General features: G+C 32.7%; 6 protein-coding genes and 1 non-coding gene across 7 annotated transcripts; 3 read left to right on the top strand and 4 right to left on the bottom strand.

The window, feature by feature from the left end:
- The first annotated feature begins 2,802 nt into the window (after window positions 1-2,802).
- Window positions 2,803-3,651, top strand: LOC120084843 (uncharacterized). Its single transcript, XM_039040660.1, has 2 exons — window positions 2,803-2,869; window positions 2,942-3,651. The coding sequence occupies exons 1-2, from the start codon at window positions 2,803-2,805 to the stop codon at window positions 3,649-3,651; spliced, it is 777 nt and encodes a 258-aa protein (XP_038896588.1).
- A 1,174-nt stretch (window positions 3,652-4,825) lies between these two features.
- LOC150034040 (uncharacterized) lies at window positions 4,826-5,692 on the top strand. Its single transcript, XM_090317194.1, has one exon. It carries the CDS (start codon window positions 4,826-4,828, stop codon window positions 5,690-5,692), a length of 867 nt encoding a protein of 288 aa, XP_090173320.1.
- Window positions 5,693-43,804: 38,112 nt separating this feature from the next.
- On the top strand, window positions 43,805-45,950 carry LOC120086445 (protein BUNDLE SHEATH DEFECTIVE 2, chloroplastic-like). Its single transcript, XM_039043100.2, has 5 exons — window positions 43,805-43,997; window positions 44,091-44,185; window positions 44,326-44,389; window positions 44,476-44,572; window positions 45,389-45,950. Exons 1-5 carry the CDS (start codon window positions 43,937-43,939, stop codon window positions 45,465-45,467), a joined length of 396 nt encoding a protein of 131 aa, XP_038899028.1. The 5' UTR covers window positions 43,805-43,936; the 3' UTR covers window positions 45,468-45,950.
- A 1,067-nt stretch (window positions 45,951-47,017) lies between these two features.
- On the bottom strand, window positions 47,018-48,451 carry LOC120084842 (putative carboxylesterase 17). Its single transcript, XM_039040658.2, has 2 exons — window positions 47,986-48,451; window positions 47,018-47,493 (listed from the first exon to the last, which is right to left on the bottom strand). Exons 1-2 carry the CDS (start codon window positions 48,449-48,451, stop codon window positions 47,018-47,020), a joined length of 942 nt encoding a protein of 313 aa, XP_038896586.2.
- Window positions 48,452-49,372: 921 nt separating this feature from the next.
- Window positions 49,373-49,445, bottom strand: TRNAR-CCU (transfer RNA arginine (anticodon CCU)). The gene has a single exon. It is a non-coding gene; the product is annotated as a tRNA-Arg (tRNA).
- Window positions 49,446-54,031: 4,586 nt separating this feature from the next.
- Window positions 54,032-57,352, bottom strand: LOC120086831 (SPX domain-containing protein 2-like). Its single transcript, XM_039043636.2, has 3 exons — window positions 57,010-57,352; window positions 56,137-56,263; window positions 54,032-54,612 (listed from the first exon to the last, which is right to left on the bottom strand). Exons 1-3 carry the CDS (start codon window positions 57,271-57,273, stop codon window positions 54,224-54,226), a joined length of 780 nt encoding a protein of 259 aa, XP_038899564.1. The 5' UTR covers window positions 57,274-57,352; the 3' UTR covers window positions 54,032-54,223.
- Window positions 57,353-58,708: 1,356 nt separating this feature from the next.
- On the bottom strand, window positions 58,709-61,919 carry LOC120085151 (SNARE-like superfamily protein). Its single transcript, XM_039041027.2, has 5 exons — window positions 61,648-61,919; window positions 61,192-61,305; window positions 59,748-59,827; window positions 59,490-59,614; window positions 58,709-59,107 (listed from the first exon to the last, which is right to left on the bottom strand). The coding sequence occupies exons 1-5, from the start codon at window positions 61,698-61,700 to the stop codon at window positions 59,036-59,038; spliced, it is 444 nt and encodes a 147-aa protein (XP_038896955.1). The 5' UTR covers window positions 61,701-61,919; the 3' UTR covers window positions 58,709-59,035.
- Window positions 61,920-72,089: the final 10,170 nt, after the last annotated feature.

Below are 72,089 nucleotides of genomic sequence, written 5' to 3'. Positions count from 1 at the left end.
CGTGATCAGTAACACTCTCGTATGTCAGTTGAGTTATGATCGTTATAAAAAAAAAGAACATTCAATCCTTTTTAATTATCATACAAAGATGCACATCTAACTCTTTTTTAATCAACTATCCACGAGCCTTAATTTTTTTTTTATCAATATTTTTAAAAAACCAAGTGAAATTTTGAAAATGAAAAAAAAAAAATTGTTTTAATTTTGTTATTAGAATTTAGTTAAAAAATCTAACTATTTTACTTTTAAAAATGTAAATAATTATAAGAAAGTGAACAGAAATAGGTTTAATTTTGAAAAAGCAAATAGTAATTATAAGTAATAAGTATTTAAAATTCAATTTCGAAAGGTCAAGAACATATCATTAGACTTATTTATTTACATATCACACAACATGTCGATCTGCTCAAAAAGTAATTACACTGCACTAATTATGAATTATAACTTTTTCTTTTTTAATCAAATATCAATAAATTTAAATGGAAAATGTATTTTTGTTTTTTTTATAATTGACCCATTGTTTTTTCAAACAAATAAAATATAGCACAATATTTACAAATTTAATATTTATGGCTCAATTAGAATAATAGTATTAACAATAATTTAATATTAATTTTGAAAAAGTATCGTTTAACGTTTGTACTCATAAGGAAAAAAGAATAGAAAAAAGAAAAAAACTCAACATCACGACAAAAAACATATAATAAATATGTAAAAAAAAAAAATACTAATGTGATTATATTGTTATCTAATTCAATTTCTAACGCCAACGTGATTTGATTGTCCAAACATCTTTATTTTCACTAAAATACCTTAATTCAAAATATAATTATTTTTTCTTTTTTACATTCGTGTGTTCGGATCAGATTACGTGTCTCTCAAATAATTTCACGTGACAATCTACTAATCCTTCAAAATTTAATTTGTTAGGATGTAATTTCTTAAAATTATCCTAATTAATCATTAAATTGGTGAATTTTCAATTAATACGTTTATTTGCAATACTTGAACTAGTAAAAAAAGTTACAATATATTGTGGATTTAAATAATTTTTTGCCTCGTTATATATTTGTAAAAAGAAAAAGAAAAAAACTATTATATGTTAAATTATAGTAAACGCTTTTTTAATATTAAAATTTGCAACTCCTTTTTTTAACAAATAAAAAGGTTTCATATTTTTAGACTTTTAAACAAAGATATACTTTTTTTTGAAAAAATAGAACTTTTCGCCTTTTACAAGTAATCATTTTGCTTCCATAAGCAAAGTGGTGGCTTTCGCTTGATGTGTTTGCCAATAAAAAGGAAACGGTCATGAACTTATTATTGTTATTGTCATTATAGTAAGTGAATAATACTGTTTTGATTCTTTTGGCCATAATTTCTATTTAGTTCATAAATTTTAAAATGTTACACATTAAGTTTTTAAGTTAGATTTAATTTCAATGTAGTTCTAGGTTTCAAAATATTATAATTTTATCATTTATATTTAAGTTCTGGTTCAATTTAGTTTCTATGTTTTAAGATATACACTTTTAATCTCGATTATTCTATCTTTAATATTAATTTATGTTAACAAATTAAAAATCATTAAAAGAATTATAATTAATTAATCGGATATTTAATGAAAAGTTGAGATTAAAGATGTAAAATCTTGAAGCCTAAGAACCATATTGAAATAAAACTCAAATTTTAAGGGTAAAATTATAACATCTTGAAACTTAGGAACTGAATTGAAATAAAACTAACAATTTAAGGGATCAAGTGTGTAGCATTTTAAAACATAGGGACTAAATAGAAACCAGACCTAAAACCTAGGGATCGAAAATGTATTTTTTTGCTTATTATTGTTATTAATAAATATATTAATTACTTATATCTTCAATTACTAATATTAATTAATATATAACAAAATGTTGAGAGTTACCCAAGGCAAGACCCAAAAGTCCACAAGTTAGCCCAAACACATAGGGTACTGGGAGGAGACATAGGAGAAAATATGTCCCAAAAGGAAAATATTAATGCCTCGGGATTTGGACCGACCATTCGAGCCGATGAATTATACCAATAAAAAAAGGATCCAGTTAGACTCGGGCTGACACCCTACAACTCCAAGCGCCAGAAACGTCCAAAACACCATCGTTGCTACACGTAATTAGAGACACGTGTTAGAAGACGGACCTATAAGTAACTCTATTTAATCACCCAAAGAGGAGAGTGAGTAATTTTGAAAGAAGAGACATTATTAGAAATTAGTTTATATTTTGTTATAAGTTTTGTTATACGGGTAGTTAAATGCTGTTGTAATTATGCCTATTTATAGGCCTCTTTTGGTTAAGCAGATTTATTTACTTTGCTTTAATATGGTATCAGAGTAAAATTAAAACTCTTTTTCATTTTCCCTCCAGCCACTTTTTTTCTCGTGACTTTTCTTCTTCTCGGGCCGATCTCACTCCCCGACCTTCCGAACGCTAACGCCGATCTCGCTCGCTTCCGTCCACAGTGTCGAGCGCCACCGGTGAGCGCCGATTTTTCTCTCTTTTTCAGATTTCGACACCCTCAAGCCGCTGCCTTATTCCTCGTGACTTTCGTTCTTCTTCTTCATCCGAAACGACGATCATGACCAGATCCAACGACCCAACCTCATCCAGAAACTCCAACTCTATGGAGAATGTTCGAGCTTCCCTATCTTCCATTCTTGAACAATATCAGAACCCTTATTTTTTTCATCCCTCAGACAGCACCAGCCTTGTGCTTGTTTCCAATCTTCTTACGGAATCGAATTACGACTCGTGGAGTCAGACGATGGAGATCGGGCTCACTGTCAAGAATAAACTCGGCTTTATCAATGGTGAAATCCCTCGACCTTTCGGTGAGTTACTCAGTTCTTAGATCATATGTAATGGCATTGTCACCGCGTGGATTCTTAACTCTCTTTCCAAAGAGATTTCTGCTAGCATCAACTTCTCCAATTCCGCTCAAGAAATTTGGGCTGATCTGCAAGAATGGTACCAACGTAAAAATCGACCAAGAGTCTTCCAACTATGCCGTGAAATTTCCAACTTATCCCAAAATCAAGATTCTGTTACCACATACTATGGCAAGCTGAAAATGTTGTGGAATGAACTCATCTCCTATTGCCCATCTTGTTCTTGTGGAAAATGCACTTGTGGTGGTGTCAAGAACCTACAGACTTACTTCCAAACAGAGTATGTTATGGCTTTCCTCATGGGTTTAAACGATTCATCTGCTCCTATCAGATCTCAGTTATTACTAATGGAACCAGAACCATCAATCAATCGAGCCTTTTCTTTAGTTGCACAAGAAATTGACCAGAAAGCTTATTCTTCATCCTTTGGCAATGCGATATCTTCATCTAATGTCACTGCCCTCCTTGTGAAAAATGGTTCTTCTGCTTCCCACCAGACTGCTCCAAGCTATTCTCGCAACACCAATCAAAACAAGAAGAAGGATAAACCGATTTGCACCCACTGTAATATTCAAGGGCATACTATTGATCATTGTTACAAACTCCATGGATATCCACCAGGGCACAAGCTTTACAAACCTCCCGAATCAGCAAGAGCAGATCATTCTGATTCTTTATCCTCTTTAACATCTGAACAATGCCAAGGCTTATTGGCTATGCTCTAGTCCCATCTCAACAAGTCCAAAACAGCCACCATAGCAGCAACGTTCAATAAGGTAGATTCTATCACTCCTACAGCTCACGTTGTAGGTATTTGTTCCCTTTCTGATATATCTTCTGATCAGTGGATACTTGATTCTGGTGCATCAACTCATATCTGTCATAATAAGGTCCTATTCACTACTCTAAGACAAATTAAACCGAAAACTGTTACTTTGCCTAATCAGTCTCAGCTTCTGGTTGAATTTGTTGGGGATATTCAAATCAGCACAGATATCATGCTACAAAATGTGCTATATATATCAAATTTCTGTTTCAACTTAATTTCCATAAGCTCTTTAACTTCCTATCTACCCGTCATGGTCACTTTTTCTAGTGATTTTTGCCTCATTCAGGACAAGTACTCTTTGAAGACGATTAGCAAGGCTAACAAATGGAATGGATTATACTTGTTGCAAGCATCAGTTGATAGGTCCTTACATTCATTTTCACATACTACAGAACTTGTTTGTTCTTCCATTACTACATTCTCTGCTTCTACTTGACATAATCGGCTTGGACATCCATCATATAAACATCTTAGTTTCCTAAAAGACATTTTACATGTAGACATGGATAGTACTTGTAATAAATGCATGATTTGTCCTCTAGCAAAACAAAAACGACTGTCTTTTCAAAGCCATAATAGACTTACTGCTCATGCTTTTGATCTTATACATTGTGACATTTGGGGCCCTTAAAATGAACCTACTCATGTTGGATATCGTTACTTTTTAACACTAGTTGATGATTATTCTCGGTACACTTGGGTTTCTTTTTATGAGGAACAAAAGTGAAGCTATTACTATTGTCCCTCACTTCTTTCAGTTGATTGAAACTCAATATGGTTTTTCCATAAAAGCTTTTCGATCGGATAATGCACCAGAACTAGCCTTTACTGATTTTTTCCTGCCAAAGGTGTTCTCCATCAGTTTTCTTGTGTTGAACGGCCTTAACAAAATTTGGTAGTAGAAAGAAAACATCAACATTTGTTAAATGTCGCACGATCTCTATTATTTCAAGCTAGGTTACCTATCTTGTTTTGGGGAGAGTGCATATTGACCGCATCTTATTTGATCAACTGGATTCCATCTCATATCTTGTCCTGACAAACACCTTACTATCGTTTGACTGCTGAACATGCTGACTATACTACACTATGAACTTTTGGTTGTCTTTGTTTTGCCTCTACTTTACCTTCTCACAGGACCAAGTTTCAGCCTCGGGCCATTGCCTCTGTTTTTTTTTGGATATCCTACTGGCATCAAGGGCTATCGCATATATGACATTGAGAAGAAGCAATTCTTTATTTCAAGGGATGTTGTGTTTCATGAAGACATATTCCCTTTTCATCAAATCAGTTCTCAAGTAGAAGTACTTGATTCTTTTCCTGATCTAGTTTTACCATTATCACTTCCATTTTTAGGTGATTTATCCAGCAATGAAGCCTCTTCATCATCTGCTTCTGCTACTCCTGAGCTTTCTGACCAGCCTACTTCACATGACGTTTCTCAACCTACTGCTCCCTTTGTTCCCTTTGCACCTGTTGATGATGATGCTGCAGTCACTGATCAGCCCCATTTGTCTTTACTTGAAAATTCTTCTCACTGTCGCCGCTCTACAAGAACGACTAAACCACCCTCATATCTCAAGGACTATCATTGCAACCTCCTTTTACACAATCATTCTCAGCAGACAGTTACTAAGTATCCTTTGCAAGCTGTTTTATCTTATGATAGACTGAATCCTATCTACCAGATGTTTTCTCTCAATATCTCAACCGCATATGAGCCTCAGTTTTATCACCAGGCTGTCCTTCATGAACATTGGTGCCAAGCTATGCACGATGAACTTCTAGCAATGGAAACCAACCGTACTTGGTCTGTTGTGCCCTTACCTCACGGACAACACTCTATTGGATGCAAATGGATATACAAAATCAAGTATCGTGCAGATGGGACCATTGACCGCTACAAGGCACGGTTAGTAGCCAAGGGATACATGTAGCAAAAAGGCCTCGACTATATTGAGACATTTTCTCCTGTTGCCAAGCTTATTACTGTCAAAGTACTTCTTACTCTTGCGGTCTTAAAAGGTTGGTCTCTACTTCAACTAGATGTTAATAATGCTTTCTTACATGGTGATCTCGTTGAAGAGGTATACATGGATCTACCTTTGGGTTACAAGCACAATGTTGTTCACAAACAGGGGGAGCATCTTGTTTGTCTCTTGCATAAATCCATATATGGCCTTAAGCAAGCATCACGCCAATGGTTTAACAAGTTCTCAAAGGCACTCCTTTACTTGGGATTTTCTCAATCCAAGTCCGATTACTCCTTATTCACTCGAGGTTCTGCTCAATCCTTTGTTGCTTTGCTTGTTTATGTTGATGACATAGTCATTACCGGTGCTTCTGTACTACATGAGATCAAAGATCATCTGCACGAGACCTTCAAGCTCAAAGACTTAGGGTCTCTTCGGTATTTCTTGGGTCTTGAAATTGCAAGATCGTCTTAGGGTATTCTTCTATCACAACGGAATTATATATTGCAGCTCCTAGAAAATCATGGTTTGTTGGCTTGTAAACCGACTCCTCTACCTCTTGATCCGGCTTTAAAGCTCTAATTTGATGCTGGTACCCTCCTTCCTGATGCAACATTGTATCGGAGACTCATTGGAAGACTGCTATACTTGACTATTTCTCGGCCTGACATAGCTTTTGCTATCCATAAACTCAGTCAGTTTGTTGCTCAATCTAGACAACCTCATCTTGATGCTGTCATGTCTTTACTTAAGTATTTGAAAGCTTCTTCGGGCCAAGGTATTCTGCTACAACCTGTCCATACATTCCAATTAAAGGTGTATTCCGATGCTGATTGGGGATCTTGTCCTGATTCAAGGAAATCTATAACCGGTTTCTGCATCTTCTTGGGTGATTCCATAATTAGTTGGAAGGCTAAGAAGCAGTCTACGGTACCCGTTCTTCTACCGAAGCTAAATACCGAGCTTTAGCTGCTACTACAAGTGAATTGCTATGGGTTGAACAACTTCTTCATGAGCTTTCAGTACCTCTTATTCATCCCTCTTTAATCTACTATGATAATGAGGCTGCTGTCCATATTGTTGAAAATCCAGTTTTTCATGAACGGACGAAGCACATTGAAATTGATTGCCATTTTGTCCGAGATCACATTGTTCGTGGCAATGTCAAACTTCTACCCATCCGGTTTCACTTGCAACTTGCTGATATCTTCACCAAGGCTTTGCCCAAAACTTTGTTTTTCTCCTTACTATCCAAGATGGGTATTCTTAATATAACCACACCATCTTAAGGGGGGAGTATTAGAAATTAGTTTATATTTTGTTATAAGTTTTGTTATAGGAGTAGTTAAATGCCGTTGTAATTATGCCTATTTATAGGCCTCTTTTAGTTAATAAATGATACAACAGATTTATTACTATGCTTTAATAGACATGACCTTACTTTTTTTGTATTTCCCTGAATTAGCCACTCCTTGTACTAACTTAAACATTAGAGTGCAATACGCTTGACACTATATCGGTGCGAGGATCTCTTGTGGAGGTTGTCTTAGAGTATCTCGAGACCAGATTAGGGAGAAGTGGACTAGAGATCAAGATCACTGAAGCCCTATAATGCAACAAAGGACAATGTAAATGAGATACGAGCGCTAACACAAACATATATTTATACCAAAATTTAAAAGGTCGGAAGCAATTCCTTAAAAAAAATATGTAGAAATTTGTACTGAAAAACAAAATTTAAAACGGCACAAGTACAACTACAATCTAATCAAATATTTAAACTAAAAAACAAAGGGGCCTTTAAACTCGAAGGCTACGTTTATTTAATCTCGAAATTCAAATAATTCAGTTACATCCTTAAATTTGTTATGTTCTAAGAGAGATTTACTCTTTTCATGCCACATCACGCTAAATCATTTATTGTTAGCTCAATTAAATTAATATGTTGCATTATATGTAAATGTCACATATTAATTTATTGTAATCAATATCAAAGTTAAAAATAAGTATCTGAAATATGATTTCTCGTCGCTAAAGAAAATAGAAGTGAGATCAAAGTAAAATATAACATAAACCAATCAATATGATTTTATTTTTTTATTTTTTTTTATTTCTTTTAAGAAATAGATATGAGGAGAAAAATGCCTTTCTAATCCCTAACTTTTAAGTTTAGTTTTCATTTGATTCATAAATTTCAAAATGTTATATTTTTTGTTGGCTTTTTAACCCTTAATTTAAATTAATTATTTAATAAATGTTGGGATGATAATAAACCTGATTTTTTTAATAATAATTTTATTATTTTGAATAGTCCATAGCATAGAGTTCGGAACAACGATTCCAATGCTAACCTAAATTGAAGTTTGGATGAAAAAGATATAGCAAAAACAAGCATAATGAAAAAAATTCGAGATGGTGACATAGCGAATTAATCACCAAATTGGACCAATTAGATATTGCCACTTGGAGCTATAGGATAGTGATGCATGGGGCTTTAAATTTGTAATTGGTAGATTTTAGTTTTTATTGAAAGAAAAGAGAATCAAAAGAAATTGATTTTGTAAAAAAAAAAAAAAATGATTTTGTTAAATAAAAAATGAATTTTAAAAAATAAATTTAATATTATTTTATATTTGTGTCTAGTTACTAGTTTTTGACAAATGGTGGGCTCTTATTTTAGTATTATTTTTTTTGGTTTTAAAAGAAATGATTTTAAAAGATATATATTATTATATTATTTCTTGTTTGTCTCTAACTGCTAGTTGAGTTTAAATCTCTACCATTTAATTGAACTTTTTGAACACTCCAATGACCCAAATTAAAATCCACTTTTTGCTTTATTTATCTATATTTTTATGCTTCGTCTTCTCCAAAATTATTTCAACTTTTCACATTTTTACAATCCTCAAAATTAGTAAAAAGCTACCATTGTTACTCTCTCTACAAACTTCCAATTTTCTTTCTTTTCATCTTATTTTTAGAGAAATTTCTATTGTATTGTGAGGATTAAAGTGCATGAGCTCAAACTTGTATATCCACTCTTTTTAAAGAGTTTTATTGTGTGATTTAAAACTTAAAAAACATTGTAACGGTTGGATCCTAATCCGTGGAAAGGATTGAGTTTGCTTTTGAATCAGTAAAAGGAGCAAGATAGCGGTTTGACTCTCATTCGTGGAAAGAGTCAAAGAAATTTTTTAATTGAAGTCCCAAGAGGCACTTGGGAAAGTGGATGTAGGTCGTATTTGACCGAACCACTATAAAAATCATGATGTCTTCTTTTCTAACTCTTTCTTAGTTATTTTTGCACTTAATTTTAATTGTTTGCTCTTGTTGGTTGATATTGATTGAATAGATTATCACATACTTTTATCAATATTGTTATTTAGTATCAATTAAGATTTTGTTAATTTAATTTAAAAATTATCTAATTAGTTCAAATTGAACATATTTAGGAAAATTTTAATTAAACCCTATTCACTACCTCTTTAGGGTTGCCATACCTGTCCAACAATTGGTATTAGAGCAAGGTTGCTCTCTTGAAATTTAATTTTCTTGATAAACTTTATTGTTAGAGCATTATGGCAAACTTGGTAGGAAATGGAATTGTTGAAGGGCAATCTACTTCTAGGCATCCTTATTTCAATGGTTTAAATTATGCATATTCGAAAACTAGAAAGGAAATTTATTTGCAATCTATTGACCATAATTTGTGGTTAATTGTTGCTAAAATTCCTTTTGTACCCATGGAAAAGGGTGACAATGTTGATAAGTCTAAATTAGAAGAAGAGAATGATGAAAATGAAATGAAAAAAAATATTCTTTTAATACTAAGGCTATTAACTATTTGTATTGTGCGTTGAACAAAGATGAATTTAATAGAATATCCATGTGTTCTTCTACTCAAGAAATTTGGAATACTCTTGAAATTACTCATGAAGAAACAAATCAAGTTAAAGAGTCTAAAATTAGCATGCTTGTTCATAATTATGAATTATTTAAAATGGATACTAATAAGTCTATAACAAATATGTTTACTAGATTTACTACATTATCAATGTTTTGAAAGAACTTGGTAAAGTCTACACAACATCCGAAAATGTTAGAAAAATTCTTAAGTCTCTACCTAAGACTTGGGAAGCAAAGGTGACGATAATCCAAGAAGCAAAGGATCTCACTAAACTTCCATTGGAGGAATTCATTGGCTCACTCATGACCCATAAGATTACGATGATGGAACGCTTGGAGGATAAGTCCAAGAAGAAAAAGAGAATTGCATTAAAGACCATTTACTTGGAAGTTGATTCCAAAAATGAGGATGTCCTTGATGAAAATCATGTTGCCTATCTCTCATGTAAGTACAAAAATTTCATCAAGAGGAAGAAACAATTCAAGAAACAACTATCAACTCAAAGAGAGTCAAAATGTGAGAAAAGCAAAAAGGATAAGGTTATTTGTTATGAATGCAAAAAGCTGGGTCATATAAGAACATATTGTCCACTCCTCAAATCATCTAAGAAATCCATGAAGAAGCCATTGAAGGCTACTTGGGATGATAGTAGTGAAAGTGAAAATGGAAATGATGGTGATGAAGGGGCACATCCTTGTCTCATGGCTCATAGTGACAAAAATGATGAACTTGATGATGAGGTAACTCTAGAATCTCTTTCTTATGATGAATTGTTTGAAGCTTTTGAAAATATGCAAAATGACTTAGAAAAACTTAGCTCAAAATATGTTGTGCTTAAGAAGAAATACAATACTTTGACTAATGAAAATAAGTCTTTACTTGATGAAATTTCTTGCTTTAAAGAGAATGAGCATGTTGTACAAATTGATGGAATAAATGCCTCTTGTGATAAGCATATTTGTGATTGTGATGGGAAAAAATCATTGCTTAATAAAGTTAGGTTTCTTGATCATGATGGTTGTGAAAAGGATAATATGATTAAATCACTTAAAGAAAAAGAATTAAATGTCTTGCAAGAACTTGATAAAGCTAAAGAGTCTATTAAAAAGTTGACAATAGGTGCTCAAAGATTGGACAAAATAATTGAAGTAAGCAAGTCTTTTGGTGATAAGAGAGGTTTAGGCTATATTGATGAATGTTTTACTCCTTCAATTTCTAAAACTATATGTCATATTTGTGGTGTTGAAGGTCATATTAGACCTAAGTACTTTAAATTGAAGTATGATCACACTACTTCTTCAAGAAGAAACTTTTCTCAAAGAGCAAAGTTTTACAATGCTCCAAGAAAGAATTTCTCCAAGAAGAGTAAAGTGCATAAATTTGTTGTTAGAGATAAATTCTTGCATAATGTTATTTGTTTTTCTTGTGGTAAATATGGACGTAAAGCTTATTCTTGTTACTTGTCTAGATCCAACACTTTTATTGCTAATGGAAAAATGAAATGGATCCCTAAGTTTGTAAATGCTAACACTATTGGACCGAATAAGTGTGGGGTACCAAAGAATCAAACTTGAATATTTTGTTTGTAGGTTTGTTTGAAAGCCTCCAAGATAAATAAGTGATACTTGGATAATGGTTGCTCAAGGTACATGACCGGATACCGATCTAAGTTTATTTCTTTCTCCAAAAAGGATGGAGGCATGGTGACTTTTGGTGACAACAAGAAAGATAAAATTATTGGCAAGGGTAATATAGATAATGAATGTCCCATCCCTTCTCAGATTAACCTCTTAATCCGCGAATAGATGTGAAGACAACAATTGTCAACCCACTTATGACAACTATTATCCAACATACTCATGAAAACCTATTCCGCTGCCTGAACATGTGGGAGAGCCTTTTAAAGCCCAGTGAGTGACTCCTTAAGTAAAACATACTTTAAATCATAGTTAACATAAACATGCTTATCAAAGAAACATTTATTAAATCATAATCAATGTTTTAAAATGGAACTAAAATCATAAGAATATATCATATAAAAACACTGAAATAATTATTAGCATCTTCCTGAAACTCCACTACTCTGTTGCCTGAACATGTGGGAGAGCCCTTTTGCTCAATCCTCAATAACCTTAGTTGAGAGAGAACCCTTTTGTTCGATCTCATCAACATCGATAACATAGTCATGTGTGCACGTAGAGCTGGATTGGGTCCTAACCACCTTACCATACCTTTGGTGTCAAGGATCCCTATCATCATTGAAATCTGGGTACCTTACTGTACCTTCGGTTCCAACATTGGAGTAGGGTTTGTACAAGGCACAAATATTAAACATTTAAGAACATATACAGAGTATGCGTATTTGAAATAATCATACCTCATAGTTTCATACCACTGCATGGTGCCTTGTAAAACATAGAATATACTCGATTAGTTTCAACATGCGATAAAAACATGGCATAGGCTTACTGAAAAATGCATGCTAAACTCTTAAATAACTTCATTATTTAAGAACATAGATCATGTGATCAACATTCATTTTAAAGCATGCGTTGGAGAAAATCATGATATAATAACTTCATATGAAATGCCTAAGCATTAGGAATCATTCATAAAACTTGCATAGAAAACACTTATTAAAACTTGTCACTCACTGTCTCAAGTTACTTATCCAAGGGGTTGTACGCCTCTCCTATTTGCGTTTGCCCTGAAAAGGAAAGGTCCCTTGGTCAGTATACTTAGCCCCCTTTTGAGCTTAACACATAGCTTAACTTCATCACATACTAGTAGCTATCGCATCATAGCTCAGTTCGACTGTGATAATTTTAGGCTCGGCTTACCTTTCCTACCAAATTTGAGTATCTCTTTCCACTGTTATAGATTTAGGAATACTCAATCTCCAATCTTAAATTCTAATTCTCTTCTTCTTTTATCTTCATAGCTCTTCTGTCTGTCATGAGTTATCTTCAGATTTTCTCTGATTAACTTAACATTTTCTAATGTTGCCTGAACTAACTCTGGTTCTATTAACTGTCTTTCATGGACTTCATTCCAGCAAACCAGAGTTCTACAAGATCTTCCATACAAAGCCTCATACGGTGCCATACCGATACTAGAATGGTAACTATTATTATAAGCAAACTTTACCAGTGAAAAATGTGTATCCCAGCTACTTTTAAACTGCAATACACAAGCTCTCAATATATCTTCCAGAGTTTGAATTGTTCGTTCTGATTGTCCATTTTTCTGTGGATGAAAGACTGTACTGAAATGCAACTTAGTACCAAGTGCTACAAACTAGGTCGAAACTTTGAAGTAAACCTTGGATTTCTATATGATATAATAGATACTGGAGCTCCAAACTGACTCACAACTCGATCAACATATAACTTAGCCAGCTGGTTAAGAGTAGACGTAGCTTTTATGGGCAAAAACTTTGTTGTGTTGTCATTTTGTCTATTATTACCTAAATACTGTCATAACTGCTAGGTGTCCTAGGTAGCCCAAATAGAAATCCATGGTCACATGGTCCCATTTTCATTCAGGTCCTGGAAGTGGGTTCAACAAACCTGTAGGTCACTGACGTACTGGCTTAATCTGCTGACAGATTGGACATCTGTCTACATAATTGGCTATGTCTTTCTTCATCCCTGGCCACCAATAAGACTTGTTTGATGGAGTTAAATATTCAACATGCGGAAGCAATCAGGATCACTAAGCACTATAATTCAATCTATTTTAGCATCTAAGCAAGCATGTTCATAAACTAAAATAGGATTTATGAAAACTAACCTTTGAAGAACTCTTTAATCTTCAGTTCCAGCTTGAATCTTCGTAGCAAAACCTTATAGACCCACCACTTGATCTTCCCTACTATTCTCTAGGGCCTTAGATTGGATGGTGGTATTCAAAATGAGTTAGAATTTGAGGAAAATTGGAGAGCAAAAGACTGGTTTTGAGCTTCAAGTTAGAAGAACACTTCTTTTTCCAAAATTCCAGAAAAATTTCATTTTTCATGTCTCTAAAACTCAGTCAACTGTCTTGGTTTTTGTCAAAATTATCATGCAACTCAAATTGTATTAATGAATGACACCAAGTATGTGAGATTTGAGTGGGAAAATAATGTCAAATGTGGAGAAAACCCACTATATTCGATTTTGGATTAAAAAACAATTTTTTTATTGAAGTTTTAATAAAATTCAATTTTTAGCTTAGATTTCATTCTAAGGATTAGGATACTACGGGATAATCATGACACATTAGACTCCACCAGCCAGGCCCTGGTGGAAAGCGTGTGCTAATAATAGTTGATGATTATTCAATTAGAACAAATAATTTAATTTTAAAAAATCAAATTAAATCCAAATTGATTTAAATGTTTGAATTTTCACAAAATTCAAATATCCAATTTTTTAAATAAAATCAATTCAAATAATTATTTTAAATAAAATTTATATAATTAATTAAATAATTTAATATCCAATATTAAATTATTAAGACACCAATTCCACAATCATGAATCCCTATTCATGTAATTAATATTTAAATCAAATTTAAATATTATCCAATTATCCAATTCTGTTTAATATGATAATTAAACGTGTAACTATATTGTATATAATTATTGATTTCCTTAGATCGAATTTGAACGTTTCAAATTTAATCCTCACACAATACTAAGGTTTAATCCGTTTGTGAGTTAGTAGGGGGACCTAATGGACCTACAGATCATGGGCTCCAATGATCCAAGCTTAATTGGCTAAACTCTTTAAACAAAATTAATTAACATTTGTTAACTACCAGGTTACTCCACTAAAGCCCAGTAGTTGCACTCCCTTCATTATAGATATATTTCTATCCATAATATAACCATAATCAGTAAGTCAACCCTTCATAGGTTGTTCGTAATAACGGCTGTGTCAAGAGCTGTTTTACTCCCGAGATTACATCTTGTTCCTTAAGTCCCACGAATTCTCTAATGAACAATTGGTTTGTGATCCAATCATCAAACCGAGTACCTCTCAGGTCAATGAGAGGGTGAGACCCCTTATTCAAGACATGAAGTCAATACTTAAGAGAACAACCTCTTTACTATCCCTAAAAGTGGAAATGAGTGAATTCCATCTTGTACCTTATGTCCCCAACTATCTACCCGATCTTATCCCTGAAATGGGAGGCTTATTGGAGTCAACCTCACCCATGAAAATCTAAGAATAATCCCGAATGAACAGGAGTTCATAGTTAGCTTAGGATTAAGGTTAAGTTACCTAGGTCATTGCTTTGAAATAGTCGGTCTTAAACAGTAAACAACATTATAAAGTAAGAGTGACTTATTTCTTGGTCCAATCTTATACAAACTCTTTGCATAGGACGCCTCCACTTGCATGTCTCTACATGAATGATTCAGGATCACATCATTTGTACAAAGTACAAAGTGTGCCGCATCCGATATTGTTTCCAGAATAAGGTACTCAGCCTTATCCGTATACTTATAGACCGTTTTGGCTATCTACTCGAACTTGATTCACTCTTATGTCTCTACATAAAGTCCAAGTACTCATGTAATAGCCATGAATCTTAGTTTATTGGATTTAGTACAATTTACATATTCAATAACAATTTTATTGAATAAAACCTCAATAACATCTTTATCGCAAGTAAAATATGTTTAATCTTACAAACTACGAGTTTTAGGAATACAACCCAACAATTATCATCTGTCATTTGAGCCCTGATGATATCATCTACTAATGTAGGTCTTACCTAGAAATGAGCTATCATTTTTCCAAAATGATCCACTGCCAGAGGTGCATTAACTCCTTTGAACTCCTATAGCAACCTTCCCCTTAAAGAATTCAACATATTGCTGGAACAACTGAACTTTCAACTCAAAGCATTGGTTACAACATTAACTTTACCTGGATGGTAGTCAATGGTGCAATCATAATCTTTTATCAACTTCATCCATCTTCTCTGTCTCAAATTTAACTCCTTCTAATAAAAGATATATTTCAAACTCTTATGATCTGTAAAGATATGACATTTCTCACCATATAAGTAATGCCTCCATATCTTTAATGCTAGCACAACAACTGCTAATTCCAGATCATGAGTAGGATAATTACCTTCATGTTTCTTCAGCTTCCTGGAAGCATAAGCTATAACTTTACCATCTTGCATCAATACATACCCCAATCCTTGTCTGGATGAGCCACAATAAATCTCAAATTCCTTCCTTAGCATTGGAAGAGTTAAGATTGAATCAGTTACCAATCTTTGCTTTAAATCCTGGAAACTTCGTTCACAGTTATCTGTTCATTCAAATTTAGCATCCTTTCTAGTCAGATTGGTCAATGGAGGGCTATTTTCGAGAAACCTTCCATAAATCTCCTATAGTAACCTATCGAACCAAGAAAACTCGTACCTCTATGACTGAGGTAGGTCGTTCCCATCTGACTATAACTTCGATCTTCTGAGGATCAATGTTGACACTTGCTGCAGACACCACGTGTCCTAGAAATACCACCTGGTCTAGCCAAAATTCATGTTTGTTGAACTTAGCATATAACTGTTGGGTTTTATGTCAACTCGTGGTTTGTAAACTATAAACTTATCATGTTATCAATAAAGATGTTATTGAGGTTTATTCAATAAAGTTATTGTTGAATGTATGAATTACTTATTTCATTTTAGAAAGAACCTAGATCCCATAAACTAAGAACCATGGCTATTACATGAGTACTTGAACTTTATGTAGAGATATAAAAGTGGATCAAGTTCGAGTAGATAGCTAAAATGGTCTATAGTATATGGATAAGATTGGGTACCTTATTCTGAAGACACTATCAGATGCAACCCGCTTTTTATTTGATACAAACGATGTGATCACAAAATCGTTCATGTGGAGATATGAGAGTGAGGGCATCCTATACAAAAAATATTTGCATAAGAACGGACCATGAGATAGTCATTTTTTCTTTATTATTACCGTTTACTGTTAAAACTGACTATTTTAATCTGATGATCTAAGGTAACTCGATCTCAATCCTGAGATAACTATGAACTCCTGCTTATTTAGGATTATCCTTTGATCTGCATGGGTGAGAGTGGTTCAACAGCGCTGCTTAAGCCTTCCATTTTAGGGATAAGAAAGGTTAGATAGTTGGGAACATAGTCCTGCAAGATGGAATTCGCTCCTACCTGCTTTAGGGATAATAGATAGGTTGTTCCCTTAAGTACTGACTTCTAGTCTTGAACAAAGGGACCCTATCCTCTCTATGACTGAGAGGGACTCAGTTTATTGGTAGGACCATAGACTAATTGTTCATTGGTGGATCAATGAATACTTAAGAAGCAAATTGTATTACAGGGGTAAAATGATAATTTTGATTCAACTGTTAATATGAACAACTTGTGAAAGATTGACTTACTGATCATGGTTAAATCAAGTGGACAGAAATATATCTACAGTGAGGAGAGTGTAACTACTGGGTTTTAATGGAGTGACTTGGAAATTAATGAATGTTGATTAATTCGGTTTAAAGAGTTTGACCAATTAATCTCGGATCGTTGGAGCTAGTGATTTGTAGGTCTATTAGGCCCCCTTACTAGCTCACAAACGAATTAAACCTTAGAATAGTGTAATGAGAAAATTTGAAACATTCAAATTTGAATTAAGGGAATTATTAATTATATGTGATACGATAATTAAACGAAATTGGAGAATTGAATAATATTTAAATATGAATTAAATATTAATTACATGAATAGGGACTCATGTTTGGGAATTGGTGGTTTAATAATTTGATATTAGATATTAAATTATTTTAATTTAATAGTTTAATTAAATTTTAGTTAAAATTAATTTGATATGAAATTGGAATTTTTGAATTTTATAAAAATTCAATTTTTTAAATCAAATTTTTTTAATTTGATTTTTTAAAATAAAATTAAAAATTAAAAGTTGATAAAAATTTGATTAAGTAAGATTTTTCCACTTAACCCACCTACAATCCCACTTAATCTTAGATGTTTGGTGTCACTCATACATGCAATCTGATCTGCATGTTAATTTTGATAAAAACAAAAAGAGTTCGCTGAGAATTTTGATTCATGTAATCTGTTTTGAGAAGAAAAAAGAGGTTTTCTTTTGTTCTTCACCAAACACCAAAAATCTTCTCCAATCTTTCTTCCTCATTCTCATTTTGGGTTCCATCACCCAATCTAAGGTCTTAGAAGATAGTAGGGAATATCAAGTGGTGGTCTACAAGGTGTTGCAGAGGAGATTCGAGCTGGAGTTGAAGTAATTGAAGAATTCTTCAAAGGTAAGATACTGAACCCTATTTCTTTATTTTGACCATGTTTGCTAGATTACTAAAATTGATGGAATTAAAGTGCTTGAGATTCAAATTTTTTTAACTTGTTGGTTGTCAACACTAACAATCACAGTTTCTCACGTAGTGTTTACAATACCATCCTTAGATGCTCTGCATGTTCTTCTTTACTTCCTGAATACACCAAGATATCATCTATAAAAATAATCACAAACTAATTTAAGTATAGACGAAATATTCTGTTCATCAAATCCATAAACACTATTGGGGCATTAGTTAAGCCAAATGGAATAACCAAAAACTCATAACGCCCATATCTGATTCGGAAAGCTGTCTTAGTCATATCTAACTCCCTAACCTTTAACTGATGGTAGCTTGATCTCATATCAATTTTTGAAAATACTGATGCTCCTTTCAACTGATCAAACAAGTCATCAATATGAGGTAACAGATACTTATTCCATATAGTTACCTTGTTCAATTTCCTGTAATCAATACATAATCTGAGTGTGCCATCTTTCTTTTTCACAAATAAAGCTGGCGCTCCCCAAGGTGACACATTGGGCCTGATGTAGCCTTTATCCCCTAATTCATGCAGTTGAGCTATCAATTCCTTCAGCTCAACTGTAGCCATTCTGTACGGTGCCTGTGAGATAGGTGTTGTTCTTGGTATCAAGTCTATAGTAAACTTCACCTCTCTATTAGGTGGCAATCCTGACAACTCCCCAGGAAATACGTTAACGAATTCCTGCACCATAGGAACATCCTCTGGTCTTATCTTCCTCGGTTGACCAACCGTTACATAGGCCAAATATGTTGTACAACCTTTACTCAACAGCTTTCTGGCCTTTACTGTATTTTTCTTTCCCCTACAAACACTATCTCTGCCTAATATGGTAATCTGAATCTCACTTCTTTCTTATGAAAATCAACAGATACGTGATATTAAAATAAGAAATCCAGTCCTAAAATATAATCAAAGTCTAACTGTTCTAAGGGTATCAAATCAATCTCCATATGTTCTTCTATTTGAAGTACAGTGTTTCTATAATAAATATTAACTACCAATACATCACCATTAGGGGTGGAAATAACTAACTCTACAGGCATAATTTCTAGCACCTTATTAGTATTCAATGCAAACATGCTGGAAATAAATGAACGAGTCACTCCTGGATCAAATAAAACATGTGCAGGTCTATCATGAATAAAGACCATACCATTAACAACATCGGGTGCATCCTCAGCCTCCTGTTGGATCATGGCGTAAACTTTGCCTTGTTGACGTGGCTGTACCACTGCACCCTTCTATTTGGCACCACTAGTACCCTCTTCGCCTGTTGTGCTTTCCTTAGGTTGCATCACTGTCTAGGATGCTGTTTTCTTCTCAGTTAGCATACCTAAAATCAATTGAGGACATTCTCTTCTATAATGACCAGCCTGTCCACACTAATAGCAGACTTTCTGTCCCTTGTAGCACTAACCTGTATGAAATCTACCACATCTGGTACACTGAGGTTTCCTATCTGTATTGGCCACTGATTCCCCATAACGTCTTGATCTAGATCCTCCAGTTGTCTGACTAGATCTACATCGGTCTTTCTTCTGCTAACTGCTAGCTGTACTACCCTAAGAGGTTGCTAGCCCACTAAAACGAGACCTGAAATATCTCCTGCCAGACTCTCCTAGCATAAAGTTCCCTTTCTCCCCTCTAGAGACTTCCCTATATTGTCTATCCTCTATCAGGCTCTCTTCCTCTCGCATGGCAGTCTCAACTAACTGAGAAAAATCAGTCCAGTTAACTGTAGCAGTAACAAGAGTCCGTATCTCCCTTCTCAAACCACTCTTAAAACGCCTACATCTATCTTTCTCTTCAGCTATGATCGTAGAAGCATATCTGGATAACTCAGTATATTTATGTCTGTACTCAACAACAATCATGTTACCTTGAACGAGTTTTAGGAACTTGTTCCTCTTCGCCTCATAATACTAGATAATATTTATCTTCAAAAATTCTTTTAAACTCTTCCCATGTCATCTCTTCTAACTTGTTTCTTCGAAAGTCTATCACTCTCCATCATTATTCCGCCCGTTTCTGTAGCAAAAATACTGCCAACTTGACCTTACGATCCTCAAAGCATCCAGTTACCTAGAAACATTAACCACGCATCAACATCTGCAGGGTCAGTAGTACCTTTGACAGCAGTGGCACCTAGTGCCTTCATTCTTTCAATGTCATACTTCTTCTCAGAATCCACCAGTATCGATCCTACACTAGCTACCAATCTCTAAGTAATCCTACCAAAGATTATATCCTCCATCTGAGGATCAGCTCTGACTTGAGGGGTACTAGACTATACCTCTGATGTAGCCTCTTGCACTATCGATCCTTTGACTAACTCTGGATATTTTTTAGCTATAGGATCTCTGGTAGGGTAACGATCCCTTTCAACCATCTACCAAGTCAGTCCGTCACATATACATTGTTAGCCTTATAACATTATTTACATGCTCCTAATCTAATGCATGACTCTATTCCCAAAATATTATGCTCTGATACCAACTTGTCACACCCCTTCCCAGATTACCCTCTTAATCCGATAAGAGATGTGAAGACAACAATTGCCAACCCTCTTATGACAACTATTGTCCAACATACTCATGAAAACCTGTATCCTTAGTACCAGTTAAGCCTGATTAGCAGTTTATAATTCTTAAGGACTTACCATATGATCTCAACCATAGTTTAAAACATATAATTTACTATTAACCAAGAATATCAACATCATCATACATAATAGATTTAGAAACCACACTTATATACAACACAAGCTCCACTCTTCCCCCGTCCCTTTGACATGGACATAAAACTAATAACAGAACATTATGAGCCAACTAGACTGCAATCTTTCTGAAGAGTCTGGGAAGTGACTGACTGGTAGAACTACTAGGCTTTAGGACGTTGACCACTACCTGGGAAGGAAAACATTTTTAAAGTGTGAGCTGGAAAGCCCAGTGAATGACTATCTTAAATAAAACATACTTTAAATCATAGTTAACATAAACAAGCTTATCAAAGAAATATTTATTAAATCATAATCAGAGTTTTTAAAACGGAACTGAAATCATAAGAATACATTATATAAAAATCTTGAAATAATTATTAGCATCTTTCTAAAACTCCGCTACTCTGTTGCCTGAACATACGGAAAAGCCCTTTTGCTCAATCCCCAATAACCTTAGTTGAGAGAGAATCTTTTTACTCGATTTCATCAACGTCGATAACATAGTCATATGTGCAAGTAGAGCTAGATTGGGTCTTGACCACCTTACCATACCTTCGGTGTCAAGGATCCCTATCATCATTGAAATCTGGGTACCTTACTATACCTTCAGTTCCAACATTGGAGTAGAGTTTGTACAAGGCACAAATATTAAACATTTAAGAACATATACAGAGTATGCGTATTTGAAATAATCATACCTCCTAGTTTCATACCAATGCATGGTGCCTTGTAAAACATAAAATATACTCGATTAGTTTCAACATGCGATAAAAACATGGCATAGACTTACTGAAAAATGTATGCTAAACTCTTAAATAACTTCATTATTTAAAAATATAGATCATGCGATCAACATTTATTTTAAGGCATACGTTGGAGAAAATCATGATATAATAACTTCATATGAAATACCTAAGCATTGGGAATCATTCATAAAACTTGCGTTAGAAAACACTTATTAAAACTTGTCACTCACTGTCTTAAGCTACTTATCCAAGGGGCTGTACACATCTCTTATTTGTGTTTTCCTTGAAAAGGAAAGGTCCATTGGTCAGTATACTTAGCATCCTTTTGAGCTTAACTTCATCACATATTAGTAGCTATTGTGTCATAGCTATGTTCGACGCATCAAAACCGTCCTTAACGTATCGATTATCCATAGCCATTTTACCTCATAACTTGGTTGATAATTGGGAATACTTTCTCAAGGTGGTCGGTAAGCGTTGAAACACTTCTCAGTCTATGCGACATACATCCACTATGCGATGTACTCAGATTGCCTTCGTTGTGGTTTAGCTATGCTGTATGCATTAACGCATAACATCATTGAGTTAGCGGCTTGTTTTCTTTTTCGTATGCAGCTGTCTACTTATTCATCCACAACATCATTCCAAATTCAAACTTCCATAATTCTTAACTTTAATTCCAATATTCGTTTAACTAAACTTCTTTTAAAGAAAATGCTCATAAACATCTTAACTTTTGCTTACCTTAGAATTTAAGCATTATTTCCTCCAGAATCGATCAGTAATCCCTCAAATTCTCCTTTAGTTGGCCGAGAGTTCTTCAACTTTTAAAATATTCAGATGGAAACTGATGGAACACGAGACATAGGCAGTGGAATTAGGATCTAATTACACTCTAATTGCTTTTAAGTAAAAGGAAACTATCATGCAAAACAAGGGAAAAACAGTAATTAATAGGATATGATACAACCTTCGCTCTCAAAAACCACTTTTCTCGCAGAATCTCGACCCGAACTCTTCCAAACCACCACTAGAGTTGACCTACTATCCTCTGGACTCAGAACCGAGTTGTGGGACCCGATGGATGAAGAAAATCGAGAGAGAGAAAGAGATGGAAATTTGGGTTAGGTTTGGGTTTTGGATTTCAATCAAGAAAATTATTTTTCCAGCCCAAATTTAGAAAACAACTTTTGCAAAAAAATGGCCAAAATCCTTTAATCCAAATTATAAGCCCAATTTATAGAAAAAAGCCATGCAACAATTCCGTGAACCAAATCCATAAAAATCCAACACCTAGAATCCACTATCTAAGTGGGCTTAATGTCTTTACTATAAGCCTACACCTAGCCCATTATTTTGTTAGTGGAATTATCCAAAAAAAGTTTGGATTTTCCAACTAACTTTAGTCAAAGGGCAAAATAGTCATTCGGTCAAAGTCAAACTTTGACCAAAAAGTCAACATTTTGACTTTTTATGATTTTTTCCGTATTGACTAATTTTGACCTCCCGAGCATGAATCCACATTCATTTTCTCGAAATTCAAATCACATTTGAATATAAGATCGGTCAAAGTTTGACTTTTCAAAGTCAAAAGTCAACTCTTTGACTTTTTCCATATTTGACCATTTCCATTATTTTCGAGCTTCCGAACATGAACGTATTCATATTTTTGATATGTAAATCATATTTAAATATTAAAGCTGTATCTCTAAACTGAAAAATCCGACCACTATATCACATATACTTGTCGATTTCTCTCTCTTCACCTAATTCGAACAATTCGAATTATTCTATCATACTGTTCTAAGTTTATTCCATATGAGCTAGTAGGGGAACTTAATGAACCTGTAGATTATGGGCTCCAACGATCCGAGATTAGCTAGCTAAACTCTTTAAACGAAGCTAATCAACATTCGTTAACTAACGGGTCATTCCACTATAGTCTCGTAGTTGCATTCCCCTCACTATAGATATATTTGTGTCTATTTGATATAACCATGATTAGTAAGCTAATCCTTCATAGGTTGTTCTAATCTCGGATGGGTCATAAAAACCATTTTACCCCTAAGACTACATTTTGTTCCTTAAGTTCCATTGATCCTCTAATGAATAATTGGTTTAAGGTCCAACCTATAAACCGAACCCCTTTCGGGTCAAGGAGAGGATGGGACCCCTTATTCAAGACCTAGATTCAGCACTAAAGGGAACAACCTATCTACTATCCCTATAACGGGTAGGAGTGAATTCCATCTTGCACCCTATGTTTCCCAGCTATCCACCCAATCTTACCCCTGAAATGGGAAGCTTATTGGGCCAACGATATTGAGCTGCCCTTACCTATGCAGATCTAAGGATAATTTCAAGTGAACAGAAGTTCATAGTTAGCTTAGGATTAAGATTAAGTTACCTAGGTCATCAATTAACGAATTAGTCAGTTTTATACATAAAACGACATTTAGAACGTAAAAGTGACTATTTCATGGTTCAGTCTTATGCAAACTCATTGCATAGTATGCCCCCACTCACATATCTCTATATGAACGATTCAGGATCACATCGTTTGTACTAACTACAAAGTGGGCCGCATCCATAGTGTCTCCAGAATAAGGCGCCCACCTTATTCATATACTATAGACCATTTTAGCTACATATTTGAACTTGATCCATATTTATGTCACTACATAAAGTTCAAACTACATTAAATAGCCTCATGACCTTAGTTTATTGGATTCAAGGTTACAATTTCAATAACAACTTTATCGAAAAACAAACAAAATATGTTTATTAATTTACAAACTATGAGTTTTAAGACATAAAATCCAACAAACTCCCACTTGGACTAAAACTCCTAGTGGAGTATCACAATATTGAATTTAAGTGAGAAACATATGAGTACAATCAACATATGAATATAATAAACTAGGGTATATACCCAAAAGTTCTCCCACTTGTCCTAGTTTACAAACTTTGTAGACCTAGACTTTGTAGGTGACCTTCAAACACTTTAGCCGTGAGGGCCTTTGTAAAAGGATCAACAATGTTTTGCTCAGAAGATATCTGGGTTACTACAACGTCTCCATGATGTACAATCTCTTGGATCAGATGGTATTTGCACTCAATATGCTTGTCGTGCTTGTGGCTTCTTGGTTCTCTTGAATTTGCAACTGCACACTATTATCACAATATAGGGTGATAGACAGATGCATATTTAGAACGACTTCCAAATCTGTCAAGAATTTCCTTAACCATACTGCTTCCTTTGCTGCTTCACAAGTAGCTACGTATTCAACTTCCATTGTAGAGTCAGCTATACAGGTTTGTTTTACGCTTCTCCACACTACTGCTCCTCTGTTAAGAGTGAACACTGATCTAGATGTAGACTTTCTAGCATATTTATCAGTTTGAAAAACAAAGTCAGTGTATCCAGTAAGGATCAAATCCTTAGCACCATACACGAGCATGTAGTTCCTCATTCTCCTAAGATACTTGAGGATATTCTTAACGGCAGTCCAATAATCATATCCAGGATTGGACTAATACCTACTGACTATCCCTACTACGTAGCATATGTCAGGTCTAGTACATAACATTGCATACATCAGGCTCCCTACTACAAAAGCATATGGAATGCGTCTCATATCCTCAACCTCTTGAGGTGTCTTAAGACATTGATCTTTTGAAAAATGAATTCCATATCTGTAAGGTAACAAACCTCTTTTGGAATTCTGCATCTTATACTTAGACAACATTTTGTCTATATAAGTTGCTTAAGACATGGCTAGTGTTCTATTCTTGTAGTTCCAAATAATCTGAATCCCGAGAACATACTGCACATTTCCTAAATCTTTCATTTGGAACTGCGTTGCTAGCCATTTCTTAATGTCAGTTAGGTAAACTACTTCATTCCCAATGAGTAGAATATCGTCAACATATAAAACTAAGAACGCTATAGTAGAATTGACGATCTTCTTGTAAATACAAGGCTCGTCAACATTCTGTTCAAAGCCATAAGATTTGATCGCAGTATCAAATCTTATATTCCAAGATCTAGAAGCTTGTTTCAACCCATAAATGGATTTTTGAAGCTTACAAACCTTTTGTTCTTGACCCTGTGCAATAAACCCCTCTGGTTGAGCCATATAGATACTCTCCTCAAGATCGCCATTTAGAAAGGCTGTCTTGACATCCATCTGCCAAATTTCATAGTCATAAAAGGTGGCAATGGATAAGAGTATTCTAATCGACTTATGCATGGCAACGGGAGAGAAAGTTTCTTCATAGTATACTCCCTCTCTCTGGTATAACCCTTTGCCACAAGTCGAGCCTTAAAAGTCTGTACTTTACCGGCTTGGTCTCGTTTTCTCTTGTAGATCCACTTACAACCAATTGGTTTTACATCATTTGGTTGATCTACAAGTTCCCAGACATAATTGAAGTACATAGACTCCATTTTGAGGTCCATGGCTTTGACCCACTAATCATGGTCCACATCTTTTATCGCCTGTTTATAGGTCGATGGACCCTCTATGCCGTCATCAGGTATGACGGCTTGTGTTTCTGTTAAACCTAAGTAACGGTCAGGCTGATGAACAACCCTCCCATTACGTCGAGGCATTCTCTACTCTTAAGAAGGATGTGACTGACCAGATGTACTAGTTTTATCTACTACTTTAGTAGATGAACTAGCTCTATCTGTAGCATCTTTGGAAATTTCATTCAATACTAGTCTACTGCGAGGTTGATGACTTCTTATGTGGTCTTCCTCTAAGAATGTGGCACTTGTCGATACAAATACCTTATTCTCTTGAGGATCGTAAAATAGACCACCTTTTGTGTCTTCTGGATAACCTACAAATAGGCATAGTTTTGAACAACGTTCCAATTTTTTAGGATTTTGCACCAACACGTGTGTCAGGCATCCCCAAATCCTAAAGTGACGTAAAATTCCTTTACGCACTTTCCATAGCTCATAAGGTGTTTCTAAAACACTTTTAGAGGGAACGTTATTCAAAATATAGACAACAGTCTCTAATGCATGTCCCCAAAAGGAATCAGGTAACTTAACAAAGCTCATCATTGAGCGAACCATGTCCAACAAGGTTCTGTTTCTTCTTTCAGATACACCGTTCTGCTGAGGCATATTGGTGCAGAGAGTTGTGACTTGATTCCGTGTTCTATCATATAGTCCTAGAATCTTAAGTCCATGTACTCCCTACCCCGATCTGATCGTAGTGTCTTAATTGTTTTACCTAATTGGTTCTCAACCTCAGTCTTATATTCTTTGAATTTTTCAAGAGAATCAGACTTGTGATGCATTAGGTAAATATGACCATACCTTGAATAATCATCAATAAAACTAATGAAATATTCATACCCACCTCGAGCTGTGACATTCATCGGTCCACAGAGGTTCGAATGTATGAGCTCTAAGGGCATTGTGGCTCTGAGACTTTTTCCAGTAAAAGATCTCTTAGTCATTTTTCCTTCAAGACAAGACTCACATGGAGGTAAAGAATTGTCTTCTAATTGATTTAAGAGTCCATTCTTAACCAATCTCTCAATCCTTTTGAGATTTATGTGGCCAAGTCTTGAGTGTCATAGATAGGCATTAGAAGAAACTTTTTGTCTTTTATTATGAGTTTTGGCTTTTCTAAATATCTCAATATTTAAGACAAATTTTGCTTTAGTTGGTCTTAACTTATATAAGTTGTTTTCAAGTATAGCAAAACAAATTTGAATACTTTTTCTAAAAATGAACGCTTCATTAACCTCAAAAGATATTTTATACATTTGTTCCAATATACATGTGATAGATATTAAATTCCGTCTCATTTTAGGGGCATACAAAACATCTTTAAGTATGATATATCTATCATTGAAAAACAACTTCAAGTCTCCCATTGCTTCGGCCGAGACAACCTCTCCTGTTCCAACCTTGAAGGTGATCTCGCCTTCTTCAAGCTTTTTCTAGGAACTAGTTTCCTGAAAAGAGAAGAAAATATGATTAGTGGCTCCTGAATCCAATATCCAGGTTGAGGTATCATCCTCCACTAAACATGTCTCAGCAACTAGTAAATCATATTTACCTTGTGCTTCTTTCGAGGTAGGGGCCTGAAGACATTTCTCAGTTAAGACAAATCTTAGGTCATCTATTACTAGTGTTGAATTCAGATTTGTTTTCCATGTTGAGTAATTATCGCCGTTTAGTTTCTCGGAATCTAAGAGTTAATCTAAAGAGCTAGTCATGCTGAAAAGAAAAACATATCCTTTTTAGTAAAAACATTAATCTTTTAAATCCAATCAAGTTTAGCAAAAAAACTAATAATGTACCCTTTATTATTATATTTTGCAACGATATTTCAACGGTTTAGAATAACTTTCACTAAGGGGTGATCGACTATTCCTCCGTTGAACCAAGACTATCTTGACTAGATACTATCACCAGAATAACTCTTATTATATAGTAACTTAGTTATCGTTACTTTGGTTAAGAATTTACTAAACACTTAGTAATTCTCGTAAGTGTGACCCTCCATTTTCAGACCTCAAAGATCAGAATCATTATGCTCCCGAAGTTGGAAAGACAAGAATGAAAACGAACCTGAGAGACCTTATCAATTTCTAGGGTTCACGGAGTTCCGCATCCTATAATACAGCCCTCTGATTGGTAAGGTCGCTCCAGGGTAGACATACAGGTGCATTATAGGAATCTCACGGTGCGACTAATGGAAGAGACCGTAGGATGTGTTGACACACTTCCTTCTCCCACTTACTATGAACAACTTCCCCTATTCCCCTTGGTATTGACTTATGCAAACACTCTCCGAATGGAGTCCGCTCCCATGGCGGCCCGAAGCCAAGCATGAATCTCACGGTGTGAACTCTTAGGGACGCTAGAGCTAAAAGTACATTACTTTTCTCCAGCTGAAGTGTTCTAGATGGTTAGGGTATAAAATACTTAGCGATACATTTCGGCTAACTAAACATATCATAAGTGTAGGTGATTCATCCGAGTATAACTTTTATACTGAATTTTTAACCTACGATGTCTAGGTGATAACAAATTTTATTACCTCACACCACTCAGGCATGCTCAAAAAACCGGTTTAACCTAACTCAGACGTCGGCTCGATCTCTAGGTAGTAGGTGTTCTGTGAACCGTCAACTTAAAAACCTTCAACCTTAGTCATCTTATCTGATTTTTTGCCAAGATCTTGCCGGGTGAGTTTTCTTGTAACTTCGGTTTTACAAGATATCGACCTATTTTCTATGAAAATTGGGATTGCTCAATGGTTAACCCTAAATGAGCATGCATCTTATCTTTGTTATAGATTTTAGAAGTCTAGGTTATTTTATAACAATTATAAAATAAATTATAACAATTATAACCCTAGAGCATTCATTTATAACATGCTTCCTTCAATTAAACATGCTTTAATATAACATTTATATTAAAACTAAGCATGCATAGTATATATTTTATAACACTTATAACATATAACAAATGCATGTCACATGCTTTTCCTATGGTGGGGTTTTAAAACTATATGGCATACTATATGCACACATAATCAAACAATATTATACATCACATGCATAATAGGTAAACAATACTAAAGTGGACCGATTTTGGCATTAAAAGCAGACAAATAACTAATTTATTACAAAAATCAGCAACCAGCTTCTCGAAACCGATTTCAAACACTTTGAACCATCTGGAACCGCCAAGAAACCACCGATTTTGGCATTAAAAGCAGACAAATAATAATTTATTACAAAAATCAGCAACCAGCTTCTCGAAACCGGTTTCAAACACTTTGAACCATCTGGAACCGCCAAGAAACCACTCGACCGGTCCAAAAACTCCAAAAACCAAGTTGAATCGTTCAAACCGGCTTAACCAGACCGTCTGGACCGACTGGTCAATGCCCACTAGGGCGGGTTGGGTCGATGAAACGCGCGGGTCACGAGCAGGCAGGAGGCGCACAGGTCGCGAGCGAACGATGCATGCGAGGCAGCTTCGGACGGATCAGACCGGAGCGGGCAGAGAAACTGGGTCGGAGCGTGAAATGGGTCTAACGCTTTATCGACAACTGGCGCACGCGGGGCTACTCTGAACCGGGTCGGGTCTGGGAGCTTCTCTCGAGTCTGGAGGCTAATTCCGGGTCTGTGAGCAATTTTTCTCCAATTTGGCTGCTGTCCTCTCTCCCGGAATCAAGAAATTACAGCCTAATTTCAACTCTAATGACTCCAACAAATTTACAGACCCTTTTTCACACATTAATACTCATAAACAAGTGAGCAATTACAAATTTCCACAAGAAATTTAAAGAAAAACAATGCCAAATCATAATAAATCTACTTTAGTCCATATTTCATTCAACACTTGAATAGAAAGGAAAAAAACACCCACCAAAAGCAATTTAGCGTAATTAAAGCATGCTCTGATACCACATGATGGAACACAAGATATACCCAGCGGAATTAGGATCTAATTACAATCTAATTGCTAATTAAAAGGAAACTAGCATGCAAAACAAGGAAAAAATAGTAAATTAATAGGATAGGATACAACCTTTATAGCTCCCAAAAACCGCTTTTCCTCGTTGAATCTCGACTCGAACTATTTCGGACCACCACTAGAGTTAACCTATTATCCTCTGGACTCAGAACTGAGTTGTGGGACCCGGTGGATGAAGAAAATCGAGAGAGAGAACGAGATGGAAATTTGGGTTAGGTTTGGATTTTGGATTTCAATCAAGAAAATTATTTTTCCAGCCCAAATTTAGAAAACAATTTTTGCAAAAAAATGGCCAAAATCCTTTAATCCAAATTCAAAGCCCAATTTATAGAAAAAAAGCCATGCAACAATTGCATGAACCAAATCCATAAAAACCCAACACCTAGAATCCACTATCAAAGTGGGCTTAATGTCTTCACTATAAGCCTACACCTAGCCCATTATTTTGTTAGTGGAATTATCCAACAAAAGTTTGGATTTTTCCACTAACTTTAGTCAAAGGGAAAAATAGTCATCGGTCAAAGTCAAACTTTTTATGATTTTTTCTGTGTTGATTAATTTTGACCTCCCGAGTATGAATCCACATTCATTTTCTCGAAATTCAAATCATATTTGAATATAAGGTTGGTCAAAGTTTGACTTTTCAAAGTCAAAAGTTAACTCTTTGAATGTATTCATATTCTTGATATTTAAATTATATTTAAATATTAAAGCTGTATCTCTAAACTGAAAAACCCGACCACTATATCACATATACTTGTCGGTTTCTCTCTCTTCACCTAATTCGAACAATTCGAATTATTCTATCATACTGTTCTAAGTTTATTCCATATAAGCTAGTAGGGGAACCTAATGGACCTATAGATCATGAGCTCCAACGATCTGAGATTAGCTGACTAAACTCTTTAGATGGTGCTAATCAATATTCGTTAACTAACGGGTCATTCTACTATAGTCCCGTAGTTGCACTCTCCTCACTATAGATATATTTGTGTCCATTTGATATAACCATGATTAATAAGTTAATCCTTCACAGGTTGTTCGTAATCTCGGCTGGGTCATAAAAACCATTTTACCCCCAAGACTACATCTTGTTTCTTAAGTTCCACTGATCCTCTAATGAACAATTGGTTTAAGGTCTAACCTATAAACTGAACCCCTCTCGGGCCAAGGAGAGGGTGGGGCCCCTTGTTCAAGACCTGGATTCAGTACTAAAGGGAACAACCTATCTACTATCCCTATAATGGGTAGGAGTGAATTCCGTCTTACACCCTATGTTCCCAGCTATCCACCCGATCTTACCCCTGAAATAGGAGGCTTATTGGGCCAGCGATATTGAGCTGCCCTCACCTATGCGGATCTAAGGATAATTCCAAGTGAACAGGAGTTCATAATTAGTGCAGGATTAAGATTAAGTTACCTAGGTCATCAATTAACGAAATAGTCAATTTTATACATAAAACGACATTTAGAACGTAAAAAGTGACTATTTCATGGTTCAGTCTTATGCAAACTCATTGCATAGGATGCCCCCACTCACATATCTCTATATGAACGATTCAGGATTACATCGTTTGTACTAACTACAAAGTGGGCCGCATCCATAGTGTCCCCAAAATAAGGCGTCCAACCTTATTCATACACTATAGACCATTTTGGCTATATATTTGAACTTGATCCACATTTATGTCACTATATAAAGTTCAAACCACATTAAATAGCCTCAGGACCTTAGTTTGGATTCAAGATTACAATTTCAATAACAACTTTATCGAAAAACAAACAGAATATGTTTATTAATTTACAAACTATGAGTTTTAGGATATAAAATCCAACAGCAACAACACTCCTTCACTTAGACGTTAGAAAAATTTTGGTAAAACAATCTTCTTCTTGGTTAAGCCTATATATACTTGGGCTTGCATGGGGAGTTTACTTAATTAATTGCCACCTGACTTACTTATCCCTTCATGGACGTTCACAAGGCTGCCACCTGGCTTACTTACTCGTTAATTAAGTTGAATTCCTCAGCTTAAACTTCATCACATGGCCTTGCAGCCACCCAAGCCTTCTCCCTTCCACGCATGACCTTTTGTCGCATCACTTGCCAGGTTAGCTCTCATTAATGGCATACAAAGTTGGTCTCATAAATCCTTCATACCACTTGTTGCTTAGCTATAACATTCCCCATTCTTGGACCTCTAGCCGCGTCATTCAGCTGGACTGGCCGTATGGCGCCTCATAGTTCCAACGCATGGAACCTTCTATCTTTTCTAAATGTTAACTTGTTTTTTGCCCTTTTCCGGCTTATCATTGTTATTCTCCACCATCTATGCGTCGACCAGGCTACAATCTGAATGCATATAGTCATAATACTTAGAAAATTTTTCTTCTCTTGCATTTCAGACGGATCATTCACTATACTTACTTAACTTACTTATTCCATTAATATTAATTCACATCTTAACTCATAATTAAGAGATCTTAAACTTGATTAATTAGTAAAAACAAGTCATGTTTGTTGGAAACAAGGATGAAAATGTGTATACCCTTGATTTGAATGATTGTCCTATTATTGATAAATGTCTTTCCGTATTGTAAGATGATTCTTGATTATGATATAGAAGGGTAGGACATGCTAGCATACACTTAGTTTCTAATATTTTCAAAAATTCTTTGGTTAGAGGTCTTCCTAAATTTAAATTTGAAAAAGATAAAGTTTGTGATGCTTGTCAAATGGGTAAGCAAACTAAGTCTTCTTTCAAATTTAAAAATGTGATCTCTACTACTAGACCCCTACAACTATTATACATGGACTTATTTGGTCCTTCTAGAATTACTAACTATGGAGGAAATTATTATGCATTTGTGATAGTTGATGATTTTTTCTAGATTTACTGGTATTTTTATGATAAAACATAAGGAATGTGCTTTGAAAAGTTTTATTAGTTTTGCTAAAAGAGTTTAAAATGAAAAATGATTTTTTATTTCTAAAATTAGGAGTGGTCAAGAGGAGAATTTGATAATGATGCTTTTAAATTTTTTTGTGAAGAAAATGGTTTTTCTCATAATTTTTCGTCTCAAAAAATTCCTTAACAGAATGGTGTGGTAAAAAGAAAAAATCGTACTTTGCAAAAATTTGTTAGGTCATTGTTGAATGAGTATGGTCTACTTAAATATTCTTGGACGGAAGCCGTTAATACCACTTGCTATGTTTTAAATAGATTTTTAATTAGACCATCTTTAGATAAAACTCTTTATGAGCTTTGGCATGGAAAAATTTCAAATATTGGGTATTTCAAAGTTTTTGATTGCAAAAAGATTTTTGGAGATTTACTTGTTAGTGAAACAGACAAAGAAATTATCTCAAGTATGCAAGAAGTGTGCATCAATAAAAAGAAGGAAGATGATTCTTCATCTATGCCTAAAGAATGGAGATATGATCCATCCCATCCCAAGAATTTAATTCTTATCGATCCCGAACAAGGTGTGAAAACTCGTTATTCTCTTAATTTATTTAGTAATATTGCTTTTGTTTCTCAAATTGAACCTAAAAGTTTTAAAGATGATGAATGTAATGAGTTTTGAATTTTAGATATGCAAGAAGAATTAAAGCAATTTGAAAGGAACAAAGTTTGGGAAGTCCCTAAGCCTTCTAATGCATCTATAATCGGAACTAAATGAGTATTTAAAAATAAAATGGATGAAAATGGAAATATCATTATAAATAAAGCTACACTTGTAGCTCAAGGTTATTGTCAAGAAGAAGATATAGATTATGAAGAAACTTTTGCACGAGTTGCTAGATTTGAAGCTATTAGAATGTTGCTTGCTTTGCCTCTTATAAAAATTTCATTTTGTATTAAATGGATGTGAAGAGTGCTTTTTTAAATGGTTATATTGTGGAGGAAGTTTATGTAGAACAACCTCTAAGTTTTGAAAGTTTTGATTTGCCTAATCATGTTTATAAGTTGAAAAAAAGGCTCTTTATGGCTTAAAACAAGCCCAAGAGCTTGGTATGATAGGTTTAACAACTTTTTACTTGAGAATGGCTTTAAAGTGGAAAAAATTGATACTACTCTCTTTATTACGGTTAAGGATAATGATATGCATATAGCGCAAATATATGTGGATGATATTATATTTGGTTCTACTAATCCATCTTTGTGCGAAGAATTTTATAGTGTATGCATAGTGAGTTTTTGATGAGTATAATGGGAGAATTTAGTTTCTTTCTTGGACTCCAAACAAAACAACTCAAGGATGGTATCTTCACAAGTCAAGAAAAATACACAAAGGATTTGCTCAAGAGGTTCAAATGAATGAAGGTAAAATTGTAATAAACTCCTTTGAGCACTACCAATAAACTTGACAAAGATGAAAAAGGTAAATGTGTGGACATAAAGACTTATCGAGGTATGATCAGATCTTTACTTTATTTGACCGCAAGTAGACTCAATATCATGTTTAGTGTATGTCTATTTGCATGCTATTATTTTGTGATAATAAATTCCAATCTTGTCCTAATGAATCATATTTGCATGCTATTAAAAGAATATTTAAATATTTGCTTGGAACTATTGATGTAGGCTTGTGGTACTAGTTGTTGTGCACAAATTCTTTGGATGAAACAAACTCTTTGTGATTTTGGATTAAAATTTGATAGTGTGCCCATATTTTGTGATAATTCTAGTGTTATTAATTTGACTAAGAATCATATCCATCATTCTAGGACTAAGCATATTGATATTAGGCATCATTTTATTAGAGAACATGTGCAAAATAGTAATATTACTCTTGATTTTGTGAGCTCTACTAATCAATTGACGGATATTTTTACCAACCCTTTGAATGAAGAAAGTTTTTGCAAAAATATGCTTGAGCTTGGTATTATTCAGTGTGATGCATCTTTATATCTTGATATTATTATATAATGCATATTGATAGGGGAGAATTGGAATCTTTGTATATGTCATATTTTTAGGGGAGCACTTATATGTTTATTGTTCTTTTTTATGATTCCAAAGGGGGAGAAGTATGTGTTATGATTGTGTTGGATGATTGTTTCTATTGAATGTATTATTTAGGGGGAGAATTAGTTAAAGGGAAGAAGTTAATTATTTTGAATGAATTTCAGGCATGATCTTTGTGATGATATATATACTTGATATTGAAATTACTTGTTAATCACATGTGTTGCTATGGTTATGTGCATTTCAAGTTATTTTCTTCCATGGTTTGTCATCATAAAAAAAGGAAAGATTGTTGGCTTTTTGACCCCTCAAATTAATTAATATTTTGATGATAATAAACCTGATTTTGTTTACTAATAATTTTATTATTTTGAATAGTCTATAGCGTAGAGTTCGGAACAATGATTCTGACCCATCTTGAATCACCCAAATCGGAGTTCAGATGAAAAAACTATAACAAAAAGAAGCATAATGGAAAAGTATCCAAAATGGTGACGTGGCAAATTAATCATCAAATTGGATCAATTAGATATTGTCATTTGGAGCTATAGGGTGAGTGACACATGGGACTTAAAATTTGCGGTCGGTTGATTTTAGTTTTTATTGAAAGAAAAAAAAACTAAAAGAAATTGATTTTGTAAAAAAAAAAAAAAAAATTATTAAATAAAAATAATTTTTAAAAAATAAATTTAATATTATTTTATGTTTGTGTCTAACGTCTAGTTTTTGACAAATGGTGGGCTCTTGTTTTTTTTTTTTAGGTTTTAAAAGAAATATATTATTATTATTATTTTGTCTCTGGCGACTAATTGAGTTTAAATTTCCACCATTCAATTTAACTTTTTGAACAATTCAATGACCCAAATTAAAATCCACTTTTTGCCTTACTTTTCTCTTTTTATACTTCATCTTCTCCAAAATTATTTCAATTTTTACAATTCTCGAAATTAGTAAAAAAAGTTATTATGGTTACTCTCTCTACAAGGTTGCAATTTTCTTTCTTTTCATCTTATTCTTGAGAGAAATTTCTATTGTATTGTGAGAGTTGCGTAAGCTCAAACTTGTAAATCCACTCTTTTTTAGAGAGTTTTATTGTGTGATTTAAAGCTTACAAAAACATTGTAACGGTTGGATCCTAATCTGTGGAAAGTATCAGATTTGCTCTTGAACCCATAAAAGGAGCAAGGTAACGGTTAAACTTTTATCCATGGAAAGAGTCAAAGAAGATTTTTTTCAATCAAAATCCCAAGGGGCGCTTAAAAAAGTGGATGTAGGACGTGTTTGACCGAACCATTATAAAAATCATGGTGTCTTATTCTCATACTCTTTCCTAGTTATTTTTGCACTTAATTGCTTGCTCTTGTTGGTTGATATTGATTGAATAGATTATCACATACTTTTATTAATATGATTTAGTATCAATTAGGGTTTTGTGAATTTAACATAAAAATTTTCTAATTAGTTCAAATTGAGCATATTTAGGAAAATTTTAATTAAACCCTATTTACCCTTCTATGGTTGCCATATTGATCCAACATTTTTTTCATGAGTTTTAACTTTACTTTCTATTTAGTTTAAATAACATTTTTACTTTGAGTTTTGAGTTTTATTTCCATTTGGTCCTTTTGCTTTTAGATTTACACTTGTAATATTGACTTTCCATTAATTTTTTTTGTTTAACGTATATTAATTATTATAAATAATTAAATGTATTAAAATTAAAGGGTTGTTTTCAAATAAAGAAAATGAACAAAAAAATTTCACTATCTATCTATCATAGATGTGTATCATGGTCTAACGCCCACTGATATATATGTCTATCATGGTCTATCACTGATAGATAGTGACATTTTGCTATACTTGAAAATATTTTAATTAGTTTTACCATTTAAAATAATTACCCAAAATTAAACTGTCACTACTTTTACATCATAACTACAATAAATTAAAAACTCTCACATCATTAATTATTTTTAAATTAATTAATTGAAAGTTGACACCAAAAATCAAAGTCAACAATAGTAAAAACACGAGGACAAAAATGTGAAATATTCAAATTTAGGTATCAAATAAAAATTAAATTTAAAATTTAGATAACAATATAATATTAAAAAATATATGAATTAAATAAAAATTAAATCCAAAATTCAAGAGTAAATTATAATATTTTAAAATCTAATCTAAATATTATCATTAAAGTTGACTGTGGGGTGTAATTATAAGCGTTAAGCAATATAATGTCCTTTTAGTAAAAAATAAGCAAAAATATTGAAACACCTGAAAATATAATTTGAAACATCAACACATGTTGTTGCTGTGAAGGGACTGTTCATCCTTAATTTACTGCCCCATGTTGGAAGTGGACAAATAATATTTCTTCTTTAAAAAAAGAAAAAAACTAATAAATTGGTACTTTTTAAACTAATTTTAAAGTTTTATCGTGAAAGGATTTTTTTTTTTTGTTTTTTTTAGTTTTGTTCTAAGGAACTTAATTTAAAGCGAAGTGATTTTATATGATAAAATTGCTGAAAATATTTATAAATAATAATAAAATATTATCGTCTATGTGCGATATATCACGATAGATTATGATTTGTGTCTGTCATGACACAGATGGATATAGATAGTAATCTATTGTGGCTTATCACAAATAGATGATGATATTTTGCAACATTTATAAATATTTTGGTTTATTTTTATATATTTGAAAACAGTCCTAGTTTATTTTTCTTTTTATCTTAATGCACAATTAAAATAATAATTTCAAGAAATTGCATGCAGTAGAATTCAAACCTAGACATATTAAGGTGTTTGAGCATTCTACTACTACACCGATGGTCAAATTTGATGATTAAAATGATTTTATTTTATACAAATATAAAAATATTTTCAAGTTGATGGAGGTTCGAGCGGATAAAAAGAATATAGAAAATTGAATAATATCACTATGAAAACACTTTTGTTGATGTGAATTTTTTTTATAATTCATTTAAAAATTGACTATTAGTAATAATTACAAAATACCAAACCATAATTATTGGTAATATAACAATTTAATTATTTATGTAATTCTTTTTTATAACAAATATTATTGAAGTTTTGAATTACTATATATATAATGAGCAACACAAATGTGTCGGTATCATTACTAGAATTATCAATGATAGAAGTCTGTCAGTATCTATCAACATCTATTATTCATAATTTCAAAATTTTACCATATTTTATAAATATTTTTCAGCAATTTTACTATTTGAAATAATTTTTTTTATATAATTTTTTTTTATTAAATTCACTATTAAAAAGCAGCTATTTACAATAAATATTGCCTTCCAACCAATAGAGCCGGGTTCGAATCCTGAAAAACGCATTTCTTTTTTCTTTCAGGCAAAAGGAATAAGAAAGAAGAGGGGGGGGAAAATCTAAGGGTGCTATATGGATTTTATTTTTATTTTTTATTTCGGGCAAAAGGAATAAGAAAAAAGAGGGGGGAAAAAGGGACTATATGGATTTTTTTTTATTTTTTTTCCGGAGGGAAAATTTCTGAAAGCGTAGAAAATAATATAGAATCATTATGGTTGACAAATAAATAACTTAGGAGTGTTTGATAAATGGATATGAATGGATATTTATTATCCATATTTGTTAAGTCCATAAAGAAAAATCGTGGATTATTAAAACCACATTTTTTACCCACTCAAAACTATCCTTAAAAACCAGTTATATTTTCATTTTTCTCTCTTCCCTCATCTTTGGATTCTATTCTTTTTTCTTTTTTTATCGTCAAAAGAATGATAACTTTTGCATACGTCATGACATGTAATTTTTGTATTTGTATTATGACACAGATATTATAAGTATAAAAAAAAATATATTTTGTGAATTTTTTTTTTGAAATGGCCATATGTTCAGTTGGTTCATATTATTTTTGTGATCTTATGAAAAATGTTACTGTACATCACATTCTCACCATTATAATCAAATGAAATGTAATTATCCTATATACAATTTCAATTCCAAATATACTATCCATATTATATAAAAATAAACTGTATGATATGTGAAATAATAATGTTAAGTTAGCAAGATTCAATATATATACATACAATATACTAATTAGTAATTGGGATAATTACCTTCAATATATATACATACAATATACAATATACCAATTAATTGAGCAACAATAAGAAATGTATTTTGTTGGTATGTTAATCTATTATATTCTACAAATTGAGAAAAAAAAATTGAGATTGTCCAGTTTATGTCATAAATGATTTGAGAAAATACGTGTATACTTGAAAATTAATCAATAGTTGCAAAACATAAAACTAAAAAAATAAAAGAATGAAATAAAAAACAAACAGAAAAAAATAGAACTAATCTCGTTTACAAAAAACTGCATCAGATCCCCCAACTCAATTCAACTCAATCCTACACAACAAATAGAGACAATAATTACCAACTCAATTCAACTTTGCAAACAAACACAGACAATCTAACTCCCATAATTTAACTCTCCAGATAATAATTACTAACTCAGCTCAACTTAACTCTCTACTTTTATCACGCATCAAACACACCCTTAATGATATCCTCACATTTTTTTTCTTTTTCGTTTTTATTTCCTCACCTTAAATCATAGTAATACTCTTTTGCAGAAAAAAAGGGAAAAAAAAATAAGGAAATCATAGTATTACTCAAGGTTCAATTTTATTTTATTTTTATTCGTAAAACAACTAGCACGAGTGTATGAAGTTTTGAACCTCCAAAAATTTTATAAAAGAAGTACAATACGCAAGGTTCAATTTTATTTTATTTTTATTCGTAAAACAACTAGTACTGATGTATGAAGTTTTGAATCTTTAAAAACTTTAAAGAAGAAATATATTTATGTTATAGTTAGAATACTGAGATGAAAGATAGGGTCATAATCTTTTAGTACTCAACAAAAACTCAATTCTTTTTGCTGACTATATTTTTTAAAGTTTTTTTTTTTTTTTTAAGTTTTTTTTTCTAGTTCAATAGTATACACGGTAAAGGTTTTGAACCACTTATCGTTTCAAAACAATTGAGCTGTGCATGGTGAGGGTTTTGAACTATTGACTTGTTGGTACAAAGTACATCTTTTATGTTATTTGAGATTTGCTTATTTTGACTTTAAAAAATGTATTATTCTGAGTAATTTTTTGTGTTAGTTTATTAATAGAATTTATACTAATTTGCATCAAGCGTTTGTAGTCTAACGATTAGGATAATTGCCTTCCAAGCAATTTACCCAAGTTTGATTCCCGACAAACTCATTGTTATTTTAGTTTCATATTATTATGTGCTACATTAAAAAGAAAAAAAATTGATAACTTATTACGACTTAATTTGGTAATTATCTGGTTTTCAAAATAAATTTATAAATATTATCTTGACCTGATTTTTATATGAATATATTTAGTGATTTCCTCACTTTTTTTTCTTTTTCCTTTCTTATTTCCTCACCTTAAATCATAGTAATATTCCTTTGTGAAAGAAAAGAAAATAAAAGAAATCATAATATTTGTTTAATGAGAAATTTTGGACAAATCACAAATTGTCACGTCACTTACCAAATTATGACGAAGAAATAAATAATAGAATTTGACACTAATTAAAAGTTGACATGCATCCCAAGTTAAAATTGAAGTCATAAATTGGTGAATTTCAATGATGTCGTATGTTTTCGTCTTGACCGCTTGATCAAATTATTTTGATCTAATTAAATATTAAAGTTTGCGCTAAAGTTAAATTGGACCCAAGAACATGCTTAATTTGACTCAAATGTCAAAGAAACCCACATCCAATTAATTGGGGCCAAGGGCTAGGTCCATGGATCAACTAAACTCATGTCCACAAAAACTTCAGAAGGCCTAGAGAGAATTATCCCGACAATCAGAAGACTACCCAACTCCTGAAGCTGACCACACTTGAAGACTGAAGTCCTTTGGAAATACAAGTATTCTTCCAAGACTCCAACTTCAAGAACATCCACATTGGTCCGCTTTCATACATCAAGCATATGCATTCGACCAAGAGAGAATTAGAGGATTAAGTATTAGAGACCGAACCACATCAACATCAAATCTACATCAACACAAATTCAACTCTACAAAATACGTTTCTCTAGAAGCCTCATGCAAACACTGATCCTTCAAGAAGACCATCAAGCCTAAAGACCAATCATCTAAGAAGGTCATCAAGTCCAAAGGCCGATCCTCCAAGATAATCAACAAGCCCAAAGGCCGATAATCCAAAAGTATCATTCAACTTAAAAATTAAAGTTTATTTTGAAAGCGTCAAAGGATTATGTATTACAGATTGTATTCACTATACTGAAATTAATACAAATACAAAGTTCAAATTTAACGAAACAATTTTCTTTGAAAACCTCGTGCAAACAAATTGGCATGCCAAAGGGACTTCTCCAGAAGCGGCTTCTATATGGGACCTGTCACATAAAGTCACTAAAATGGTATCCTGCATGAGTAAGAACAAGGCCCTATCATCGAATCTGGGAATAATTGATGGAATTTCTATCATCAGAGAAAATCCTTTGTTCGAAAACTCTGCTCCTGCTTCTGATCGATTAGAGAAAGAATCACACTTTGATTAGTGTCAATAATGATGGTTGACGTAATGACTGAGTCGGTCATGGCAGAGATGGATAGGAAGATAAATCTCTTAATGAAATTTATTGAGGAGTGTGATAATGAAATCGACACCTTAAGAGATCAAATGCATGCTCGAAAAACTGCTGAGACAAGTTAAGCTCCAGTTGCCAAAGCCAATGGCAAAGGAAAGTTTGTCTTACAGGAAAACCAACTGCAACAATCTACCTCTGTCGCCTCCATGTCGGTTCAACATCTACATGATATGATTACAAACTTCATAAGAGCTCAGTATGGAGGACCTCACAATCTTCTTTTATATACTCCCAGTTATACACCAAGAGAATTGACAATTTGAATGTCAACTGGGTACCAACCTCTAAAGTTCAAGCAGTTCGATGGAAAGGGAAATCTGAAACAACATGTTGCTCACTTAATTGAAACCTGCGAAAATGCAGGAACTAGAGAAGACCTGCTAGTCAAGTAGTTTGTTCGAATTCTGAAAAGACATGCTTTTGATTGGTACACCGATTTGGAGCCGGAAGTGATTGACAGTTGGGAATAATTGGAAAGAGAGTTCCTGAATTGTTTTTATAACACCAAACGCATTGTTAGTATGATAGAGCTGACAAACATCAAGCAGCAAAAAGGAGAGCCAGCCATTAATTACATTAATCGATGAAAAGCTCTGAGTCTGGATTGTAAAGTAGACTCACTGAATTATCTACGGTGGAGATGTGCACCCAAGGTATGCACTGGAAACTTCTCTATATTTTGCAAGGGATAAAGCCTTGTCAAAGAGCTGGCGACTCGCACCCATGACATGGAGTTGAGCATTGCCAATAGAGGAACTAAGGACTTTTTGGTTCTTCAAGTGAGAAAAGACAAGACAAAAACCAAGGCCACTGAAAAGATCGTGAATAGTGCCACCAAAGAATCTATAATCGTTCATGTATCCTTAATGAAATTTTCCTCTAAAGGAAAAGAAACAAAATTTGAAAGAAAACACAATGAGGGCGGGAAACATCAGCCAACACTTAAAGAAAGGTACAAAAAAGTTTATCTATTCTCTGATTCCGATGTTATAGATACATTAGAGCAACTGTTAGAGAAACAACTCATTCAACTGCCAGAGTGCAAGCAACTAGAGCAATCAGGAAAAGTCAATGTCCCCACCTATGGCAAGTATCACCAAGTCCTCAATCACCTAGTTGAAATATGCTTTATGTTGAAGGGGCTGATCCTAAAGTTAGCTCGTGAAAAGAAGATTGAGCTAGAGCTGGATGAAGTGGCTTAGACTAACCATGCTGCAGTTGTGGCGACTTCAAGTGTTCCAACACCATTTGTGTCTTATGATCAAAGAGAAAGCTTGATTCAGTTTGGAACCCTCGAATCCACAGTTGTTTGATTTCAACAAGTGATCCCAATGTTAGATTCTCAAAACAAAGATGAACATGTTGATGGCGATAACGACAAAGGATGGATCATTGTGACTCGTCGAAAGAGAAGAAAGTTGAGTTCCACCCAAAAAGATTCAGATTCCTATTGAAGTTATAGAAGAGGGAACAAAACTCAGAAAAAGGAAGGAAAAAAGAAGGCATGGAAGCCTAAGCTTGTACAGGAAGAAGATAAAGACTTCCCTCAACTTTGACAACCGATAATTTTGATAGAATTACTCCTAGGAAACTTCCTCAATAATCATCTAGAGAAAGTATTATAAGTTATTGTATGTCACACTATTAGCACAGTGGAAGTCAACTACAATCATATAACTGCTGAAAAAAGTTGACAATTCAAAAGAAATGGAGTAAAGAACTTCTGACGTAAGAAGGGACTATCTATCATAACATTTTTGTTTGAACGTGGCAAAAAATAAAGGGACTATTATTCAAATGACATAGGAAAGTAAGAACATCATTGACATATGTAAAAAAAAAAAAAAAAAAAACTTCTATGCAATCTCGTTAGTATCTAATAGAAATGTGTCACGTAGTACTATTTTATTTTTTAAATAATTTTATTTTAAATTTTTATTTGTGTGTAAAAAAGAGGGTATTATAGCTGCATATGACAACTACAATGTTTTGATTTCTTATTTCTTATTATTATTATTATTATTGCAAAGGATAGATTTTTGTTATTTGAAAGCGAGCACAACCATAGAACTGAAATAATAAATAAATACATTTATTTTCATAATATTCACTATATTAAAAATAACAAACATAAAAAAGTATAAATATATATCTTAACAGATATTTTTCGTAGTACAATCCATTAGACAGCCAACCGTTCGGAATTTCAATGGCGTCGTCGTCTTTCTCGGCCTCGGCAAATTGCTTCAGTTCCAGTACTACAATATCCGGTAACTCAAAATCCTTTTCATTCTGGTAAAGATTTGCATTAGTGAGCTACAAAAAGCATTTACAGTTTATCGATGTTCTTACGAATTTCGCAGCAATTAGAGGTTCTAGTAATCAGAAACTCAACCTAGTTAACAATGGCTTCTATGATTATTCTTCCCCTGCTCGATTTCCTCATCTAAACATCAAGGTTCTGTTTCTCAATCGTCTTCTTCTGTTTGATTTTTGTTTGAAATGAATCGAAAATGTGTATGTACGTCTGTGATGAATGATTTGAAATGTTAAAATTGAGGGAAATTGAAAATGTTAGTGTGTTTTCTGATCAATCAGGCTGCGAAGAATGATCGGAACACAAAACCTAATAGCGTGATTTGTGGCGATTGCGATGGAAATGGTGAGTTGATTTATGAGTTTGGTGTAAACGATTTAGGTTTTAGGTTTTGCGAACAGCTGATTGTTTTGTAAAATTGAGTGAAATAGGTGCTGTTCTTTGCTCACAATGCAAAGGAAATGGAGTTAATGCTGTTGATTTCTTCAATGGACAGTTCAAAGCCGGCGCATCTTGTTGGCTGTGCGGGTAAGTTCGTTAGCTTCCATTATTTAAGTGGAGTTTTTATACGGATGACTTAAAAATTTGACATACTTTTTCCAAATAAGTCTTTTCAAACTTTTTAACTTTTTTATATGATTATTTCCTCCTACTCCCTTTGCATTTGATTTCATTGTTCCCTTTCCCACCAATCGTCAACGACAATTCTACAACAATGATTGACAGCAAAAGGAGCAACCAATAAATTGTCGTACCATGTGAAGTTGCCACTTGAAGGAAGAAGATAGGGGTAGAGGATGCCGAGGGAAGAAGACACGGGGAGAGGAAAGGGAGAGAATGTGCAAAGTGTGAGGGAACAAGAGGAGGGGACGAGAAAGAAGAGATTTGTCCGGATAACAACTCACATTTCATGCTCAAACTGTCGTTCAGTTTAGGTTTTTAAAGCAACGAAAAATAATATTTTGTTGATACCACAAATCACTTGTGATTTGTCAATGTTTTTTTTAAAAGTGAAAGAGCGAGAGGAAGTGCAAGTGCAAGAGAGTGGAGGAAGAACTCTTACCAGTGAGAGTACAATTATATTGGATTAGTTGTTCATTATATTGGATTAGTTGAACGAGCATGAACACGAAGAGGAAAGAAGATCGAGAGTGCGAGGGAGTGGCACAAGAAAAAATTTATAGGTCAAATGATATTTCGACCATGAATTTGAATCCTCCGTGAAATATTTTTCAAAAAAAAGTTTGAAAAGAATTAACTTTATTTTGAAAATAGGTCAAATCTTATTTGAGTCCAATTTTGGAATTTACTATGTGTTTGCTGATCAATGGCTTTGTGTTGCAGTGGGAGAAAGGAAATGTTGTGTGGGAATTGCAATGGGGCTGGCTTCATTGGAGGTTTCCTCAGCACTTATGACCAATAGAAGTATATATATTAAGTTTAATCCTTATAATTTTAGTTTTAGTTTTGTGCTGAAAAGGTCCTTAAAACTTTAAAAAAATTTCAATAGATCTCTACTTTTAATTTTGTGTCTAATAAGTTTTGAACTTTCGATTTTATATCTAATAAGTCTTTGAACTTCATTTTTCTATCTTTGACATTTTGAAAAAATGAACGAATTTCTTAGATATAAAATTAAAAGTTTAATGATCTATTAGACACAAAATTTAAATTTGTGTATAATAGATTTGTTAATTTTGAAAAATGTTGAATACATCAAAAAATTATTAGATACAAATTTGAAAGGTGAGAGATGTGTTCAACATATTCAAAGTTCAAGAACTTGTTAGATACAAACTAAAAAGTTAATGGACCTGTTAAATGCAAATATTGTAAAAGTTTAGAAACGAAACATATGTATATTTTGTTCATGAATGATACTTATAGGTGATATTTTGTACTTCAATTCTCTTCTAGTTTTGTTGGTACTATGTATTTTTATATTGAAAACAATTGTGACGTTGAATTTATATATACTTTCTTATATTGAAAATAATTGTGACGTTGAATTTATATCTATTAAGGATCTGATTGGATTGACTTGAGAAAAAAGTGTTCTTCAAAAAATTCATTTTTATCTAAATACTTTTGACAAAATTTATTCAAAATACACTTGAAAATCTATTTTGAGTGGTTGCCAAATACTTTAATTTTTTTTTTTCAAAATGACTTATTTTTTAAATTAAACATTTGAAAATGCATTCTAAATACATCCTAAATTTATTCATATATGATACCGCTATCATATTAAAGTTTTCTGCAAATTTTGTTTTCACTATCTTGTATAAAAGTGGTATTAAAAAATTAAGATCTTATTTGATAATCATTTGGTTTTTTGTATTTCTGTTTTTGAAAATTAATTTTATAAAAACTCCACCCCCTCTAAATTTGTTACCTACTTTGTACCAATGTCTTAAAAAACCAACCTAAATTTTGAAAACTAAAAAAAAAATAGTTTTAAAAAAAATATATATATATATATATATATATATATATATATATATATATTTAATTTTTGAAATTTTGTTAAGAATTCAACTCTCTTACTTCAGAAAAATTGATTGGTAAGAAATTGAAAAAAAATATATGCTTAATTTTTAAAAACCGAGTTACAAAATGGGACTTAAGCTTTTAAACTCTACTTTCATCCTGTAATCTTCATGTTATATTGTGCACAAGTAGTTTTTGAAAACTTGTTTTTGTTTTAAAATTTTTTTTTATTAAGAATTCAAATATTTCTTTAAGAAAAATAAAAACCACGATAAGAACACACATAAATTTAAAAAACAGAGAACTGAGAGCCACATGTTTACGTAACCGAACTTGAGACGTAATTTGAAACTAAGGAAATCATACTTTGATCTCATAAATTTCCATCTTCTACTTTAACCTTATTAATCCTTAAATACCTCATAAATTGCAATGTAGAACATTAGCTTTTCATACTTTCTTCAACTATTATTCTGTGATACATTACCAATAGCTCTTCATGAAGTGACTCATCTGTTCTTGAAGTAAACGAGTGGCTTCGGATTGGGGATGGAATACATGATATACATGGGATTCGTTAGCGGCTTCTATAAGCTTAACCTCTTTTACCTTCATTTTTTGCAAGAATTTTGCATACAACTCTCCTCTTTCTTTCAAGAAATCCAAGGCAGCCACAAAAACCACCACATTAGGAAAATGGTTCCATTCTTCTTTACTTACTTGTTGTGCATTAGTCTCATAGTTACATCCAAAATAATCACGGTCACAACCTGTTGGTATGCTCAATCTCCAGAACATGTCGTTCATTTCGACGAATCCTTCTACTCCTCGGCCTTTCTCGTTCTCGGTTCGCTTCTCGCTCCCGAAATAAGGATGGATTAACAATAATCCTTTGATGGTCAAGTTGGAAATGTTGCTCTTGATGGATTTGATTGCAACATTGTGGACAATGTTCCCTCCTGCACTATCGAGATTTAAATTTTACGAATATACCAATAAAATGATTTATATCCGACATATGTTATTAATATTCCTTTGGTTTAAATATTACTTTGATTCCGGACTTTGGCCTTGGCTCATTTTAGTTTTTATACTTTTAAAATGTTTATTTAGGTCTTCATACTTTCAATTTTGACTCATTTTGGCCCTTTAATTTTTAAAAAGTGACCATTTTGATCCCTTAAAAATAAAGTAAAAATGAGAATGAAGGGACCAAAATGATTCTTTTTTGAAAGTACAAGGACCAAACGTTTTGAAAGTATAAGGACTAAAATGTAAATTTTGAAAGTATGAGGACCAAAATAAACTAAACCCAAAAGTACAAAAACCAAAAAAGTATTTAAACCTATTCTTTCTCATATTAGACTAAAGAGATGACATTTTTTTTTATGTTTTAATATTTAAGATATCCATGAATATTTAACATCAATGTAAGATATTTTTATCCTTGCCTGCACTATCCCCAGATAGGAAGACTCGAGAAAGATCAACATTCTGCAACCATGGCTCAGAACTTTCTTGATAACTGAGCCATTCAAGTGAGTTGTAGCAATCTTCATAAGCTGCAGGAAGTCGATTCTCCGGTGCCAGTCGATAGTCGACGGACAAGATAATAGATTCAGATGCAATAGCCAAGTCTTTAAGAAAATTATGGTAACCAATCCAAGTAGTTGAGCCAATGCAAAAACCACCACCATGGAAGTAAACCAAAATAGGAAGTTTTGTCGTAGAATTAGTAACATTGGGACGAAACAACCTCCCAGTAACTAACTTTTTCGAGTCGATAACGACATCCTTGAAGTTATAATTCTTAGATGATTGAGTACCGGTTGAGACAACCACTTCGGGGATTGAGCGTCGAACCGATCCATCGGAGTATACTTCGAAGTAACTGGGTACTTCTCCGATCAATGCCATTTGTCAGTAAATAGTTGGGAGGTGATATTTTTGAGCCCAAAAAAAGTGTAAAGTCTCTTTTGGATTGGAGCTTTTAGAAAGTTTGTGAGGCTTTTTATATAGGTGAGAGTTTATTAGTAATTGAAGATGTAAAAGGCAATGTTGGTGGATTGGCGTTGGTCATGCAAATGAGATTTGATTAGAAATTTGGCCTAAATAAAGGCTTAGCTTAGTTGGCTGTTTAGGATTAGGTGGGGAATTTTATTTTCAGAGTGGTTAGACGTTAGAGAAGGTTTGGAAGAAAACAGAAATTAAGTGAAAAGAGGAAAAAAAAATAAAATATGACAAATATCAATTTATACTCCTAAACTTTGGAGATTGTATCAATTTAAACTTTAAACTAATAATTGTATTCATTTAAACCTTAAAATTTGGAAATTGTATCAATAAACCCCCCCGAACTTTGGGATTTGTATCAATATAAACCCCAAACTAATAATTATATCAATTTAAAACTTGAACTTTCATCATCAATTTAAATCCTAAACTTTTATAAATATATTAATTTAAAATTTGAACGTTTATAAGTGTATCTAAATAAAATACAATAAAGGGTTTAAGTTGATATAATTGTGAAAATTATGGGTTTAAATTGATACCCTTATAAAAGTTTAGGGATTAAATTGATACAATTGTTAATCTGCAAGATTTAAATTAATACAATTATTAATTTAAAATTTAAACTGATACAATCCCAAAATTGAAGAATATAAATTTGTATTTACCCAAAAGAAAAATATACATAATAAAATAAAATAATAATGAAAAAAAGATTAAATTTAAATGGATACAATCCCAAAATTGAAGAATATAAATTTATATTTATCCAAAAGAAAAATATACATAATAAAATAATAATGAAAAAAAAAAAAGACTGAAAATCGCGCCAGGTAGGGGTCGAACCTACGACTTTCTGCTTAGGAAACAGACGCTCTATCCACTGAGCTACAGGCGCTGATGTTTGTTTATTAAATATATTTTATTAAATTGAATATAGACAAACGATATTGTACACTGAGTTTTTTTTTTCCTTAATAAAAAAGTATTATTACATCACCTTTCTGTTTTTTGTTTTCCTTCTAAGTTTAACAACTTTGTGGATGAAGTTATCATTAACTCTTGGGATGCAAATTTTTACATCTTTCAAAATTTAAAATTTAGGAGAGCCAAATTAGATGAAAAATGCTAAATTTTTTATTTTTATTTTTATTTTTTAATGATATTACTTTTTTTTTATTTTTATTTTTTTAAAAAATACACTACATAATAGACATGAAAGTGAGAATTTGAATCTACAATTATTTAAGAGGGGTAAAAATACATTCATCAAGTCATGCTTAAATTAAGGGTGTGTTTGGATTACATTTTCTAGTATTTAATTTAAAAAATAAGTTATTTAAAAAAAAAAATTGAAGTGTTTGGCAACTACTCAAAATAATTTTTTAAATGTATTTTAATCAGATTTTATCTAAAGTGTTTAAATAAAAATGGTTTTTTTAAAAAAATATTTTTTCTGGTAGTAAATCCGTCCTAAATCACATTATAAATATGTCACTGTATTTATAATTTATAAACTATTATTTAATTTATATATTTTGCACAATCAATTTTTACCATTTTATAAGTATGTATTATTGCATCTTGTTCAATTTTAATTAGTGTCAATCATAATTTTTCTTTTGGAAGTTCAATAATTGCAAGATGGGACTCAAATCATTACATTTAAAGTGATAAGGGATAACTTAACCACTGAGACTCTATTAAGTAATCATTTAGTTTTTTTTTTCTTGAAAACTAAATCTATTTTCTTTAAAGTTCTAACAATAGTTTGCATCTTTTTTAAGTAAAAAATAAGAATTCTAAGCCATATTTTAAAAAAAAAAACTATTTTTTTTTTAAGTTTTCAAAACTTGGCTTAATTTTTCAAAACATTGGTAAAAAGTATATAACAAACCAAGAAATTTAAGAGATGTTTGGGGCATTGAGTTGATTAGTACAGTCAGTGATTATTATAGTATTGTTGGAGTTTATGCCTTAAACTTGTGGTTTGTATATTGTTAACAAATTATTTTATATAAATAAAATGTTACTTATTTGAAATTTAGACTTGCGCAATTCAATCTAATAAATTAAGACCCAAGGTTATTTATCGTAACTTGAACAATATATGGTTGACATACAAGTGAATCATGTTCAAGTGATAACCTGAAAGGTCTATAGTATACGGATAAAGTTGGGTATCTTAGTCTAGTAACACTATGGATACGATCCACTTTGTAAGCGTTACAAACGATTTGATCTATCGTTCATGTAGAGACATGTGAGTGGGGTATCCTATACAATGAGTTTATATAAAACTGGACTATGAAATATTTAATCTCTCTTTGTAATACTGTTGACTGAAAAGATTAATATTTCAAACGATTACCAAATGTAACTCGATTTCAATCCTGAGTGAGTTATGGACTCTTTCTCATGAGGGATTATCTTTTGATTTGTATGGGTGAGAATGACCCAAGTTGCCGACTCAATATGTCTACCATTTTGGGTATGAGACCGAGTAAGGAGCTGGGATGTAGCTACACAAGATGAAATTCACTCCTTCCCGCCTTGAGGGTAAGTAGGTGAGTAGTTCCTTTAAGTTCTGATTCCCCGGACTTTAACAATAGGGCCCAGCCCAAAAGGGACTTAGTTTATGGTTAGACTATAAACAAATTGCTCATTAGAGAATTAGTGGTACTTAAGGATAGAGAGATAATTACAAGGGTAGAACGATAATTTGACCCAACTATAATTACGAACAACTCGTGAAGGATAAACATATTTGTAATGGTTATATCTATGGACGCAACTTTGTCTATTGTGCATAAAAGTGTAACTATGAATCTTTAGTGAAGTTCTATAGTTAATGAATGTTGATTAATTTAATTAAAGAATTCAATTAATTAATCTCGAATCATTGGAGCTTATAATCTATAGTTCATTAGGTCCCTACTAGCTCACCACGGTTGAAACAAGGACCAAAAGTTTTGAATGAATTTAAAACTGTTCAAATTGTTTAGGAAAATATATACAGAAATTGTTATTAATATAAGAGGCCGTTTGGATTGAAGTTTTCTCAATGCCCGAGAATTAAGGATGTCTGGGAATTATATGTCTGGAAATAAAATTATTGGGAATCAAGAATGACTATGTTTGGTTGTACATGTGAAAACAATGTCTGTATGTGTAGTAATAGTATGTGGGAATTTAAAAAAAATTTGAGATTGTGAAAACAAGTCTAAACGATCGTTTCCAAAATACTATACGATTGCTTATATTATCTACACGATCGCTGAGTAACAAATTGCTATACGATCGCCTACCCAATGCTATACAATCGCCTACCAAATGCTATACGATCACTTACCAAATGCTACACAATCGCTGAGGTCGGCTACACGATCGCTTAGCTCTGCTACATTATCGCTAACTATCAAAATGCTATATGATCGTCTACCCAATGCTACATGATCGCCTACCAATGTTATATGATCGCTTATCAAATGCTACACGATCGCTGAGTAACAAAATGCTATACGATCGCCTACACAATGCTATACGATCGCCTATCCAATGCTATACGATCACTTACCAAATGCTATACGATCGCTTACCAAATGCTACACGATCGTTGAGTAACAAAATGTTGTACGATCGCTCACACACTGTTATACGATCGCCTACCCAATGCTATACGATCGTTTACCAAATGCTACACGATCACTTACCCAATGTTACACGATCGCTGAGTAACAAAATGCTATACGATCACCTACCCAATGCTATACGATCGTTTACCAAATGCTACACGATCGCTTACCCAATGCTACACGATAGCTGAGTAACAAAATGCTATACGATTGCCTACCCAATGCTATACGATCGCTTACCAAATGCTACACAATCGCTTACCAAATGCTACACGATCGTTGAGTAACAAAATCTATACGATCACTTGCCTAATGCTATCTGATCGCCTACCAAATGCTATACGATCGCTTACCAAATGCTACACGATGCTTACAAAATGCTACACGATCGCTGAGTAACAAAATACTATACGATCGCCTACCCAATGCTATACGATCGCTTACCAAATGCTATACGATCACTTACCAAATGCTACACGATCGCTTAAAAAATGTTACATGATCACTGAGTAACAAAATACTATACGATCGTCTACCCAATGCTATACGATCGCCTACCAAATGCTATATGATCGCTTACCAAATACTACACGATTGCTTACAAAATGCTACACGATCGTTGAGTAACAAAATGCCATACGATTTTACGGCTGGAAGGAAGAAAAATCGTGGTAAGAAGCGGTAGAAGAAATGAAAACCCATACTTCTCAATGGGTATGCAATTCCTTCATTTGTGTGGGTAAAAGATACCTAGGAATTGTCTTTTCCAAGATAAATAAACAAATCCCACCAACCAAACATGGGCTTTGTAAACCCATTCCCACACGCTTTTCCCTTATAGTGATACATTATAATATATAGTTAATTATAAATATGATTTATAATTACAACTATATATTAATTAAGAGAATTAATAGGATTCAAACAGTTAATTAATATAAATTAAAAACTATAAATTTAAAATTAATGTGAATAGGATTCATATTAAACTATAGGCTACGAGAGATATGTGCACTTGAATATGATTCAAATGTTTAATTAAATATTAGATATTTAATTATTATTTAAATTAATTATTAATTTAATATTATTTTATTTTAATTAAATAAAATTAATTTTAATTTAATTAAAAGGATAACTCGCAAGGGAGTGGGGAATGGAGAGTGGGAACGGATTTATAACTTCCTTCCTTTCATTATAAGGAGTGTATGTTGTTATGTAGAGATCCATAAGTTTTTTTTTTTTTTTTTTTATCTTTTTTTTCTTTTTCTTTCGTTTTTCTTTATAGAAAACAAAAAACTCCCTCATTGCTTTCTCTTTCTCATTTTTTTTCTCAACATATAGAGAAGAAGTTTCTCTCTCAATTACTAGCGAGGATGGCCATTTTGAGGCATCTTGTAACTGTGTATTGGAAATTTGGTGAAGAGAGTTTTTCATAGGGAAGAACTATTTTGTTGTATAATTCTGTGTCTTCGTCTTCCCAATTTCAAAACAAAAGTGACAAATCGTTTCCGTTGCGAGATCTGATCCTTCAAGTATGTGTTTAGAGCTGTGTAGACTAGAGAGGGAAAAGGATGATGAGTAAGAAATAATGAACACTATAACAAATAGATGTTACATGGTAACAATTGATATAAAGTAGATATCAAATGAAGAAATTTGGTGGTGGAAGTAGTGTCTATAGGAATAATTTTCAAAAACAAAAAATCAAAAACCAAATAGTTACCAAACGAGGTTTAAATAGTTACCAAATGAAGTATTAAATTATGCTCGAAATATCATCTCAATCACAATTTCAAAAGCATAAAGAAAAGAAAGATAAAAGGCAAAATGAATACACACATATACATGCACATAATGAAAATGGAGTTCATTCACTTGGAACAAAACTATAGTAAAGAGAACAATGAATTAAAAGTAGATTACAAGCATAACAACATATAGTTTTCACTTCTGTATATCACAAACGACAATTTGGATTCAATTTTGCAGTACTTGTGAAGCATAAATGGCTCATATTTTCATCTCCCTTTGATGTCGATCAAAGCCATGAGAAGACATCAATTGTTGAGCTTCCACCCCTAATCTCCTTCAGAACATTCAGGGCCGATAACGTTAACTTCATGTACATACTCTCCATGTATTCGATCTCCGCGAGATCGTCGGGAATGTTCAGCAACTTTTCTTTACTGTCCGTCGCAGTTGTCTTCGCCTCGGAGCAACCCCTTTCGTCGTCATTAACCATTTGAGCAGCAGCACAGGACATGTCTTTCTTGAAGAAGAGAAGATCAAGCATAATCTCACATTCTTTCAATAGCTGGTCGAGCACTTCGGTTGAGTAGAATGGTTGGCGTAACACCTTCTTGATGAATGGCATGCGGATGAGCTCGCCGCTTCGCTTGTCGTACTTCTTTAGAATCTTGGCCAGTCCTGTGCTTGATATGTATTGAATGAAGTTTTACAATGAATTAACATTGAACCAGAAGACAAGATTAACTTTTGAAAATAGCAGAAATGGAGTTTTTATATTTGAAAATGTAAAGAATGAAGTTAATTACCATAGTTTGTTACACCACATGACCCTAAAGTCCTAGGAAATCAAATCAAAATAAAAGGTGGATCCTGTGAGTTGATATGGATATACAGACAACTATAAGGCAGTTTTAACATGAAGCACGTCGTAGATTCTCGTCATCTTTCGCTTTCGTGCAAAATCCCGACGAATTAGAAGGATTGGACTTGATGGGGAGCTTGGAATGACCTTTGACACGTCTTCAATAGAAAACTTAAAAGGGGTTCGGAGCGGTTTGGAGTGCTAAGTTGATTATTATAGTCAGTTATTATTATACTCGTTGGGTTATTATAGTCTATGTTTGGAGTATTGACTAATTTAGTCTGGTATAAAATAATAAACATTGTAACAAAAAAGAGAGAGAGATTTCAAATAGTATTATTTTAGTTTATTGTGAGTTATGATAATTGAAAACGTCAATTATTATAATTGGAGGCCCAAAGTCTGAGTGAGCTATAATAGCACATTCCACCTACTTGAAGTTGGGGGCCAAATGACCCTTGATTCGAACTATCATTTATCAAAAACTTGTCATGGAATGCCAAACTACAGCTACACAATATCTTTCACCTCCTTACATCTCGTCCCAATTCAACTATAAATTGTAATATTGGATAGAATATGATCATTATGTCACGTTTGATAACCATTCGGTTTTTAAAAATTAGGTTTGTTTTCTAACAACTTCTTTACCATGGTTTCTATGGTTCTTAATTAAACATTTGAATTTTTAGCCAAATTTCAAAAAACAAATATACTTTCTTAGGCTCTGTTTGATAGCTATTTTTTAATTTTTAAAAATTAAGCATGTTTCTCTCTATTTCTTACCATGTTTTACATCTTTCTTAAGTAAAATAGCTGATTTTAACAAAATTTCAAAAACAAAACCAAATTTTAAAAATTTATTTTTCGTAGTTTTCAAATTTTGGTTTAGTTTTTGAAAATATTGATAAAAAGTAGATAACAAAGCAAGGAATTTTAGAGGCACAAAGGGTATTTATAGACTTTAAATTTCAAAAACCAAATGGTTACCAAACGAGACCTTACTCTTCAAATTTCGATTAGGTTTTTGAAAGAGCTCCTAAAAAGTAGATAATAAAACAAAGAAATCAATAGGTGGGAAGTAGTGTTTATTAGCTTGATTTTTACAAAACCAAATAGTTAGTAAATGATATCTTAAAAAAGTAGTTTCTTGAAATTTGAAATTTTGCTATGAATTCAAATATTTCCTTAGAAAATATGAAAATTATGGTAAAGAAAGGGTGAGAAAACAGATCTTGAAGGTTCATAACATCAAAATATTTGCTGAAGAAAGGCAACTTCTAAACAGCAAAGCCAAAGCAAGCTTTAAAAAGAAAAAGGAAAACAACAGAAACACCAACCTGTGTAATTCAAAGCACTATAATTCTCTAACAAAACCATCTCTCCATGGAAATCCACAATGTCTCTCCCTACTTTCATCAGCATTTCATTCGAATCTCCGACCTTTGCGACCTTCTCCTGCAACAACTGCATGCTCGACCATGTCGTAAACACGTAAATCAAATGTAAAAAACTAAGGCAAAAGAGTAAGCTTTCTAAACTAATTACAGATGCATAGCCGACCAACTATTCAAGTAACTTCCATTCGCAGTGATTTACAGAAATTTCACTTGAGTTTGAAAGAGTCTGAAAGTGATTGAAAGATAGATTTACCACTGAGCTAACTAATAGTCTTGATACTATGTCAGTTATATATATATATATATATAAACATAAAGTTGAGGAGGCAGACCTATACTAAATTTGTCGGTGCTTACAACAATTTTTTAAAACAAGTTTCACAGTACAATAAAGTGTAAGTTTATAGAAAAGTGTAAATTTGTTAAAGACAACTAACACCAAAATTTGAATTTCAGAATCCACCTAATATTGAACTTCCCCAACACTTGTCCTCTCCAAATATTCAAACTCAAACATCATTGCAACATGCTTCCAACACATCATATGTCAAAAGTCAGATAATACTTGGGTACATCTCAAGATGCACTCATTTTTGTGTATCCCTTCTCATCATTCATATTAAAAAAATATATTAAAATATTCTAAAAAGAGAAAAAGCAAAATTTACCACATGACAAGTTATGATCGAACAATTTGGTGGAATGTACAAAGATAGATGTTGTCCACCATAATAATGATTTATCATGTTCATTTTTTTAATTTAGAAAAAAAAAAAAAAATACACACACATGGAGAGAAAGAAAGTGAATTACCCTCCACTTAATAACATAATACTCTTCTTTGCCTTCAAAGAATTGATTGAACTTATCCAATTCTTCCTCAAGCAATTTGAGAAAGGTTTCCATGGAAGCTTCTCCATCTAACTTTAAGCGCTTAGGGTTTCTTCCACCATCTTCTTCATCATCAGGGTACATCATTTTCAATTCCTTCTTCAATTCCTTATAAGAAATGTATTCATCTCTCCACTCTGGCAAAGTAGATTCAATCAAATTGCAAAGGATCTTCCAAAACTTCATAATTGGTTCAGTAAAAAGTTTCAAATTCACATAATTATAGAGTGAAATCAAACAGATTTATAATCAGAATTGAATAAATAAATAAAAGAAGAAAAAGTTGATTGCATAGAGAAAAATGGGGGATTCTAAGAATATGCCCTTTGTGTGTTGAAAATGAAAGGGATATGAAATGTTTGTTTTGGTCAGTGAGAAAAGGAAGAAAAAAGAATGGTGGAAACAAGGGGAATTAACAAGAGCATATTATGGTTGCCGAATCTTGAAGGATGACTTTTTCTTTGGTAAAAATAACAAACAATATATTGATTTCAAGAGTTAAGACGGGAAAAAAGAAACCTACAAAAGAGAAGAAAAGAACAAAGAGATAGACACAAAAAGAGGTGAAAATGAAGAGAAATTATAGTCTTTGATGATTCAAAGTCCTTCCAATGCCTTTCTTTTAAGCTTAAAGTTGGAGTTTTCTGTTCTTTCTGTGGGTGGGGAGTGTGAGTAGGAGGTTTTAGTATTGGATTTTTCTCTCTATTTGAGTGTAAACATTATTAGTACAACCGAGTTTACATATGTAGATTTAAATAGGAGAAAGAAGTGTATGTTAATTATCGCTTAATTATGTTCATGTCGCCTCTTTATTTGAGTTCATGTTGATGGATTTTTCAATTTTTTTAATATTAATTATAGGCAACATGAGCATAGTTCAACGATAATTGACATTCACAATTTTTCCAACTTTGCAAATATGGGAATGACAACTTGGACCTTCAAGTCATGAAAAGGAGTTTCTTTTTTTCTTGAAAAAGAAAAATGGGCATTTTCTTTAACTAGTATATCAACTAAAATTGATCATAATTTAAAATCACAGTTAAATCACTAATTGACCCAAAAACTTAAATTTATGAATGAGATTAAATTTAATATTATATCATCTAACAAAAAATATCATATTTGTTGATTAACTAACATGAATTTTAAACTAAAAATATTTTTAAAATTCTTCTACTTTGAACAAGCTGAACGTGAGTAAAATACCAACTAATATACTCCAAAATACTAAACAGTCAAAATTTTGAACTAAAAATATCTTTTAAATTCTTCTACTTTGCCACCTTAATGAAAATTAAAATTCTAGATATTTTAGCGTAATTAATTCTGATAGCTTAATCATCCAAAAATACAAGTCACCACATTTTTAACAAAATCTTAATATATCAAGAACCAGAATAAACACTTTTTAAAAGTTAGACTAAAACAATCATTTTAAAAGTTTAGAGACCAAAATAAAACAATATTCAAAATTTAAGAACTAAAATGAATATTTTTAAAAATTTATGAACCAAAATAGAAAATTATTCAAAGTTCAAGGACCAAATTAAGATATAAACCTTAAATATTACATATAAAATAGATGACTACCTAATTTGAACTCATTCCCTCAGTAATCTATCGAAACAATCATCTAACCACAATTATTTATAAATGTCAAAATCACTCTCAAACATACATGCAATCTACCGTATTCTCAAGCTTCCTACCCGGCATGAAAATCTTGATCCAAACAATATCTCCAATTCTTTACACAGCTTCGGGTTCTAACTTACAAACTGAACGGGTCCGGTAAAGAATAGTATGAGAGCCAAATAGAATAGGTAGACAGTAAACATATCAATCATGATGATTATTCCACAGAGCTGAAACATTCTTTGGCATAAGTTGAGTAAAATAGTTGAAAGCAGTAACCAGCAAGATAGTGCAACATCCGTATCATTGATCAAAACTCATTGGGAGGTTTTAACCTTATCAGCCTCTTGATCCTGTCTTTCTCCGTGTTCTCCAAGATGCCCTTCACAAACATCAAAACAGATCAGTAAGAGCACACGTGCAGTCGAAATGTAGCGTTTTTTTTTCCTCTTTTTTTTTTGGAATAGGAAAAAAACATATGTAATAATCTTTCCTCCTTGAAAAATCGGAACTTAAATCGAAAAGCCAAGGATCGAATTGCGACAGAAGAACAGTGCTATATTTTTTGCCCCCCGTAGACACTGTTTCTCTCAAGGGCAATCGGCCAAGAATTTTCTTGAATTGAAGTTCTAAGTTTTTAATATGTCTATCAGTATATCTGGCTGGATTATGAGCCTTGAGCCCCGGGATTTTTGGCTTTTTGCCAGCTTAGCCACAAAACCTACTACAAAGATTCTGAGTGAGGGAGAAAAGGAAGGGCATACCGTCCAGACAATTTCATCCAGGCACAAACAAATCTTTCCATATTTGTCAAGAAACAAGCGCTCAGTTGGAGATTTCCCACAGGCATCCTTTATCGCTGATGTTATTACAAAGATCACTTCTGCCACTTGAAGAAGTGAAAAGAAATTAACGCAGAGGGTACATAACAAAAAGAACAAGTTAAAAATAATAATAATAATAACCACTTGGGAGGTTGGGAATTGAGTCCTAAGAAAATGGAAGAATTGACATTTACTTACAAGCTAATTCATCATATTCATCCTTCCCAACAACATAAACTGCAACATCGCCAAGCACAGTGTAAACAATATATACAGACCTGTTACAGAAAGTTAAGTTAGATATCTGAATAGGTAAACCCAGCTACAGTAAAAAAGAAAAAACAAAAACAAAAACAAAAATATCCAATGAGTAGTGCCACAAAATAGAAAGGAAGTATCGAAGTGAATATCCATACTTGGATAGGGAAGTATTTTATTTAGCAGGAAAATAGTTTATCGCGAACATTGGTGACCATTTGAGCTAAGAACACAGCCCTTGTTACTTTTGTACCAGTGAAGGCAGAAGAAGCTAATCCATTGTTATTCTTTCGTTCTTCACAATGAAAGCATGGGTTATCAAATACATACATGCATACATACATATATATATAAAAATCATTCTTTTAAAAAACTTCATTGTGACATAATTTCATTCCAAGTATCCGTGGAATGATGCCTTTGGCAACTGCCAAGTGCCAAGCATTCTAACGGTAGTTCAAGAATCCCCTGTAAGCTTGTAGTCATATTGTAACACTTTTTTTTTTTGGTGGGTGGGTGGGGGGGTGCTCTTGAAAAATTAGAAGGACAACTGGATAAACGAGTACTCAGACCATAACAATAATTAACTAGAAGAAAAATGACATTCTTTTTGAAGTTCAAAATACCCCTGGCACGGGTGGAACCTGAGACCTCACTTTGTAGGTTGAAGAGGATGCAATTCCTAGGTGAACCAAAAGGCTTAGGAAATAGAAGGTACCTACGCAGTTGAAAGGTCCACAAACGGTGGCAACCAATACCATTGATGTTATACATTAGGATTCAGAGCAAGGATGTTGGCTTATGTCCCAATTGATTTATATCGTGCAGAAATAATAATGAAGGTCAAGGGCACCAAATCATGTACAACGTGTTCTTCAAAGAATGGGCAAATCCTTAGGACATTTGATTTATATAGGTGTTGCCACTTGTAGACCAAAGACTTCATCATTCGTATCAGCTTGTCCCTTCTCAACTGTTTGAAATCGAAGGAAATTTTGGTTCTAGGAAATCGTTTCAACTCAAAATCAATGTGATTTTTGGTTAAGTTTACTTCGAAACATTAAATATCCTCCTTTTATTCTTTTTTATCTTAAGATCATGGTTGTTTTTGTTGCATTATTAACATGCAAAAACTAAAGTCCATATGACACTTTATATGTTATTTCATATAATGAGAGGAGTAGGTCATCTATCTTAAGTATGAACTCCCTTGATTTTCCAATGTGGGATAGTCAACAGTACTGGACATGCACAGAATATGAAGGAAGAACCATTGAAATGAAAACTCTTCTCAAGTGTAGCAAAAATTAGTTTTCAAGTATAATGCATCACTGCGAATTACTCAGAATTGCTTCAAAAGAACTTATCGGAAGATTTCACTCACTTGTGTGACGCAACATATAGCTCTTCATTTTTCGCACCTTTGAGATTATCAGCTCCCAGCTTCACTAAAAAGGATCGCCAATGCAATCGCTCCTCTGCCGGAACTCCATGAAACCTAATAATTAAACAAAAAATAACGATCAACCGTTCAATCGCAAGAAATTAGAGTATGTAAGACACTTTTATCCACCTTATCCATCATCATTTCACTCCTAAACACCTATTCTCAATCTAATTTAGATTCTAATTAGAGTACCTCTGAAACTAATCGCACAGTTCATACAATCATTCAAAGCAATCAGCACAGAAAACTACAACAAAGCGCTCAATTACAAAACAAAACCATTCAATTCACACTGCCTAGTTAAGGCAGATCAGAAACATGAAAATCCAGTGAAAAAAAAAAATTGTGGTCGATCGATCGAGCCAGACAGCTTAAGGGCAAAGAAAATGGTACCGTTCGACGAGAATGTTGCCGACGGAGTTGGCGATCAGCACAGCCAACAACATGCCTGATCTTTCGCCGTCAGCTTTCAACTCTTCGATCGGAATTTCGGAAGGAAAAAATCTCGCTAAGGGAATTTGGCCGCCGAGAAAATTCGAAGCTTCGAAATAAATCTTACATTACCAGATTTTCTCTCGCACCTGTTTTTTTTCTCTTTTTCCATCTAAGGCACCAATTAGGGCTTGTTTGGAAACGGAGATAGTGGAACTTGATTTGAGAATTGTGATAGCGTATTCACGTCGAGATCAATATAATCCGGTTTATGACGTGGCTATGACTAAGAAAAATAAATTTTTGAATTCATATTGTCAAAAAAAAAAAAAATTGGTGTGCTATGGGTGATTTTGGCCCAAAGTGTACGAACGACATTTGGCGAGAACATGAATAATTAGGAGCAATAGTTAGTTCGATTTTGTCGATTTTGGAGCTAATAAAAAACTAAATTGATTTTACATAGAATGGATCCAAACCAATGTCCAACAAAGAACATAACCAATGGATTGAATTTATTTGGATCGGTTTATTATTAATTTGATTCTTGGTTTTTTGACATTTTATTTTTTTCTTTTTCATCCAAATTTTATTTTTATTTCTACTTTGCATTTGAATTGATCTTTTTAATTAAAATTGGACCTGTTTTTTTTATAAAATGAAATCTGACATTTTTGTTTTTTTAGCACTTTTCTAAATAAAAAACATACACGTTCCATAATAATTGTTCTTTTTCTAAACAACAAATATATGTATGCACCATAATAATTAAAATACTAAAAGGTACCTAATGAAAAAAATGTATATATACACCATTGGTTCGGTTCAATTTTGATTGATTTTTCTAATAAGGAACCGATCCAAACCAATACTTTTTTATTTTCTCCAAATACAAATCAAGATGTCCAATTTTATATTAAAAAAATCAAACTAACCATTGGATCAACTTTGATTAATTTGGATTTTCAGTTTTTCGGTTTGTTGTTGCACTCCTATGAATAACAAAGTTGAGAAAATAGCATGATTCGGGTCAAGGTAACAACTTAGGACCAAAATAAGTTTAGGAGAAGGAGTTGACTTGGGACTTGGCCCAAGCCTCAACAAATGCCTAATGGGGCATGCCTTATGCATGCCCCTACCCAAGTGACCAATGTGGGCCTAAAGGAAATTGGACGAAATAGCAAAATTTTGGATTTATTTGGATTTTTGGCAAAATAAAAAAATAATAATATTTTTGAAAAACGTGTACCATTCACGTGAGGGCATTTTTTATAATACCCGATTTGTCTTTTGTGTGGTCTTCCATAAAAACTATTGAATCTCATTGCTCTAGCGTGAATCAATCTGGAATGGAAATATAGTGTAATTGAGTTGATTATTAGTTTCGAACCCTACGGATGTTAGAGAAAAAAGTGGTGCATTCTTTGCCCGATTTGAAATTTGAATTGGTGGTTTTTTCTCGGATTTAATTTCCATAACCACTTTTCGAATCCATTGAAAAAAATCAATCTCATATCTTTATCTCTCCGTTTAAATTTCAATTTATTGTAAATATTTAAATTTTACATTATTTTTTTTATTAACTTATTGGATTGTTATTAACATATTTAATTCCAATGGAATGATTTGTCAGTTTTAACACTTATCATATTATTATAGTTATGTTTATATCAGTTTTCACCAATTAACTAACATATGATTAAATAGTAATATGAAGCTACGAGATTTAACTAATCTTGTAATTGTAATATAAACTTATGAGATTTTAACCATAATTTTTTTTGTGATTTGTTATTATAACAGAATCTTGTATCTTCCTGATTTTTCTCCATCTATATCTATCCAAATCTATCTTTTGTTATTATATTCTATTTTATCTTATTCTTTTTCGATTTATTTGTACATTTTCTTATCAAATTCAGTTTGATCTTATTCTTTTTCGATTTGTTTATAAATTTTGTTATCAAATTTAGTCTTTTGTAACCTTCTATTTTTGAATTCATTCAATTTTATCTAATTATTTTTAATTTTTGTTATATATATATTTAGAGACTTATATTCTTATCATGGTTTTTTTTTATTTCAAGCATTTTTCGTTTATATTATTAATATTTATATTTTTTAAAATATAATATAATAATATAGTAATACATCATCGATATGTAAAATGTATTATTTTTAGATATTGTGAATTTAAATTAGTTATATCAAATTATTGGATTTTGTTTTGTTTTAATTTTGTATTTTAGTGTCAAAAAACTGATATAATTGGGAAGATAATCAATTTAAATTTATTTGACAAGAGATTTGAAATTTGTAAATTTTAAATTCAAGAGGGAAAAGTATTAGAGTTAACCTTAATTGGAATTATATATATATATATATATATATATATATGTATATGTATATGTATGTAAATCCATCAAATTTCTGTAGAATTTGAAATGTCTAGATTTTGTTTTAGAATTCAATTTTAATATAATTCAAATCAATAAAAAGTAAACAATAAATAAAAGAATAAAAGAAAAGAAAAAAAATGTAACCTACGGGCGACAACTTCTCTCCCTTCCCACTTTTGTTGTTCTATCATTATCACAATGGCATACCATACCACCAGGTTAGGGTATTTTTCTCACTTTTTTTGTTCGTTCATGAGTCTTAAGATAGCCATACAACTCCCATCTATGATTTTCTTTTCTTCGATTGTTTCTTCTTCTCTATGACAGTGTGTATGTGGTCGCCTAATGAAAAGGAAAATCGAAGGAAGAGGCGTTGTGCTACGTATTTATTTGTAAGTGAGGGCAGTTTTGACAATTTGTCATTATTATTTTTAATTATTTAATTCAAATTTTCCATTTTCACAAATTTGAAATTTTTTTGCTATTTTTCCAAAGGAAAGCGAGGTCCTCAACATCGGCCTTGGCCGAAGCCAATCCAATAAATTGCCAAGGCACGCCGAAGCCAACCCTAGCAAATTGCTAAGGCACGCCTCTTCTAGTCCCAAGCCCAACAAGTTAAAAGGGAAACCTAAAGTAACTCGGAAACCGTAAGGGGAAGGTTTCAAGGTCAACTACATCTATATATACATCAAGATAGCTCCAAGGAAAATAAATCCATTCCAATACTCAAGCATTAGAGTTTGTGTGACAAGCATCACGGTATGTAGATCTTTTCATCTTACAAGTCACGTTCTTCCCCAAATTACAAATTTACAGTTGTTGCCACCTGAAAGTCAGGTGCATCTTTCCCGACCCAAAATTTGGTATCAACAATAGGAATTCTTTATTTCTTTTTTATTAAAAAAATGATAATAAAGACTATTTAAACTCGGTTTATTAACTATTTGACTTTTTATATTTTTTTATTTGAAAATTAAGACTATAATCACAACTTCTGTCAATTGGTTTCTATGTTTTGTTGTCTACATTTTAAGAGTGTTTTCAAAATCAAAACCAAAATTTGAAAACTAAAAAAATATTTTTGTTTTTAAAAATTGGCTAAGAATCCAAATGTTTAGATAGGAAGTATGAAAATTATGAGTAAAATATTAGGAGAAAACAAACACAAATTTCAAAAACCAAAGACCAAGGCCTCGTTGAATAATCATTTGTGTTTTGGTTTTTGATTTTAAGTTTTTGATAATTAAGTCATAAACATATCTTCTATCTATAAATTTCTCCCTTTGTTCTATACTTTTTACGAATGTTTTCAAAAATCAAGCCAAGTTTTGAAAATTAAAAAAAAAATCGTTTTAAAAGTTGTTTGGCTAAAAATTCAACTTTTTTATTTAAGAAAGAATCATACTATTGTAAAAAAATTGAGAGAAAATAAACTTTATTTTCAAAAACAAAGAACCAAACTTACCCAAATGGTCATCAAATGGAACCTTGATTTTTTTATTTTGGTTTTTGAAAATTAAGCTTACAAACTCTACTATTAGCAATTAATTATTTATTTTGTTATCTACCTTGTAAAAGAAAACAAAAAACAAAAATAGTAATTTTAAAAAAAAAAACATTTGACTAATAATTCAAGTGTTTAGTTAGAATCCATAAAAATCATGGTAAAGAAGTTGTAAAAAAACAAATATAATTTGTAAGAACCATAGTTCAGTTTTCTTCACTCTCCTTACATGAGTGGTAATCATCCAATTTTATCCATTTTAAAAAATGTGACTCAATTTTTTAAATTACGGATAGAAAGTCAATATATGATAAAATGAGATAAATAAATTTACAAGTAGAAGTAATGTTTATAAGCTTGATTAGAAATAATGTTTATAAACTTGATTTGAAAAACAAAAAACTATCAACAAAGTAGTTCTTGAACAAGGTTTAAGATATCATTACATCTTGTAAATTTGAATATTTGAGTTACAAACTCTGATTTAATTATAACTCTATCAACCGAATATAACTCCATAGTTAAGCTATTAACAACATTTTGTTACAAGTCAAAAATTTAAATCTCACATTATAGGTATATTGTTTTAAAAAAAAAAAACCTTTTGGTCTTTGAGTTTTCAAGAATAGCTGTATTTTGTACCTAGTCATTTTAGTCTCCTGGTCATTTTAGTCTCTGAGTTTTCAAGAATATATTTAAAACGTCCCTCAACTAATAAATATATTAAAATTAAACAAAACAAATTGATTAAATAGATGATGTGTCAAGATGAGTTGAAAAAAATATTTTTTTTATTATTTGCAACCTCCGTCTTCTTTCTCTCTTCTTTACTCCCTTTCTATTCTCGCATTCTCTCTCATTCCCCTCTTTCTTCTCTTCTTTCGTTCTCTATTGTCCCTCCCTAGTTTAGATTTCTTTTGGTACAGTCCCGTTATACCCATCCATTGTGTAGTTCCTACTGCACCTAATGAAAAATTGCCACATGAAAATTAAATTTTTAAAAAATTATTAAAAAATTATATATTTTTTTTTGTATGTAGAGAAAGAGAGATATGAACTTAGGGTGACTTAGATTGTACCTCATAATTGCTATTTCTTTTATTCATTTGTATCTCCTCGTCTATCTAACTCCCCTGAATCTCGACCTATTTTCCAGTACCTCAAATGAATTGAAATAGATAAATTTGTTATCCTTACCAATAGTAAGATTGCTTTTTTCATGTTAAGTTGGTAAAATCAACAAAAGAGTTAGTGTATCTTAGTGGTTCGTGACTTTGTGTACCTCAAAAGTTAATACCCCATATGAATCACCAAACCCCCCACTCAAAAGTTCAAAATTAAACTATGTACTCATACTCATTATTCAATTTCTTTTTTTTCCCTTAATGATTGTAATCTTAATTTGAAAGTAAGATGGATGAATGAAAATATGACGAATATTATCAAACACCTTATGGCCATTATTACTAAACACCAACTTAAGACCACAAGAATTCATCTAGGGCTTCCCGAATTAAACATTTTAGGAACCAAAGCACAAAAACAACGAAAACCCACGAAGGATTGAAAATTGAAGAGGAAAAATTTAAAAACAACAAAATCCAAAAACGAGAGAGAACGAGAGAATAGACGATGGATGAGGGATAAGAGAGAACGAGAGAAGAGAAAGAATAAATTAAGAGGAGAGAAAGAAGAGATGTGACAAATTCTAAAAATATATTTTTTTTTCCAACTCTGTCACATCATTTATTTACTCAATTAATAGATTTATTAGTTGAGAGACACTTTAAATTGATAAATGTTTTTTCCCAAAAAAAAAAAAAAATGTCCATTCATCCACAAACCCTACTTATCAAGGGCATCCCAATTTTGTCAACTACTTGATCATTAAACCATTTCAACGACTATTGTGAAACAATCATCTTAAATCGTAAGTATTTTACTAATTGTATTCAAACATTTATTACGGAAAAAATTACTTTTTTTTAGTCCTCAAAATTTATAGAATACTATGTTGGGTCCCTGATTTTTAATAATGTGCCATTTTAGTCTTCAAGTTTTTAAGAAGTAGACTCTTATATTTTCAAATTATATGTTTTTAATCCGAGAGTTTTTAGTAAGAAATTTAAAAGGTCTTTGAAGTGATTTTTTTTTAATTATATGATATTTAAAATTAGAAAAAATATTTTTTAAAAATAGTTAAATAGATGAGATATTTTTAAAATTATTCATCTGATTTAAATATCATGTAATTATTTAAAATATAAAAAATTACTTGGAGGATCTTTTATTTTTAAAAACTTGGGGACTAAGGTACATGTTGAAAACTTACAGCCAAACATACAAATTCTTAAAAATTTGGAAACTAAAAAGATATATTTTGAAAATATGGAGACCAGATGGACCTATTATTTAAAATTCAAGACTGATAATATCATTTTTCCTTTATTTTATATGTCTACAAAATATTGAAGAATGTTTCACTCTCAAAGATGGAAAAATAAATAAACTACAAATCTGGTCCTTATAACTTAGAGAAAGTTAGAATTTAGTATTCCTATAGTTTATAACTAGAGTTAGTCTTCATGATTTAATAGAATTTTCATAAATTGTCCTCACAGTAGGAATTATTTTGAAGGATTCTATCAAACTATAGAGATTATTCGTGAGATTTCATCAAATCATAAGAATTAAATTCTAGTTTTTTAAACTATATGGACTAAATTTTAATTTTCTCCAAACTTTAGGGACCTAATTTATAATTTGACCTAAATAAATTTGGGAAATTGAATTATGTTATTCTTTTTTTTTTCTTTTTAAAACTACAACAAAAAATAAAATCCCAATGAATAATTCAGTTTTGTCACATGGGGTTGGATATCAATAATGAAAGGAGTACATATCAAGTTTTTGAAGTTCTCCACCAAATTGAATTATTGGGATGTCCTAAAAAAACATAAAAAGTAAAGGTTGGAATAAAGAATTTTATTATTTTAAAAATATTAGTAAAATTGTAGCAAAGACTTTTAAGGTGAATTGGGATAGGCATCATTAATTGATATGATAATGAAAGGAACATAACTACATGTCTAGAAATCCCATATGGAGTGTATTACGATCATATGGTATCTACATCATTGAAATGTGATGAACCACAATCAATTTTGAACCCCACAAAAAAAAAAAAGTTTTCATTGTTTTATTATTATTATTATTATTTTGCCAAGTCTAGGTGGTAGTATAAGTTATTGATCTCGCTCAACCAAGTATTCAAGAACGGTGTCTACTCATAACTAAACTTTTTAGATTTCGATAATAATTTTATTTCTGGCATTTTTCATTATGAATTAAAATTTCTCATCAATAAGTTTGTAGTTTAGTTCAAATCTAAGAGTGAAAATTTGAATTTTGACCTATTCATCAAGAGTCTTAACTAGTTGAGTTAAGATTTCTTAAAAAAAAAAAAAAAAAAAAAAAAAAAGGAAAAAAGAAAGTTTTTGTTGATGCCAAAAAAATAGATCAATTGTGACTTTGTATTTCAAGAAAAAATAGTTCAAATGCCTGCAAGACAACAGAAATTGAGCATCGGTGTGGTGTCAAACCACACACACTCCAGTGCTGAAGTCAATCTCGAGTTTGAGAATAACTTGACAATAGAAAATAACAGAAGATTTTAGGTCTACCTTTGACCAAAAACTTTGGTCATTTATATAGGATAGTAATGTATAACTGACGCTTAGATTCATAACTATCCCTCTTCAATTTGGAATCGTTGAGTTAATACTCATTGTTCTGTTATGTTACCACCATTTGATGTTGTAACCAATGCTTAAGTGCATCACCCACTCAATTCCATAACAGTTCCTTTATGATCGTCCATTGAGAATCTGGACGATTTCAACTCAATTACTCTAGGGCCTTTATGGGTCCTTTGAGGCCCTCCATGGGTCCTATGGAGGTCTTCCAAGGGTCTTCTAAGTGACTCATAAGTCTTCCATGAGTATTCCAAGGTCTTCCATGTGACTTCTAGTCCTCTAGGGGTCTTATAAAAGTTTTCCATGGGTCCTTTAAGGTCTTCTATATGACTTCTAAGTTTTTCATGGGTCATGCATGTTGAGAAATATGCCATAAAACCTCGTAGTTAATATGTTATTTGAGATAATGATTGATTATTTAATTGAAGGAAATCAGAAGCACGATTTCCATGAGCAGCAGAACAAGACTATTCCAAATTACAAACATGAATTAACATAACATTTACAGTTGACTTCAAACATAAACGGTTATGTAAATCATACATAAATTACAGCATGAAAGTCTCAAAAGCACAAAGGAAAAATTGTACAAACAATGGCAGACGCGTCTCCACGCTCCATTGCGCACGAACGCTCGAACAATCAGTAACCTCGAACGCCCGATCTACAGGACCGCAACACTGCACGAACACTTCGCGCTCGTCCTCAACGATCTCCTCGATCACGAACTCCTCTGCAACACGAACGGGCAAATTCTCTTGTAGTTACAGCTGGGCTAATAACCGTTATGCCCCTATAGTTACATTTGTCTCCTTAAGTACCACTGATCCCCCTAATGAACATGAGTCATAGTCCTACTATGACTGAGTCTTCTTTTCCAAAGAGAAGCTGTGGCCACTATGTTCAAGCCCCGAAATCAGCCCTTAAGGGAGCAATTTCTCTACTTATCCCTGCTTTGGGAAATGAGTGAATTCCATCTTATGGATTGAGTTCTCACTCCCAGATCAGACAAGTCCCTAAAAAGGTAGGCATGTTGAGTTGGCAATCTGACCACTCTCACCCATACTAATCAAAGGACCGCCCTCAAAGGCAGGAATTCCCGAAACACTCAGGGTTGAGGCCGTGTCACCTATGGTCGTTTCGGTGAGATGTAAGTATCTAGTATTAACGGTGTTATATACAGAGTCTAATCATCTCGTGGTCCATGTCTTATACAAACTCTTTGTATAGGACACCCCCGCTTCACGTCTCCACATGAATGGTCAGGATCTACTATTTGTAGTAGTTTACAATACTTGCAAACCTCTACAAAGCGGGCCGTATCCGTAGTGTCACAAAGATCAGGTATCCCATCTTAATCATTATACTACAGACCTATTTAGGTTATCACTTAAGGCATGATCCACTTGTATATCACATATACATGCTTAAGTTCACATAAGATAACCAAGGAGCTTTGTTTATTGGATATGAGTAAATACTAGAATTAAATAACACTTATTTTATTAATTAAACAACGTGTATCTTTACAAAACAACAAGACTCCGGGAGAATTGGACACCAATTCCAATAATCTTCTACTTGTTCTAATGACTCGGGAGACTAATGTACACAACAATATAAAAATGTACAATATATAATAAACTAGGGCATACCCTAGTATCATCTCCCTCTTGCCCTAGACAAGATGCCGCATGTCCCGTAGACCCAGACTTTCCAAGTGACCCTCGAACACTTTAGCCATGAGGGCCTTTGTAAAGGGATCAACAACATTGTATCCCGTAAGGATTAGATCCTTAGCTCCATACACAAACATGTAGTCCCTCATTCTCCGAAGATACTTGAGGATCGTCTTAAATGTCGTCCAGTGATCACATCTTCCATTGCTTTCTTAAAAGACAACGGAACCTTGACCCCATCATTTGTAATGACGCTTTGGGCTTTAGTCAAACCCATGTAGCGATTCGATGAGTTCATGACCCTCCCACTACGTCGAAGCAGTCTCAACTCTTGAGCTGGTTGACTAGACGTCCCGACCTCAACAACTCTTGTTGATCTGTCGGCCTGTTCAACAACTCTTGTTGAACCCTCAACAGTCTCAGTCTCACTTGAGATCTCACATAAAACGAGCTTACTTCATGGCTTATGATCCTTCATGTGATCTTCTTCCAAGAAGATAGCATTAATGGAAACAAACACTTTGTTCTCACTTGGATCATAGAAGTATCCTCCTCTTGTTTCTTTGGAGTAGCCCACAAAGAGGCAAACCTTCGAATGTGGTTCCAACTTCTTTGGGTTAGTCGCTAGCACATGTGCCGGACATCTCCAAATCCTAAAGTGACGTAAACTGCCTTTACGACCTCTCCATAACTCAAAAAGTGTTTCAGAAACACTTTTCGAACCACAGAGGTTTGAATGTACAAGTTTCAAGGCTTCCTTGGCTCTGTAACCTTTTCCAGTGAAAGGTCGTTTGGTCATTTTGCCTTTGAGGCATGATTCACATACCGACAAGGAGTTTTCTTCTAAACTCTTTAGAAGTCCATTTTTCACCAACTTCTCAATCCTATTGAGGTTGATGTGACCTAACCTTAGATGCCAAAGATGGGCGTTTTCCTAAACCTTTGGGATTTTAGTTGTTGTTGCCCTACTGAACATTTTTAGTGTTAACAAGGCTTATATGACTAACAACCTTAGTACATATAAGTTATTTTCCATTGAATCATAACCATTCTCCATTCCATTCTT

Source organism: Benincasa hispida, chromosome 9, assembly GCF_027475165.1.
Source record: "Benincasa hispida cultivar pf3 chromosome 9, pf3_genome.v1.1, whole genome shotgun sequence".
Classification (NCBI taxonomy): Eukaryota; Viridiplantae; Streptophyta; class Magnoliopsida; order Cucurbitales; family Cucurbitaceae; genus Benincasa; species Benincasa hispida.
The sequence above is the reverse complement of the archived record's forward strand: the minus strand, read 5'-3'. Positions and strand labels throughout refer to the sequence as shown.

Excerpts from the sequence above, each read along its gene's own strand:
- LOC120084843 (XM_039040660.1), top strand. The coding sequence starts at position 2,803 with ATGGAGATCGGGCTCACTGTCAAGAATAAACTCGGCTTTATCAATGGT. Across the intron at positions 2,870-2,941 it reads TGAAATCCCTCGACCTTTCG|AGATTTCTGCTAGCATCAAC; the intron begins GTGAGTTACTCA and ends CTCTTTCCAAAG.
- LOC150034040 (XM_090317194.1), top strand. The coding sequence starts at position 4,826 with ATGCTGACTATACTACACTATGAACTTTTGGTTGTCTTTGTTTTGCCT.
- LOC120086445 (XM_039043100.2), top strand. The coding sequence starts at position 43,937 with ATGGCGTCGTCGTCTTTCTCGGCCTCGGCAAATTGCTTCAGTTCCAGT. Across the intron at positions 44,186-44,325 it reads TTCCTCATCTAAACATCAAG|GCTGCGAAGAATGATCGGAA; the intron begins GTTCTGTTTCTC and ends CTGATCAATCAG. Across the intron at positions 44,573-45,388 it reads GCATCTTGTTGGCTGTGCGG|TGGGAGAAAGGAAATGTTGT; the intron begins GTAAGTTCGTTA and ends TTTGTGTTGCAG.
- LOC120084842 (XM_039040658.2), bottom strand. The coding sequence starts at position 48,451 with ATGGCATTGATCGGAGAAGTACCCAGTTACTTCGAAGTATACTCCGAT. Across the intron at positions 47,494-47,985 it reads CCTATCTGGGGATAGTGCAG|GAGGGAACATTGTCCACAAT; the intron begins GCAAGGATAAAA and ends TCGATAGTGCAG.
- LOC120086831 (XM_039043636.2), bottom strand. The coding sequence starts at position 57,273 with ATGAAGTTTTGGAAGATCCTTTGCAATTTGATTGAATCTACTTTGCCA. Across the intron at positions 56,264-57,009 it reads ATTATGTTATTAAGTGGAGG|TTGTTGCAGGAGAAGGTCGC; the intron begins GTAATTCACTTT and ends TCGAGCATGCAG. Across the intron at positions 54,613-56,136 it reads TAGTGCTTTGAATTACACAG|GACTGGCCAAGATTCTAAAG; the intron begins GTTGGTGTTTCT and ends TATCAAGCACAG.
- LOC120085151 (XM_039041027.2), bottom strand. The coding sequence starts at position 61,700 with ATGTTGTTGGCTGTGCTGATCGCCAACTCCGTCGGCAACATTCTCGTC. Across the intron at positions 61,306-61,647 it reads GGCAACATTCTCGTCGAACG|GTTTCATGGAGTTCCGGCAG; the intron begins GTACCATTTTCT and ends TTTAATTATTAG. Across the intron at positions 59,108-59,489 it reads TGGATGAAATTGTCTGGACG|GGCATCTTGGAGAACACGGA; the intron begins GTATGCCCTTCC and ends ATGTTTGTGAAG.